This window comes from Somniosus microcephalus, chromosome 31 (genome assembly GCF_052327205.1).
Source record: "Somniosus microcephalus isolate GS21.2 chromosome 31, FLI_Smic_1.0, whole genome shotgun sequence".
Classification (NCBI taxonomy): domain Eukaryota; kingdom Metazoa; phylum Chordata; class Chondrichthyes; order Squaliformes; family Somniosidae; genus Somniosus; species Somniosus microcephalus.
Window position 1 is genome coordinate 22369091 of NC_141017.1, and position 71347 is coordinate 22440437.

At 46.1% G+C, this 71347-nt stretch overlaps 2 protein-coding genes across 9 annotated transcripts in view; one reads left to right on the plus strand and one right to left on the minus strand.

Annotated features, from left to right (window-relative positions):
* The first annotated feature begins 1650 nt into the window (after positions 1-1650).
* Positions 1651-47818, plus strand: LOC147097632 (A-kinase anchor protein 8-like). 2 transcript variants are annotated; one of them, XM_085971611.1, is made up of 13 exons: positions 1651-1746; positions 8798-8845; positions 23776-23980; positions 26826-27306; positions 33734-33845; positions 35379-35416; positions 37086-37128; positions 40522-40588; positions 40681-40822; positions 41074-41179; positions 43165-43295; positions 45350-45445; positions 46359-47818. In XM_085971611.1, the coding sequence occupies exons 1-13, from the start codon at positions 1728-1730 to the stop codon at positions 46758-46760; spliced, it is 1890 nt and encodes a 629-aa protein (XP_085827737.1). In that variant the 5' UTR covers positions 1651-1727; the 3' UTR covers positions 46761-47818. The 2 variants fall into 2 exon arrangements, with proteins under 2 accessions (XP_085827737.1, XP_085827738.1); XM_085971612.1 differs by lacking the exons at positions 1651-1746; positions 8798-8845 and adding an exon at positions 20188-20367.
* Positions 47819-55950: 8132 nt separating this feature from the next.
* The window catches only part of LOC147097633 (uncharacterized), a 165801-nt gene continuing 150404 nt past the window's right edge, over positions 55951-71347 (minus strand). For 4 of the 7 annotated variants that reach the window (XM_085971616.1, XM_085971617.1, XM_085971614.1 and 1 more), the window contains 4 exons: positions 63184-63357; positions 61639-61843; positions 60402-60572; positions 55951-56401 (listed from right to left, as the gene is read on the minus strand). In XM_085971616.1, the coding sequence (XP_085827742.1) occupies positions 60428-60572; positions 61639-61843; positions 63184-63357 (524 nt within the window). In that variant the 3' untranslated portion in view covers positions 55951-56401; positions 60402-60427. The remainder of the gene's footprint in view (positions 56402-60401; positions 60573-61638; positions 61844-63183; positions 63358-71347) is intronic. The other 3 variants (XM_085971620.1, XM_085971619.1, XM_085971618.1) reach the window with 1 other exon arrangement.

A 71347-nucleotide genomic window follows, 5' to 3' on the forward strand; every position in this document is an offset into this window, starting at 1 on the left:
TGAGAGAGCAGACAGGGCCTGGGTTTAACGTCTCACCCAAAAGACGGCATATCTGACAGTGCTCCCTCGGCGCTGCACTGGGAGTGTCAGCCTAGCTTTATGTACTCAAGTCCCTGGAGTGGGACCCTGAACCCAAAAAACTTCCGACTCGCAGGCGAGGGTGCGCTACCCACTGAGCACTGTCAGAAGTGTAGCCAAAAAAATCGAGGAGCAGCCCCTTCAAATAATGGAAGAGGGGCTGCAACCTCTCACATCGATATATACATGGAACAGGGACAAGCTAGTTGGAGGTCCAAGGTCTCTCTTCTCTCTCTCTTAGGCAGTCCCTCGGAACCGAGGATGACTTGCTTCCACATTAAAAATGAGTTCTCAGGTGACTGATGAGTCCAATGCAGGACCTACAGTCTCTGTCACAGGTGGGGCAGACGGTGGTTGAAGGGATGGGTGGGTGGGGTGCTTGGGTTGACGTGCGCTCCTTGCGCTGCCTGCGCTTGGCTTCCGCTTGCTCCCGGCGAAGAGACTCGAGGTGTTCGGCGCCTTCCCGGATGCTTCTCCTCCACTTTGTGCGGTCTTGGGCCAGGGATTCCCAGGTGTCGGTGGGGATGTTACACAATCCTAACAGGACTAGACAGACTAGATGCAGAAAGGATGTTCCTGATGGCCGGGGAGTCCAGAACCAGGGGTCACAGTCTAAGGATAAGGGGTAAGCCATTTAGGACAGAGATGAGGAGGAATTTCTTCACCCAGAGAGTGGTGAACCTGTGGAATTCTCTACCACAGAAGGCAGTGGAGGCCAATTTATTAAATATATTCAAGAAGGAGTTAGATATATTTCTTAAGGCTAAAGGAACCAAGGGATATGGGGAGAAGGCAGGGACAGGGTACTGAATTTGGATGATCAGCCATGGTCTCATTGAATGGCGGAGCAGGCTCGAGGGGCCGAATGGCCTACTCCTGCTCCTATCTTCTATGTTTCTAAGTTTTTCAAGGAGGCTTTGAGCGTGTCCTTGAAGCATTTCCTCTGCCCACCTGGGGCTCTCTTGCCGTGCCGGAGCTCCGAGTAGAGCGCTTGTTTTGGGAGTCTCGTATCGGGCATGCAGACAATGTGACCCGTCGATCGGAGCTGATCGCGCGTGGTGAAAGCTTCGATGCTGGGGGATGTTGGCCTGAGCGAGAACACTGACGTTGGTGCGCCTATCCTTCCAAAGGATTTGCAGGATCTTGCGGAGGCAGCGTTGGTGGTACCTCTCCAGTGCTTTGAGGTGCCTGCTGTACATGGTCCATGTCTCTGAGGCATACAGCAGGGCGGGTATCACTGCTGCCCTGTAGACCATGAGCTTGGTTCCGGGTTTGAGGTCCTGGTCTTCAAACACTCTCTTCCTCAGGCTGCACTGGCACACTGAAGGCGGTGTTGGACTTCGTCGTCTGCCCTTGTTGACAGTAGGCTCCCAAGGGCAGACGTGGAACAGGGCATACAGGTCCAAGGTGTGGGCGGGGGCGGTGGGTGGAATAAGTTGCGCCACAAGTGGCGACTTTGCAACGTTCATCTTGCATCTCATTATGCAAACGTACGCTCGACGTCACCTGATTGGCGGTAGGGACTGGCCAATCAGAAATTGAGGCGGGCCTGCACGACTGACCAATCAGCGGCGGAGGGTCAGTGCTTCCGGCGCTAGAAAATCCTGCCGGAGCGGGGCCAGGGCTTTTTTGAATTCAACGAAATCAAAATGGATTCTTGGTACTCAGGTAAAGCGGCTCTCTCTTAAACTTTTTTTCCCCCCCCTGATAGAAAAGGTTTTCGTTCCCTTCGTAAGACATGCCTTTATAATAAGTTGCGTTTTTAAAATTGGCAGAGGTTTTTTTTTGGCGGTCCGTCGTCAAGGGGGAGAAAAATAAATGCCTTTAATTTCCGCCCTCGGGCGCGTCGTGCTTAACCGCGAGGCCAACCTAACTTGCTGGCCGGTGTGGTCCCGCCCCTCGGCCTCCTCCTGATTGGTTGGCGGCTCACTGGCCGGTGGAATGCCGCCACCCGATTCGTTGAATGGGATGTCAATCACACGCGGTAGCGTTAGGTTGTCCGAGCGGTTTTTTTTTGAGGGGCGGCTATGTCGTATATATTTAAACAAAAATTGTTTTTATTCCCCCCAAAAAAATTAAGAATATTTCGCGAACGATTTTTTTTAAAAGGTAGCGATAGTTATTTGATCGCGAAGTAAAACGGTCACGGTTTACATTTTTCGATTCTAAAGTCACTTTTACTCGCTGATGGTTAGTTTAAAAAAAAAATAGTGAATAAGTAAAAAAAGGCAGCGTCTTTCCCGACTGCGGGATGCTGGATGAATGTGAGAAGAGGCCTTAGGAGGGAGGATTTTAAAATCTCTCAAGACGCTACAAAATGGCGGCCTCTCACCAAGCGTGGATTGTTCCAGCAGCGCGCCCCCGCGCCGTGCCCGCGCTCTGGGGGGGAAGTGACTGGTGCGCGCACCCCCGAGCCGTGCCCGCGTTCTGAGGGAAGTGACTGATGCCCGCGTTCTGAGGGAAGTGACTGATGCCCCCGCGTCATGTCCGCGCTCTGGGGGAAGTGACTGGTGCGCGCGCCCCCGCGCCGTGTCCGCGCGCTGTGGGAAGTGACTGGTGCGCGCGTCCCCGGAGGGAGAGGGGGAGAGACTGGTGCGCGCGCCCGCCTATCACTCCCCAGCCCTCGCCTATTTGGGGAATAACACTTGGGGACAAAGATCCAGTGGCTGCAACGTGCGCTGGAAATTCAAATCGGGGGCAAAAAGAATGGTGGGGGTGGGAAATGAGGGACTTTATTTTCTGCAGAAGCTTGGAGGGTATGTTCTTCTTAGAGCAGAGAAGGTTAAGACGTTTGATGGAGGTGTTCTGAAATCATGAAGGGTTTTTTGATGTTGTAAATAGAGAGAGAGACTGTGTTTGCTGTGGCTGCAGGGTCAGTAACCAGAAGAGACAGATTTAAAGAAAGACTTGCATTTCTATAGAAACATAGAAGATAGGAGCAGGAGTAGGCCACTTGGCTCCTCGAGCCTGCTCCGCCATTCAATGCGATCATGGCTGATCATCCAAATTCAGTACCCTGTCCCTGCTTTCTCACCATATCCCTTGACCCCTTTAGCCTTAAGAAATATATCTAACTCCTTCTTGAATATATTTAATGAATTGGCCTCCACTACCTTCTGTGGCAGAGAATTCCACAGGTTCACCACTCTCTGGGTGAAGAAATTCCTCCTCATCTGTGTCCTAAATGGCTTACCCCTTAGACTGTGACCCCTGGTTCTGGACTCCCCGACCATCGGGAACATCCTGCATCCAGTCTGTCTAGTCCTGTTAGAATTTTATGTTTCAATGAGATCCCCTCTCATTCTTCTAAACTCCAGTGAGTATAAGCCCAATCGACCTAATCTCTCCTCATACGTCATTCCTGCCATCCCAGGTGTCAGCCTGGTGAATCTTCGCTGCACTCCCTCCATGGCAAGAACATCCTTCCTCGGGTAAGGCGACCAAAACTGCACACAATACTCAAGGTGTGTACAATACCCAAGGCCCTGTACAACTGCAGCAAGACATCCTTGTTCCTATACTCGAACAGTGTGCTCTCCTTTTAGAGCAGACGGTTAAGACGTTTGATGGAGGTGTTCGAAGACATGAATGGTTTTGATAGTGTCAATAAGGAGAAACTGTTTCTAATGGCAGCCGGTTCGGCAACCAGCAGAGACAGATTTAAAGAAAGACTTGCATTTCTATAGCTATAGACAAAATTTTAAAATCTTCCATTCTGGCACGGGCCGCATGACCTCCTTCTGTGGTGTTACCATTCTATGATGGCGCCTTTCATGACATCAGGATGTCCCAAAGCGCTTTACAGCCAATGAAGTACTCTTTGAAGTGGCGTCACTGTTGTAATGTAGGAAAACGTGGCAGCCAATTTGCACACAGCAAAATGAGAATGACCAGATAACCTGTTTTAGTGATGTTGATTGAGGGATTGGTGTTGGCCAGGACACCAGGGATAACTCCCCTGTTCTTGGGACTAGTGCCATAGGATCTTTTACACCCACCCGAAAGGGAAGATGGGACCTTGGTTTAACGGCACCTCCGACACTTCAGCACTCCCTCAGTACTGCACTGGAGCGTCAGCCGAGGTTTTTGTGCTCAAATCTCTGGAGTGGGACTTGAACCCACAATCTTCTGACTTGGAGGCGAGAGTGCTACCAACTGAGACGGGGCTAAGTCGGGTGCAGAAGAATGGTGCCAGGGATGAGGGACTTCAGTTATCTGGAGAAGCTCTCCTTAGAGCAGAGACGGTGAAGCCATTTGATAGAGGTGTTCGAAGACATGAATGGGTTTTGATAGTGTAAATAAGGAGAAACTGTTTCTAATGGCAGCAGGTTCGGCAACCAGAAGAGACAGATTTAAGGTGATTGGGCAAAGAACCAGAGGCGACATGAGGAAACATTTTTTTACACAGTGAGTTGTTGTGATCTGGAATGCGCTGCCTGAAAGGGTGGTGGAAGCAGATTAGTAGTAACTTTTAGAAGTGAATTAAATAAATACTTGAAGAGGAAAACATTTACAGGGCTATGGGGAAAGAGCAGGGGCGTGGGATTAATTGGCTGGCTCTACCAAAGAGCCAGCACAGACACGAAGGCCCTAATGATTTCATCATTCTAAGTTGACATTTTTCTTTCCTGATCAACTAGTCATAATTTTGCCCCTCCTCAACACATCTGCCTTTACATGTGAATTTTATCTAACCTCCGTATTCTTTTAGGTTGCAAGAACATTTTAGAAACTGGGTTGATACTGCCTGTTGCCCTGTAGTGCCATGTAAGGAGTACACCAAGGGCTATGTGCACAAATTTTATATTCCATTTTAAAATAAAATCATGATAGGCTGCTGTTAAGTTTGTATTTAAAACATGGATATTTTTTTCGCATAATCTTGGCTCTCGGTACTGCCTTACTGTTCCGCATGATTTAGCAGCCAAGGGTGTGAGAATGCATCAGGTTTCAATGCCGCAGGCTTTGAACATATGGCAAAGATGGCTGCCTGATGCATCGCAAGTGTTTTTAAAAAGTTGTATTTTATATTGGGAGTCCCTCTCGCTCTGGGGGTTAAATTATATTGTTTGATAAAACTACTAGGATGAATTCCTAATCTGTCTCGAAGACCTCCGCTAGGATGGTCCATGACAGCAGTCGTGCTCCATTTGCTCTGTTTCTGGTTTGAGTTGAGGAGACTGGCTAGTGTTTCTTTTTAATGGGAATTTGGATTTTGGCTCAGCAAAGTCAGCATTGATTTCATGCTCTTCATGGGTCACTGTTGAATGGTCTACTTGCACTTGATATTCAGATTCAGGTGGTGGCTTCTCAAGAGCTGTATCGAGCACGTGTTGGTGCCTTCAGGAGCAGCAGGACAAGGAGAAATCAGATGGGATGGGGCAAAAAATAGAAAATGTGAAGCAGCATGTATTACTGGTACATAGAAGATAATTTTACACAGCATGAGCACCAAATATTGAAGATCGATGTACACTGTTGTATATGATTTTAAAACTATAGGAAAAGTAGCTTTCATGGATGGCTGAGAGTAAATGTAGTGTCTCCATCTCTGCCACTGTAAACCTAATCTATGCCTTTATTATTTTGAGGCTGCACATCTCGTCTACACCCCTATCGCTTTTTCCCTGTCGAGCTCCACTAGTTTCTTGTGCCCCAAAGAGGTGATCTTATGAGTTTTGTCCTCCTTTCTAATCTCTCCTTAGCTTTATCTCTCTATCTCCACGATGTGCAACTGCATGTCCTTGTGTGCACCCTCTGATATCGCACTACTACCACTGGCTGCAGAAAACAGAGTAGGGGTTAAGGGCAGCTACTCAGACTGGAAAAAGGTAGGAAGTGGTATTCCACAAGGATCAGGACTGGGGCCACTTGTTCACCATTTACATAAGATTTGGACTCTGGAATCAGAAGTACAATCTCAAAATTTGTGGACACCACCAAATTGGGAGATATAGTTAATACGGAGGAAGTTCTCCAACAAGCGAGAGTCTAGCCACCACCACATTCAACGGCATTACCATCGCCAGATCCCTCGCCATCAACATCCTTGGGGGTCACCATTGACCAGAAACTTAACTGGACCAGCCACGTAAATACTGTGGCAACAAGAGCAGGTTAGAGGCTGGGTATTCGGTGGCGAGTGTCTCACCTCCTGACTCCCCAAAGCCTTTCCACCATCTACAAGGCACAAGTCAGGAGTGTGATGGAATACTCTCCACTTGCCTGGATGAGTGCAGCGCCAACAACACTCAAGAAGCTCGACACCATCCAGGACAAAGCCGCCCGGTTGGTTGGCACCCCATCCGCCACCTTAAACATTCACTCCCTCCACCACTGGCGTATCCTGGCTGCAGTGTGTCCCATCTACAAGATGCACTGCAGCAACTTGCTAAGGCTTCTTTGGCAGCACCTCCCAAACCCGCGACCTCTACCACCTAGAAGGACAAGGGCAGCAGGCGCATGGGAACACCACCAGCTCCAAGTTCCCCTCCCAAGTCGCACGCCATCCTGACTTAGAAGTATATCGCCGATCCTTCATTGTCGCTGGGTCAAAATCCTGGAGCTCCCTCCCTAACAGCACTGTGGGAGCATCTTCACCACACGGACTGCAGCGGTTCAAGAAGGCGGCTCACCACCACCTTCTCGAGGGCAACTAGGGATGGGCAATAAATGCTGGCCTTGCCAGTGACGCCCGCATCCCATAAACGAATAATAAAAAATATTGACAAATTACAAAAAAGACATTTAATAAACTTGCAGAATGGGTGTGTAATTGGCAAATTAATTTCAGTATGGCTAAGTATGAGGTGATGCATTTGGGTAGGAAGAATGAGGCCGTGTACTCATTGGAAAATAAAGGTCTGATTAGGGTAGAGGAGCAATGGGATCTAGGTACAAATACACCAATTAATAAAAGTAGAGACAGGTTAATAGACAATTTTATATTTAAAAATGCAAACAAAACTGAGGTTCATTTCTAGAGGGATAGAATTGAAAAGCAGAGAATTTGTTAAACTTGTATAGAACTTTGGTTAGATCACACTTCATTAGTGTGCATAGTTCTGGTCTCCATATTTTAAAAAGGATAGAGGTACTAGAGTAGGTGCAAACCAGATTTACAAGGATGCTTGCCAGAATGAAGAGGTTATATCTGTCTGGAAAGGCTGGACAGGCTGGAGCACTTTCTCCGAGAAAAGAGAAGACTGAGGGGCGACCTGATCGAGGCTTTCAATATTATGAAAGGGTTTGATAGGGTAGACGTGGAGAAAATGTTTCCACTTATTGGGGAGACCATAAATATAAAATAGTCACTAATAAATCCAATAAGGAATTCATGAGGAACCTCTTTACCCAGAGAGTGGTGAGAATGCGGAACTCGCTACCACAGGGAGTGGTTGAGGTGAATAGTATAGATAAACACCTGAAGCAGAAAAGAATAGAAAGTTATGTCGATTGGGTTAGATGAAGAGGGGTGGGAGGAGGCTCATGTGGAACATAGACACAGGCATGGACCAGTTGGGCCGAATGGCCTGTTTCTGTGCTGTACATTCTATGTACAGTAATATGTTCCTTCAGGTGTCTGCGGAACTTCCTCTTGTTGCCTTTTAAAGCCTCCTGATGACTACTGTTTGGCACTTTTGTCACTTTCCTTTCTCTGTCCTGCTTAATGAGGGTTGTTGATACTTGTGCAGACCAGGGAAGTTACAGGTTCCAATTCTGCTCTGTACTGAGTTAGGTGATCTTGCCATGACTGAGGGGGTACGACAGCTGGCTTCAGCTTCCATGGCCTAGAGGACAATAGTGCCAGCCTTGCTCAGTGGTAGCACTCTCTCCTCTGAGTCAGAAGGTCATAATCTCAAGCCCCACTCCAGAGACTTTGTCTAAGCTGCTGCTTTTGGGGGGGGTGGTGGTTATAATTTGGTACCAAGCAGGAGTAAGGAGAAATTGGAGGTGTACCTGAAGGTATAGTTGAAGAGCGATTTGGAGAAGACTTTTGAAGATGGGGAGAAATTTATCACGGCAGTGGGGTTTAGGAAGAGAACTTCCGAGTAATGACTGAAGGCCCTGATAACGGAGCAGCGTGCAACAGGTTTTGAAATCAAGCTCGGCAAATGGATGCCAGTGGAGTGGAGTTCTGGGATTATTTTTTTAATAGCCTTAATACACTTTTGAATTTGAAGATCTGATTCCTTTGCCTGCAAAAGATTTACTTCAATGGGTTCTTGTAAAATTGTTTTTATGGGTCCTGCCAAAGTGCCATTCTTCCTTTTGTGAGCCTAGATTGTGTTTACAGCGTTCAGCGGCATTGCTGGTGAGCCTCATCCTGCCCTTCCCTGAGATCAATGCATGCACTTTCTAGCAGACGCCACTGGAAAACTATCCAGAAATGGCGCACTGGCTGAATTGTTCCATCCTTTGGGGTACTGAGCTCGGTTGCAATAGCCTTGGGCTCAGTCAGCTAACTCGGGATAGCCCAGTAATCGAACCAGTCTTGTGAATGTGGTTCAGTACTAATACATGTGCCTTTATCAGCTGAGGGATGTCCAAATCTATTTAAGGTTAACTTGAGGCAACTTTTTGGGTTTTGATAACTATTCCCTGATGCAATATCTGCCTGCATGCATCATAAAATAAATGAAGATAGCAGTACTCAAATAGTGAGAAATATTGACTAAATAGGTGCTATTTAAATACTCTTGGTTGTGTTTTATTACAGGCTATGGAACTGGCGATTCTTGGAACACTGGAGCCACTAATTCTCAAGGTAAGATTTTCCACTAGTTTCTTGGTTGTCTATCTCCTAATCTCTTTATATTTTACAATAGGTATATCACACTTTTCTACTAAGGCAAAAAAAAATTAGCTGCTGGTTGAGTTTGACTTCCGACTGGCAATTGATGAGTGGATACCACGCTGCAAAGTTCCCTGACCAAATAGTGAAACTCTTCATTGACATGAAACTCTGTTCTACTTAAGTTAGGTGTTTTGCACTTGAGCACAGTTCCATCTTAGCATGAAAAAATGGTATGGAAGGTGTGTGTGTACCTCAGTTTAATGTATGACCAGCTTTGTTACAGGTGCAAAGCAATTTTTTTAAATATAAAAGTAGTATTTAAGAAATCATATTGTGCTGCTGCTAACTTGGAGAAAACAATTCTCTCATGGGATCTGGGTGTCACTGGCAAGGCCAGCATTTATTGCCCATCCCTAATTGCCCTTGAGAAGGTGGTGGTGAGCCATCTTCTTGAACTGCTGCAGTCCCTGTGGTGAAGGTACTCCCACAGTGCTGTTGGGGAAGGAGTTCCAGGATTTTGACCCAGCGACGATGAAGGGACGGCGATATACTTCCAAGTCAGGATGGTGTGGGACTTGGAGGGGAACTTGGAGGTGGTGGCGTTCCCCTGCACCTGCTGCTCTTGCCCTTCTAGGCGGTAGAGGTCGCGGGTTTGGGAGGTGCTGCCGAAGAAGCCTTGGCGAGTTGCTGCAGTGCATCTTGTAGATGGTACACGCTGCAGCCACGGTACTTCAGTGATGGAGGGAGTGAATGTTTAAGGTGGTGCATAGGATGTCAATCAAGCGGTCTGCCTTGTCCTGGATGGTGTCGAGCTTCTTGTGTTGGAGCTGCACTCATCCAGGCAAGTGGAGAGTATTCATCACACTCCTTACTTAAGAGTCATAATGGCACAGAAGGAGGCCATTCAGCCTATCGAGTCCATGCCGGCTCTCTGTAGAGCAATCCAGTCAGTCCCATTCCCCTGCTCTATCCCCATAGCCCTGCAAGTTTATTTCCCTCAAGTGCCTATCCAGTCTCCCCTTGAAAACATTGAGTGTCTCCGCTTCCACCACTTCCGTCAGCAGCGAGTTCCAGGTCCTCACCACTCGCTGCGTAAAAAAGTTTTTCCTCACATCCCCCCTGTATCTCTTGCCCAAAACCTTATAGCTGTGTCCCCTAGTCCTTGTACCATCAACTAGTGGGAACAGCCTTTTCCTGTCTAGCCTATCCAAACCCGTCATAATCTTGTACACCTCTATCAAATCACCCCTCAACCTCCTTTGCTCTAATGAAAACAAATCTAGCTTCTCCAACCTGTCCTTGTACCCAAGATCCCCCATCCCCGGAACCATTCTGGTAAATCTCCTCTGCACCCTCTCAAGGGTCTTCACGTCCTTCCTAAAGTGTGGTGACCAGAACTGGACGCAATATTCCAGTTGTGGCCTAACCAGCGCTTTATCGAGGTTCAGCATAACTTCTCTACTTTTGCACTCGGTACCTCTATTTATGAAGCCCAAGATCCCGTACGCTTTGCTAACCACTCTCTCAATATGTCCTTCCACCTCAGGGACCTATGCACATTAACTCCCAAGTTCCTCTGTCCCTGCACACTCTTTAAAACTGTGCCATTAAGTGTATATTGCCTCTCCCTGTTCCTTCTGCCAAAATGCATCACCTCACACTTCTCTCTATTAATTTCCATCTGCCCATTCTGCTAGCCTTTCTATGTCCTGTTGCAGTCGATTGGTATCATCCTCACTGTTTGCCACAACCCCAAGTTTGGTGTCATTGGCAAATTTAAAAATTCTACTCTGTATTCCAATGTCCAGGTCATTTATATATCAAAAAAAAATCACTGACCCTTGGGGAACACCACTGCCTACCATCCTCCAGTCTGAAAAACAGCCATTTACCACAATTCGCTGTTTTCTGTCCTTAAGCCAATTCCTTATCCAAGCTGCCACTGACCCACTTATTTCATGAGCCTCAATTTTGTTAACCAGCCTTCTATGTGGTACTTTGTCAAACGCCTTCCTAAAATCCATGTAGACAACATCCATTGCATCAAGATAAAAAAAATCACGGGATTGGGGGTAATATACTGGCATGGGTGGAAGATTGGCTATCTAACAGAAAACAAAGAGTTGGGATAAATGGTTCGTTCTCGGGCTGGCAATCAGTAACTAGTGGTGTTCCGCAGGGGTCAGTGCTGGGACCCCAACTCTTTACAATCTATATTAACGATTTGGAGGAAGGGACCGAGTGCAACATATCCAAGTTTGCCGACGATACAAAGATGGGAGGGAAAGCAGTGAGTGAGGAGGACATAAAAAACCTGCAAAAGGACATAGACAGGCTAAGTGAGTGGGCAGAGATTTGGCAGATGCAATATAATGTTGGAAAGTGTGAGGTTATGCTCTTTGGCAGAAAAAATCAAAGAGCAAGTTATTATCTAAATGGAGAGAAACTGCAAAGTGCTACAGTACAAAGGGATCTGGGGGTCCTGGTGCATGAAACGCAAAAAGTTAGTATGCAGGTGCAGCAGGTGATCAGGAAGGCCAATGGAATCTTGGCTTTTATTGCAAGGGGGATGGAGTATAAAAACAGGGAAGTCTTGCTGCAGTTATACAGGGTATTGGTGAGGCCACACCTGGAATACTGCGTGCAGTTTTGGTTTCCAAATTTTTAAGAAAAGATATACTTGCTCTCGAGGCGGTTCAGAGAAGGTTCACTCGGTTGATTCCAGAGATGAGGGGGTTGACGTATGAGGAAAGGTTGAGTAGGTTGGGACTCTACTCATTGGAGTTCAGAAGAATGAGAGGCGATCTTATCGAAACATATAAGATTGTGAGGGGGCTTGATCGGGTGGATGCGGTGAGGATGTTTCCACTGATGGGTGAGACTAGAACTAGGGGGCATAATCTTAGAATAAGGGGCTGCCCTTTCAAAACTGAGATGAGGAGAAACTTCTTCACTCAGAGGGTAGTAAATCTATGGAATTTGCTACCCCAGAGAGCTGTGGAAGCTGCGACATTAAATAAATTTAAAATGGAGATAGACATTTTCCTAGCAGATAAGGGAATTAGGGGTTACGGGGAGAGGGCAGAGAAGTGGACGTGAGTCTAGACTCAGATCAGCCATGATCCTATTGAATGGCGGAGCAGGCGAGAGGGGCCGTATGGCCTACTCCTGCTCCTATTTCTTATGTTCTTATTATGTTCAATCCTCCCTGTTACTTCATCAAAAAATTCAATTAGCTTAATCAAACATGATCTGCCTTTTACAAATCCGTGTTGGCTCTCCTTATTAGCTTAAACCTCTCCAAGTGCCTGTTAATTTTTTCCTTGATTATTGTTTCTAAAACTTGACCCACCACTGATGTTAAACTGACCGGCCTGTGGTTACTAGGATTGTCCTTACACCCTTTCTTGAACAGTAGTGTCACTTGTGCCTTGTAGATGGTGGAAAGGCTTTGGGGAGTCAGGTGGTGAGATACTCGCCGCAGAATACCTAGCCTCTGACCTGCTCTTGTTGCCACAGTATTTATGCGGCTGGTCCAGTTAAGTTTCTGGTCAATGGTGACCCCCAGGATGTTGATGGGGGTTTTGGTGATGGTAATGCCATTGAATGTCAAGGGGCGGTGGTTAGACTCTTGTTTGTTGGAGATCGTCACTGCATGGCACTTCTGTGGTGCGAATGTTACCTGCCACTTATCAGCCCAAGCCTGAACGTCATCCAGGTCTTGTTGCATGTGGGCATGGACAGCTTCATTATCTGAAGAGTTGCGAATGGCACTGAACACTGCAGTCATCAGCGAACATCCCCATTTTTGACCTTGTGTTGGAGGGAAGGTCATTGATGAAGCAGCTGAAGATGGTTGGACTTAGGACACTGCCTTGAGGAACTCCTGCAGTGATGTCCTGGGGCTGAGATGATTGACCACCAACCACCACAACCATCTTCCTTTGTGCTAGGTATGACTCCAGCCAGTGGAGCGTTTTCCTCCTGATTCTCATTGACTTCAGTTTTACTAGGGCTCCTTGATGCCACACTCTGCCAAATGCTACCTTGATGGCAAGGGCAGTCACTCTCACCTCACCTCTGGAATTCAGCTCCTTTGTCTATATTTGGACCAAGGCTGTAAAGTGGTCTGGAGCCGAGTGGTCCTGGCGGAACCCAAACTGGCCATCAGTAAGCAGGTTATTATAAGTGCTGCTTGATAGCACTTTCGACGATGATTGAGAGTGGACTGATGGGGCGGTAATTGGCTGCATTGGATTTGTCCTGTTTTTTTGTGCACAGGACATACTGATATACCTATCAATTCGTCCAATAAAAAGCGACGAGTTAGGAACGTAACTAAAGGTTTTTATTGACTAAATAACAGAGCCCACCCTCGTGGGTGATCGGGTCCAACAAGGAGGAATACCAGCCAGTCGACTACCTTTATACCTGGGCAGGTAGGTGGAGCCATGGGCGGAGTCGGAGGTGGTCAGCCCAGGTATAACAGCGCGACAAGAGGCAACCTCGTATCGTGATACAACAGTGATAACGGTGATAACAATACAACAGTGATAACTATAGTGTAACGATAAAAGTGGTTTACCACATTCACCCCTTGTTTAGATTTGAGTCCGGCGGGGTGAAGTGTACTACCAGTTCTGGTATGTCAGTCTGTCCGGAGGCCTCGTAAGCCTCTCCGATCGTCGCAGCGGCGGTGCTGCATTATCCGGTGTTAGTGCTGGTGTCTGCGTGGTCGGCGAAGGCTCGTGGGGTTCCGGCATGCCGTCTACCTGGGCTGGAATTGGGGGGGTGGTGGGGGGGGGTAAAGGTGGTGTCTCCGGAGTGCCCGAGGGTGCGAGGTCTCGTAAGGAGACAGTGTCCTCCTGCCCGTCTGGGTAAGCCACGTAGGCGTACTGGGGGTTGGCGTGCAGGAGGTTCACCCTCTCGACCAGGGGGTCTGTTTTATGGGCCCTCACGTGCTTTCGCAGCAAGACGGGCCCCGGAGAGGTCAGCCAGGTTGGTAGAGTGGTTCCCGTAGTCGACTTCCTGGGGAAAACAAACATTCGTTCATGGGGGGTGGCGTTAACGGCAGTGCAAAGTAGTGACCGGATGGAGTGCAGCGCTGTCGGGAGGACTTCCTGCCAGCAGGAGGTTGGGAGGCCCTTAGACTTTAAGGCTAAGAGGACGGCCTTCCATACCGTCGCGTTCTCTCTTTCCACCTGGCCGTTCCCTTGGGGGTTGTAGCTGGTGGTCCTACTTGCTGCAATACCTCTCGCTAGTAGGAACTGACGGAGTTCCTCGCTCATGAAAGAGGAGCCCTGGTCACTATGTATATAGTTTGGGAACCCGAACAAGGCGAAGAGGTCGTTCAGGCATTTAATGACCGTGGTACTGGTCATGTCTGGGCAGGGGAAGGCAAAGGGGAAACGGGAGTACTCATCAACAATGTTGAGGAAGTACACGTTACGGTCAGAGGACGGGAGGGGCCCCTTAAAGTCGATGCTCAGGCGCTCGAAGGGGCGGGTGGCCTTGATCAGGCTTGCTCTGTCCGGCCTAAAGAAGTGCGGTTTGCACTTGGCGCAGGTCTGGCAGTTCCTGGTTATGGTCCTGACCTCCTCGATGGAGTAGGGCAGGTTGCGGGCCTTAATGAAGTGGTAAAGTCTGGTGACCCCGGGGTGGCAGAGGTCGTTGTGGAGGGTCTGAAGTCTATCACTTTGCGCGCTGGCGCATGTAATTCGTGACAGAGCATCGGGGGGTTCGTTCAGTTTACCAGGCCGGTACAAGATATCATAATCGTAGGTGGAGAGCTCGATTCTCCACCTCAAGATCTTGTCATTTTTGATTTTGCCCCTCAGCTTGTTATTAAACATAAAAGCGACCGAACGTTGGTCGGTAAGGAGGGTAAATCGTTTGCCTGCCAGGTAGTGCCTCCAGCGTCATACCGCCTCCACAATCGCCTGGGCCTCCTTCTCGACCGACGAGTGTCGGATCTCAGGGCCCTGTAGGGTCCTTGAGAAGAAGGCCACCGGTCTCCCCTCCTGGTTAAGGGTGGCGGCTAGGGCGAAGTCGGATGCATCGCTCTCGACTTGGAAGGGGATGGACTCATCCACTGCGTGCATAGTGGCCTTGGCAATGTCTCCCTTAATGAGGGAGAAGGCTGCGCACGCTTCCTCCGTAAGGGGGAAGGATGTGGACTTCATGAGGGGTCTGGCTTTGTCCGCATAATTGGGCACCCATTGGGCATAGTAGGCGAAGAGCCCCAGGGTTCTCTTAAGTGCCTTAGGGCAGTGGGGGAGGGGTAGCTCCATGAGGGGGCGCATTCTTTCGGGGTCGGGGCCGATGAGTCCGTTCTCTACTACACAGCCAAGGATGGCAAGGCGCGAGGTGTTAAACACACATTTCTCCTTATTGTAGGTGAGGTTCAGCCGTTGGGCTGTACGGAGGAATTTCTCCAGATTCACGTCGTGGTCCTGCCGGTCGCGGCCGCAGATGGTGACGTTATCTAGGTAGGGGAATGTGGCCTGCAGCCCGTTCTGGTCAACCATCCGGTCCATCTCCCTTTGGAAGACCGAGACCCCGTTGGTGACACCGAAGGGGACCCTAAGGAAGTGGTATAGGCGCCCATTCGCCTCGAAGGCGGTGTACTGGCGGTCCTCGGGGTGGATAGGGAGTTGGTGGTAGGCCGACTTAAGGTCGATGGTCGAGAATACGCGGTATTGTGCAATCTGATTGACCATGTCAGATATGCGGGGAAGGGGGTATGCGTCCAGCTGGGTGTATCTGTTTATGGTCTGGCTGTAGTCGATGACCAGGCGATTTTTATCGCCGGTCTTAACAACCACGACCTGGGCACGCCAGGGGCTGTTGCTCCCCTCGATGATGCCCTCCTTCAGGAGACGCTGCACCTCAGAGCTAATGAAAGCTCTGTCCCCAGCGCTGTACCGCCTGCTCTTGGTAGCGACGGGTTTGCAGTCGGGGGTGAGGTTAGCGAACAGGGAAGGTGGCGGCACCTTGAGGGTGGATAGGCTGCAGGTGTTACGCGGTGGGCGGTTTAACCTTCGCTGGTTGTCGACTGTGAGTGGGGGGGAGGGGTCCACCATATGCTAGGGTTACACTTTGGAGGTGGGATTGGAAGTCCAGCCCTAGTAGGACGGCAGCGCAGAGCTGGGGGAGGACGAGGAGTTTAAAGTTTTTATACTCTGTACCCTTAACCGACAAGGTCACAGCACAGTAGCCGCTAATGTCCGTGGCGTGGGACCTCGATGCCATCGAGATTCGGTTGCGCGTTGGCAGGACAGGGAGGGAGTAGTGGCTCACCGTGTCTGGGTGGATGAAGCTCTCCGTGCTTCCGCTGTCGAACAGGCAGGTCGTGGCGTGGCCGTTTACTTTGATGTCCATCATCGACTTGGACAGGTGGTGTGGGCGGGCTTGATCCAGAGTGACGGAGGCTAGTGTGTAGGTAAGCGAGTCGTTGTCGTCTGCGGGCGAGGCGGTCGTCGGGTCCGGGGGCCCGGTGGCAGTCGGGCGTGGTGGGTAAAATGGCGTCTCCCACGAGGTAGGACAAAATGGCGGAGAAGATGGCTGCCCCCATAACTCACATGAGGCACTATTGGGGTCGGTTGCCTTGATCAAAGATGGCCGCCCCCATGACTCACGTGTGGGGATACTGGCCTCAGTTGCCGTGAAAGAAGATGGCCGCCCCCACAGTTCGCATGAGGCACTGCTGGCCTCTGAAGATCCGCTCCTGCAGGCCTTAGAGAAGTGGCCTTTCTTCCTGCAGGTTGAGCAGGTAGAGTTCCTGGCTGGGCAGCGCGACCTCGGGTGCTTCTCCTGGCCGCAAAAGAAGCAGCCGGCGGCCCGATCGCGGGTGCCCGATGTCGGAGCCGGTACCGGGGGTGGCGGGCCCGGTCGGGTCCGGGACGCCGACGCTGAGGTAGGTCCCGGGGGCGGCGCTGCGAAGGGTATTGCGGTAGGGGTCGGGCCCGAGTCCCAGGGTCGCGAGCAGTACCTGGAAAACGCCTCCTGGTCCTGATGGGCCACCTCCAGGGAGAGAGCGAGGGCTTCAGCTTTGTCCAGGTCGAGGTCTTTAGCTTCAAGCAGTCTTTGCCGTGAGTAGTCGGACCGTAGGCCTTTCACAAAGGCATCGCGGATATTATCTTCCGTATTTTCAACAGCCGTCACCGCTTTAAAGTCACAGTTCCTGCCGAGTGCTCTTAGCGCCCGTAAAAATTCAGCTACAGACTCTCCTGGCTGTTGCGGGCGGGATCTTAGGAGGTGCCTGGTGTACATGTAATTTACCGGGCTGCGGTACTGCTGTTTCAGTAGGTTGATAGCGGCCTCGTATGTAGTCGTATCCTGGATGAGTGCGTATACTCTCGGGCTCGCTTGGGCGTTCAGAAGTCTTAGTTTGGATCTCTGCGGGGCGCCGGATTCTTCCAGGTAGGATTCGAAGCAGTCCAGCCAGTGTTTGAAGTTGAGGGCTGAGTTTGCTGCCTGTGGGTTTAGATCCAGGTACGGTGGTTTGAGGGCTTGCAGCCAAGCCGGCTGGTGTGGCTGGTGTAGCCCGGTGTCTGAAAGCTGCTGTGGCTGTGCTTCTGGGAGGGCTCCTGGCTGGTCAGTAGTAGACATCTTTAAAATTTAGTCAATAAAATTGATATACCTATCAATTCGTCCAATAAAAAGCGACGAGTTAGGAACGTAACTAAAGGTTTTTCTTGACTAAATAACAGAGCCCACCCTCGTGGGTGATCGGGTCCAACAAGGAGGAATACCAGCCAGTCGACTACCTTTATACCTGGGCAGGTAGGTGGAGCCATGGGCGGAGTCGGAGGTGGTCAGCCCAGGTATAACAGCGCGACAAGAGGCAACCTCGTATCGTGATACAACAGTGATAACGGTGATAACAATACAACAGTGATAACTATAGTGTAACGATAAAAGTGGTTTACCACACATACCTGGGCAGTTTTCCACATTGTTGGATAGATGCCAGTCTTGTAGCTGTGCTGGAACAGCTTGGCTAGAGGCGCGGCTAGTTCTGGAGCACAAGTCTTCAGCACGACAGCCGGAATGTTGTCGGGGCTCACAGCCTTTGCTGTATCCAGTGCGCTCAGCTGTTCCCTGATAGCACGTGGAGTGAACTGAATTGGCTGAAGACTGGCTTCTGTGGTGGTGGGGACATCAGGAGGAGGCCGATATGGATCATCCACTCGGCACTTTGGCTGAAGCTGGCTGCAAACGCTTCAGCCTTGTCTTTTGCACTCGCGTGCTGGGCTCCACCATCATTGAGGATGGGGATATTCATGGAGCCTCCTCCTCCCATTAGTTGTTTAATGGTCCACCACCATTCACGACAGGACTGCAGAGCTTTGATCTGATCCGTTGATTGTGGGATCGCTCAGCCCTGTCTACAGCATGCTGCTTCTGCTTTTTAGCATGCATGTTGATGTAAGCCCCCAAAGTGCGGACCAAGTGATATACATGGTCGACGTCACTGGCTTGTTGTAAGAAAGACAGACCCAATAATTGAAGTCAAAACGGTTTATTCAGGCCTGGGGAGATAATGCTCTTGCGTCCCCCACACAAGGCTCCAACTCCACCGAACCTCTTGAGATTCACAGTTATACACATTTTCCAAGACCTCCTACTCCAGAGGTCCAATCGATTTAAAAGTCTATACATTAATCACTAACTAGGTGTGTCTAACGTATACAAAATAGCCTATAGGATAAGTTTCACTTTTCACTGACGTGATTTCTGAGAAACAAGTCATTCCTCTCCTGGCCACTACTAAGTTTTGTTTTCCAGAAAAGGGTTATGTCAGTGTCTCTTTTTGTAAGTTTCATCTCTCTAAACTGGTATGGTCATTTCTGCAATTAAACATACGAATAATTAGTACATTTCATCTTTAAACATTCTGTGGCCGCAATTGCATTCTACTAAACATGCCCTGTTATGCTCAATTTTAATATCTATCTTCACATGTAGTCCTGTGTTGCAGCTTCCCCAGGTTGGCACCTTATTTTTAGGTACGCCTGGTGCTGCTCCTGGAATGCTCTTCTGCACTCCTTATTGAAACAGGGTTGGTCCCCTGGCTTGATGGTAATGGTAGAATGAGGGATATGCTGGGCCATGAGGTTACAGATTGTGGTGGAATACAGTGCTGCTGCTGCTGATGGCCCACAGCATCTCTCGGATGCCCAGTTTTGAGCTGCTAGATCTGTTCTGAATCTATCCCATTTCTTCTTAGGCAGTCCCTTGGAACCGAGGATGACTTGCTTCCACATTAAAAATGAGTTCGCAGGTGACTGATGAGTCTAATGCGGGACCTACAGTCTCTGTCACAGGTGGGGCAGACGGTGGTTGAAGGGGCGGGTGGGTGGGGTGCTTGGGTTGACGTGCGCTCCTTGCGCTGCCTGCGCTTGGCTTCCGCTTGCTCCCGGCAAAGAAACTCTGTGTTCGGCGCCTTCCCGAATGCTTCTCCTCCATTTTGTGCGGTCTTGGGCCAGGGATTCCCAGGTGTCGGTGGGGATGTTACACTTTTTCAAGGAGGCTTTGATGGTGTCCTTGAAGCGTTTCCTCTGCCTACCTGGGGCTCTCTTGCTGTGCCGGAGCTCCGAGTAGAGCTTGTTTTGGGAGCCTCTTATCGGGCATGCGGACAATGTGACCCGTCCATTGGAGCTGATCGAGCGTGGTCAAAGCTTCGACGCTGGGGATGTTGGCCTGAGCGAGAACACTGAAGTTGGTGCGCCGATCCTGCCAATGGATTTGCAGGATCCTGCGGAGGCAGCGTTGGTGGTACCTCTCCAGTGCTTTGAGATGCCTGCTGTACATGGTCCATGTCTCTGAGGCATGGGTGGGTATGACTGCTGCTCTGTAGACCATGAGCTTAGTGCCGGGTTTGAGGTCCTGGTCTTCAAACACTCTTCCTCAAGCGACCGGAGGCTGCACTGGCACACTGAAGGCGGTGTCTGACTTTGTCGTCGACGTCTGCCCTTGTTGACAGTAGGCTCCCAAGGTATGGAAAGTGGTCCATGTTGTCCAAGGCCTTGTCATGGATTTTGATAATCGGGGGGGCAGTACTGTGTGGCGGGGGCAGGTTGGTAGAGGACCTTTGTCTTACGGATGTTTAGTGTAAGGCCCATGCTCTCGTACGCTTCGGTGAAGGTGTTAACGATGGTTTGGAGTTCGACCTCTGAGTGAGCGCAGACGCAAGCGTCGTCTGCATACTGTAATTCGACGACAGGATGGGACGACCTTGGATCTGGACTGGAGGCGACAGAGGTTGAACAGTTTCCTGTTTGTTCTGTCAATTAGCTCAACTCCAGCGGGGAGCTTACTGAGGGTGAGACGGAGCATTGCAGCAAGGAAGATCGAGAAGAGCGTTGGTGCGATGACAGCGCAGCACAGTGGTAGTGCCACACAACATGATGGAGGGTGTCCTTCGTGTGAAGACAGGACTTCTGCTACCAATACCGTCTTGGACGAATGCATCTGCGACAAGTAGATTGGTGAGGACGAGGTCAAGTAGGTTTTTCCCTCGTGTTGGTTCTCTCATCACCTGTCGCAGGCCCAGACTGGCAGCGATGTCCTTCAGGACTCGGTCAGTAGTGGTGCTAGCGAGCCACTCTTGGTGATGGACATTGAAGTCCCCCACCCAGAGTACATTCTGTGCCCTTGCTACTCTCAGTGCTTTGTCCAAGTGGTGTTCAACATGGAGGAGTACTGATTCATCGGCTGACTAAGGGCAGTAGGTGGTAATCAGCAGGAGGTTTTCTTGCCCAAACTATACCTGAAGCCTTGAGACTTCATGGGGTCTGGAGTAAATGTTCTGGACTGCCAGGGCCACTCCTTCCTGACTGTGTACCACCGTGCCGCGAACCCTGGTGGGTCTATCCTGCCGGTTGGACAGGACATACCCAGGGATGGTGATGGAGGAGTCTGGGACATTGGCTGAAAGATATGACACTGTGAGTATGACTATGTCAGGCGGTTGCTTGACTCGTCTGTGGGACAGCTCTCCTAATTTTGGCACAAGCCCCTAGATGTTGGTGAGGAGGACTTTGCAGTGCCGACTGGGCTGGGTGTGCTGTTGTCGTAGCTGGTGCCGAGGTCGATGCCGGGTGCCCAAGATTTATTGACTTCAAACTGATCCCATGAGTTGCACCCTATTTACAGAATATGATCCTCATTAGATGAAATCATTACAGGTAGACTATCCTTTATCCGAAAACCTCGGGACCAGCCGTGTTTCGGTTTTCTGAGAATTTCGGATTTCGGAAGGTGGGGCAGGGGGTCGTGCGCACGACCCCCCGCCGACCCCCCCCCCCCCCCGCCGGCCCCGACCCCTGCCGACCCCCCCCCCCCCCGCCGACTTACGGTCGGGGTCGGCGGGGGTCCGCGGGGGGTCGTGCGCACGACTTACAGATTTCAATACATCCTTTGATGTATTGAAATCTGTACTGAAGGTGCTGACCTCTGGTGTGGTATGGTTCTGTGCACTCTTTTTAGATGTTCGCCCTATTCAGGCGAGGGCACCACAGCCGAGCCCAGTCCTGATTGCACCCGACGTCCACATGTACATTAGGATTTCAGTACTTTTTCACGTGCACAGCATGATGAACCAGATCCGTAGGCAAGTCCCCGATTTAATGAACTGAAACGTGACCTTGTGCATGAAGTAAGTTCAGAGGTAGTGTGCCCAATGCAACCACAACACCGATTCTCTGATAGACTGGCAAATAACACTCTTGACAGACTATATTTGTGAAGCACAAGCTAAGAAGTAAACTTGGATTCGGTGTTCCCACCATGTCAGCTGTCTGGTGAATGTCAGTTGATGCCCAAGCGTAGTTATGGGTCAATAATTGTATTCAGTCCTTCGCTTTGATCCCAGAACTAAAACAGTTGTTTTTTTCCAAGTCTTTAACTGTTGAATACAGCTGTCCTACACAATCAGGTTCTACCTCCTTCAGGACAAAGCCAAGCTGGTAACATCTTGCTTTCGGACCTCATGTTGTGACAAACACTCAGTTGATTGGTTGTGTATCCTGCAGCCAGATGAGCCAAGTCATAGTCATTCTTCCATCTGTGTGACTCATTTATTAGTGATCCTTATTTAGAGTTGATTCTTTTCTTTTTTTTAAACCCCTGCCTCCCCATCAAAAGTGACAATATGCACTGTAGATCCAATGGAACATAGAAACATCGAAACATAGAAGATAGGAGCAGGAGTAGGCCATTCGGCCCCTCGAGCCTGCTCCGCCATTCAATGCGATCATGGCTGATCATCCAAACTCAGTACCCGGTCCCTGCTTTCTCCCCATACCCCTTGATCCCTTTAGCCTTAAGAAATATATCCAACTCCTTGAATATATTTAATGATTTGGCCTCTACTGCCTTCTGTGGTAGAGAATTCCACAGGTTCACCACTCTCTGGGTGAAGAAATTCCTCATTTCTGTCCTAAATGGCCTATCCCTTATCCTTAGACTGTGACCCCTGGTTCTGGATTCCCCCGCCATCAGGAACATCCTTCCTGCATCCAGTCTGTCTAGTCCTGTTAGAAGTTTATAAGTTTCGATGAGATCCCCTCTCATTCTTCTAAACTCCAGCGAGTACAAGCCCAATCGATCCGATCCAATCTCTCCTCGTACGTCATTCCTGCCATCCCAGGTATCAGCCTGGTGAATCTTCGCTGAACTCCTTCCATGGCAAGAACATCCTTCCTCAGATAAGGTGACCAAAACTGCACACAATACTCAAGATGTGGTCTCGCCAAGAACACATTTTATTCTGTAGAAGTGCATGCCACAGTTAACCGGGTCCCTTTTTCCCCCCCTCCCTCACTCACTCTTTCCTCGTCTCCACTCCCAGAAGTTTGAAAACTTTAAAGCCTAGGCTCTTTAAACCTCCCAGGATTGGTAAAGGCTACTCTTCACTGCTAGCAGCCTTTTCCACTCTTCCAGTCCTTAGAAGTTTAAGGAACTGTAGTAACATTCACCGTGTATGCAGAGATGACAAGAACCTGTGGGGGCTTTTGAGATTTCATTTGGCTTGCGGGCCGTATCCTAGGTGCCTCTTGAACATTTTCTAGATATCGGACTCTAGCCTTTTGTGGTTCTCCTCCCTCCCTTCGCTTCATTGGCAGCCATACCTTCACCTATCTAGGTCCAATGCTCTGGAATTCCCTCCCTAAACCTAAAGCTCTCTACCCCCATCTCCTCCTTTTAAAGATCTCCTTCAAATCCACCTCTTTGACCAAGCTTTTGGTCAGCCCCCCCTGAATACTATCTTTGCCTCGGCGTCCACTTTTGCTTCTGAAGCACCGTGGAGCATTTTTCTACATGATCTAAATGCCAGTTGTTTTTAGCAGCTCGTCTGTTTTCAGCCAGCAGGTAAATTAATTGAAGTGACCACTGCCGCAAACTTCCATAAATAAAAAATTGGCATGCTGCGTTGAAATGAGATGAAACGATTCTTGGGTCTGTCGGTGCAAACTTCACTTCCTCAAAGAGGCTCAAATTCCTGCAGCGTAAAATAAGTTTGTTTTCCCACGTTTTATTTTTGTTTCATTGAGACCTAGATGCTAGTGAGCCTAGCTGCTCTTCACCATGATATAGTTTAAAGAGGAATCAAATGTATCTTGTCCTCTGATCTCAAAGGTGTGCCATTCTGCGAGTTCAGGAGCCACATGACTAATGCAAGTTGCATTAAGGGATTTGGTGTGTTTACTGTTGACGTATTGTGATGTCAAGTAAATGTCAAGATTGTTGAGTGATAATCCCTGGAAAATGAGAATATGTCACACAATTTGCTTCTGATGCTTGACTTTGGAGGTAGTATGCGTATATCTGGGATAGTTTTAAAATCTAGGAGCTGTACATCTTGCCTAAAAAAATCATTCTCCTTTCCCTTTCAGAATATGATGGCTATGATTACAGTTACACCCAGGATACGATACCTAGTTCTGCAACAAATTATGGCTACAATGCTGGCAATAAGACTTGGGAGCTCCCCAAAAATACAGCCACCGACACCATCATTGCTAAGATCAACAAGCGCTTGGACATGCTTTCTCAACTAGAAACTGAAAACCAGGCGCAAGACACTTACCAGGACAACAGGTATTTGCTGGAATGTCGGTGCAAACAGGAAGAGTAATGCCATATGTAAATTCCTTTTAAAGGCATTGCACCCAGGCACAAACACATTTCCTCTGTGTATCAGTGTGTTCTTAGATGGAGGGTTTCAATTGTAAAGGTTTAAAAGTAAACTTTCAAAATACTGTACTTGATGGCAAACTTAAATTCTGGAGAAGACAATCTTCTCTTGACTAGAATATTTTCTCTAGGTGTTAAAAATCCACTGTTCGTCCATCATTCAGTCTCTATCACACTGGTCATCGTTTCAATGGGACTGCTCATTTGACAAGTGTGGGTCATTGTCAGTGGAGTCTTTTTAAAACTTGCTGTTTAGTGAAGACATTTAGAGAAGTTTCATGGAATTCACTTCCAGGAAAAAGTACAGGGTTTCACCGTAATAACAACCGAAAATGCTGGAAAAACTCAGCAGGCCAGGCAACATCCGTGGAGAGAAAATAGTCAACGTTTCGGGTCAAAACCCTTTGTCAAGACTAAAGTAGCACAGGAAATGAAATAGATTAAAAGGCCAGGCTGGGTGAGAACAAAAGAGAAGTGAAGAGACATTAAGAGGTATTCAGAACGAGACGAGATGATGATAGGACTAGTGGAGACAAAAGACGGCTCTAGATTAGGTGTGAAATGCGCTGGCAGAGTGAGAGACAGCTGCCATGTGGGAGAGAGAAAAAGGGGGGGGGAGAAGGGTTTCACTGTGTTGTTTTTGGGGGGGGGGGGGTGATGTCTGACTTAAATGAGCTCCTCTTGATGGTTCCATGAATATTTTAAACGGGCAGTTCTTGAATCGGTAGAATCAAAGTTTACAGTGACATTTATTCTCAGAAGTTATGTTTGGTAACTTGATAGTTAAAGCTGACACTGAACCAAGTAGATTAATATTTTAGATCTCCGTTCTGAGAGAATTGGTGATCCACTAGCTGAATCAGTCAGATTTTAATTTATTTGCAAAATGATTAAACAGGTTGTCAAACTGCTTCTGAATTGTAGACCCTCTAAATAATTTTAATTAGAAAAGTAGCTACCTTTCCACACTAATTGCGTAGCCCCCAACTTCTATGTTTAGCATGTTTTTTAGATACCAAGGCAAAGGCGTGTAATATAGGGTACCGCTCAAGTTGAAACGAGTGAGAGGGACAGGTAGCAATTAGGTGAAGCTTGGATTTTGAAAGTTTGAAGCTTGTTGGAGGAATAAAAGTTTGAAGAAGTCTTGTTGAGTGTCAGGAAACTGGGATGAGTTGACTTTTAAGTAGTGTGGATTTTTTGTTAGGCAAGGGTATTGAGGTTTACGGAACCAAGGTGGGTGGCTGTAGTTGAGATACAGATCGGCTATGATCTCATTGAATGGCGGAATGGCCTACTCCTGTTCCTATCTAGGGAAGTGGAAGAGACTATAATTATTTTACTCTTGCCAGCACAATGTAAGCCTCGGGTCTAAAAATCATTGATGCATCTCCTCCAAACACTTCAATTGAAGTTTTGCAAAACTTGCCACGGTAGACTGATTGTCCTAAGGAGTGTTTTCAAACTGTTGACAGGACTGTTGCAGAGTTGCCAACCAACAGTTTTCAGGGACCTGGCCCCCTTCTCTTAAACCTTGAATTCAACATTTTCTTTTCAGCATCAATCTTCGTTCCACGCAGGGTGATAGTTCCCCAGATGAGTACTGTTGCCCCAGATTTTAGTACGTGTCTAGCTCCTCCTTGGCCCATGGGAGATTTGCGACTCGAGTTTAAAACAGGAAATTTGAGTCATTGGCATAGAAAGGGTGGAGGGGAAACAGTCACCCTAAATGCTTGAAAGGTTGGCATCTCCTGTGCTGTTACTTCCTCCCATGTACTGCATGTGCTCACAACCCCATTTACACAATCCGATTAGTTACTGATGCAAAACTAAGCTTACTTAGTACTCTGAGCTCCACTGCTCCTTCCTATTGTCTTGGAATTTAGACAGGTAGTCCAATGCAACGTTAACGATCCATTCACAGCGAGGTGCTACATTTAAAATGGTGAAATGAATTACACTTCAAGGTCCCCTTTTTAAGCTGGATTTGAATTTGCTCTAGATTGGCAATGTAAATGGGGCTTCAGCAGGGTATCTGCAGTAAGACCTGTACTTGGTGGCCTAGAATGTGTAGCATGGTGGAAAAATCCCCATCGTTTCTGCTGGCTGTAAGGACGCGATCTGGTTCTCCAAGGTAATGTGTCCAATAATGTCAGGTAAATGATGTAAGCACAGAAAAGCCTATAAGCCAAACAATTCTGTTTTGTCATTTTAAGGTTGCCATTGAGTTCATAGCCTCTAACTCTCCCCCCCCCCCCCCCCCCCCCCTCCACATCTCCCATATATAATGGTTAACATGGCATACAACTTTAAAATGGCTAAAATCCAAAAACTGGTGGATTTTTCCATTCTGCTGTTTACTATATTGCAGCACGCTAATAGATGGCAGTGTGTACACAAGAAGAGCGACCACACTGCCAAAAAGCGATAGAACGTGGACCATTATAAAGTATGTTGCAGTTTGTTAACCCATGTTGAGATATTTATCCGTTAAACTTTTCCAGTGACCCATTTCCTGCTATTGTAATCAGCAGTTTAGTAAATGCAATAGAAGTGTTTGTTAGAGGCTGGCCATTTCAGCCAGTGCTTATTGACTTACTGCAAACCACCTAGGTTCTGTGATTAGCAAAAATGTCATTAGCTGAAACTATGTTGTTTAGTTTTTTAGTCTGCAATCACTTCTTGGCAGACTTGTACCATGGTACTTACCAGCTACTGACCAGATTCCTTGCTTGCTGTGCGACTCTTGCAGGTTTACACCTTACGAGTCCTACGACTCCGGGTCTTCACTGAATGACCGTGATCTGTACAGATCTGGCTACGGTTACAGTGAATATGGGCCTGATTATAACGATTCCTATGGAGGTCGCTATGACCACTACGACAGCTCCTACGGGACCCGCAAAGATCAGTTCCAGAACAGAGCACGTGACCCATACGGCCCTACTAACCAGTGGGGCCAGAACTGGTCTAGAGACCGGCCTCCATATAACAGACCCAATCGGAACGACCCCTTCATGTCACCTGCAAGTTCCGGGCGAATGTCTGCACGCTGGAATGAGCTGTCGATGGGAGGCAGGGGCCACAACGCCGCCACCGCCTCCTCCACCAGGAACCTCCCTTCGCTCTTCTCCCCAAACATTATCCCCATGGACCTGTTCAGAGTTCAGGGATCGGGAAGACCGTTAGGAGGTGGCAGACAGCGAAGGAGAGACAGGATTCGAAGCAGAGGCGTAAGTACCTTTTTTTTTAATACTTTTTATTTTATCCAGTAATGAATAGGTAAAATGAGGGATTGGGAAAGTTTAATCATGTTTGTTTGTAGTGGGACAGTTGTCTTTGTTTTTTTTTTTTGTTTAAGGATAGGGTTTTTAATTTTTTTTTTTTTATATTGAAGTGGACCAATGTGATCTTCCAGCATTTTATCCAAAAAAGTTTTATTTTCATGTACAGTGTTTCAACTAGTGCAGAATCGAAGGTGCTAAAAGATACTAGGGTGTCTATAATCCAAGCCACACCACCCCTTTGTTTAAAGCCAGAAATCTGTAGTGTACTAGAATAGCATTGTGGTTATTTAAGTCTTGAGAATCATTAACAGTGAGAGTATCAATTTCCACAAGCTGAATTCAGTATTAAATCGGTGATGAGTCACTCCTACTTCAACCTAGGGTATTTGCACGCAGATGCTTATTAGACCGAGTGTACAATTTGTGAAACAGATTTTAAGGTCTCTCTCTTGAATTACAAGATGAACATTTCCTCTTTAGCGTCTTCATATTATAAAATTTAGGATCTGAATATTGAGTCCTGCTTAACTTTTTTTTCATCAATTTCCCCCCTAAATACGGTGTTAAACTTGTATATTAGAAATGCTACATCTAGTGCTCCCAGACTGTTGGTGATTCAAAATGGTCTTGAAATGCTGAGTGTTTCTGATCTGTACTTTTTTACTTCCAGCCTGGAACTGATGAGCACATTCCAATTTTCAGATTAAACAATTAAACTGCGCACGATTAGGCTTTGCGGCCTTGAAAGGGACACTGCTGCACTGTATAGAATGTAATACACGACACGGTTTAATGCACAATGTATCCTCTGCCTTAGAGTGAGCAATGCCACTGGAGATCTGCTGATTAGTTGAGCAGGTGCAGTGTAACTTGAAAATGCAAGGGCTTTCGTCATACTGAAACAAAATTATCTAAATGTCTTGTGAAGTGTTGTGATTTCGCCAGTGTAAATAATGAGCATATTTCCATAATCCATCACCCAGCAATGATCCTGTTGTAGTTGAAGCTGTTTGGTAGGCTGCAGTATCCATTCTCTGGTCACATTTTCAAATTTTTGAAAGCATTTTCAGACGCTTGATCTGCCATCCCTCTGAATTCGGTAACTTTTTAAAAGAAAAAACTAGTTTACGATGAAGTATTTCAAATCACAAAGATAGCAGTGTTTGTTTTGGCAGGCATCAGGGTAAAACCTGATTTCGGAGGGCCAACGACTTGCTGAGTTTAATAAAATGGTAACCGTTTCAGGCAGGAGGACAGTTGATCCATCTAACCCAGCTAGCTAGTGTTTTCCCTTGATGCATTTCTAACAGCCCTAAATCCCATTTGTTGACATGAACCTGTCTAACCTCCTCTCAAAACCCAGTGAGGTTGTTTCTTCCACCTTCCATGTATGTTCACATCCTTGGCACCCTTTCAGTAAAAATAGTTTCTCTTGCGTTTCCTATTTTCTTTTGTCGTCCTTAATTTGTAAATACGACTCCTTGTGTTTCATTTCTGTACACAACAGAGACGCTTTCTTGGATCAAATTTGTCCAAACCTTTCATGATTTTAAACACTTCTGTTGAGTGAAAATGACTCGGGCTAGTCAATCTTTCTTCACACGCCATTCCCTGATGTTCTGGGATCATCAGTGTAGCTGTTCTCTGTATCCCTTCTAATAACAGCATTTTTGAAGTAGGGAGACCAAAACTGCATGCATTACTGCTAATGTAGTTTCACCAGGGTCTATTAGTGTTTAAATTACCTTTCTAGGTCTAGATGTTATGCCTCTTGCTGTGCATCCCAACTTTCTGTAGTTTTTTTTAACTGCCTGGGAACCTTGTGCTAATTGTTTGTGACCTGTTCACTTAAACCCCCAAGATCTCGCTCGCCTGCTCCGATAACCTCGAGCACATTCCCATTTAGCATACAATCCATATCGACCTTCCCTCTGTTAAATCTCATAACCGGACCGAATTGAATTGCATCTGCTATTTCACCTTCCACTGCTCCCAATTTGGTATTGTCTGCAAATTTGGCCATAATTCCTTCCTGTCATTGATAATTTTTTTAATATATAATTAATACCTGCCCCCACACTGAATCTTATGGCACTGCTAACTGAGATCAATAGATTTTTGTTAGATAAGGGTATGAAGGGATATGGAACAAATTTGGGTGAGTGGAGTTGCGGTACAGATCAGCCATGATCTAATTGAATGGCAGCGCAGGTTCAAGGGGCTGAATGGCCTACTCTTGTTTCTGTGCCTGCCCATGCACTACTGCCTATCTACCAACCAACCATTTGTCTGTCCATTTTAACACATTCCCATCTATCCCATGGGCTTGCCTTTGTGCAGCAGCCTATTATGTGTCATAGTGTCAAATGTCTTCTTGAAATCCAGGTAGATAACATCCACCACTCTCCCTTATCTAATAGGTTTGACGCCATCTCGAAGGAATCTAAGAATCAGGTATAACCTCTCGCTCCTAAAACCATGCTGACTCACGCTCCTCAAGATACTCCCTTATATTATCCATCTTAATACTTTTCAAACCTTTCCCCAACAGTGGCCACGACACCAACAGATCTATAATTTGATGATTTATATCTCGCATCACTCTTTTGAAGATGGGAGTCATGCTTTTCCAATCCTTTGGGATTTGGCCTGAGTCCAGTGAACTCTGGAAAAATATCCACAAGAGGACTTGCAATTGTTTGAGCCAATTCTTTCAGAACCATGGAATGAGAAGTTGAAATGAAATTCTACCTTGAATTTCATTAACCTCCCCTATGCCCCCTCTTGTGATTTAACATTTTTTCGTCTACATTTACCTTTAAGCATACCCCCAATTCTGACATTTCTTCCCCCATTTCTTCTGTCGGAGCTGTTGGGGAAAAATACTAAGGCAGTTCCACGACCCTCGGACACCACTTCCCCATTGTCTTTTTCCGTGGGCCAACCCCTCTTTGCACCCTTTCCCTTACATAAGAACATAAGAAATAGGAGCAGGAGTAGGCCAATTGGCCCCTCGAGCCTGCTCCGCCATTCAATAAGATCATGGCTGATCTGATCCTAACCGCCAATCCACTATCACAGAACCATCTCTTGAATCTAACAGAATTAGACACACGAAATAGGAGCAGGATCAGGCTACACGGCCCCTGGGCCCACTCTGCTACCCACAGGGCCATGACCGATCCGAACCTAGACTCGTCCAAATTCCTGCCCGCTCCCCGTAACCCTTAATTCCCTTTACTTCTAGGAAACTCTATTTCTTTTTTAAATTTATGTAATGATGTAGCTTCTACAGCTTTTTGGGGCTGCATATTCCATGGACCTACCACCCTCTGAGTGAAGTAGTTCCTCCTCATCTCAGTTTTGAAAGAGCAGCCCCTTATTCTAAGACTATGCCTCCTCGTTCTAGTTTCACCCATCATCGGGAACATCTTCCCCGCATCCACCCGATCCAACCCCTTCACAATCTTATATGTTTCAATAAGATCGCCTCTCATTCTTCTGAACTCCAATGAGTAGAGTCCCAATCTACTCAACCTCTCCTCATATGTCCATCCCCTCATCCCCGGGATTAACCGAGTGAACCTTCTTTGTACTGACTCGAGAGCAAGTATGTCCTTTCTTAAGTATGGACACCAAAACTGTACGCAGTATTCCAGGTGCGGTCTCACCAATACCTTGTACAACTGAAGCAATACCTCCCTATTTTTATATTCTATCCCCCTAGCAATGAAAGCCAACATTCCATTGGCCTTCTTAATCACTTGCTGCAGCTGCATACTAACCTTTTGAGTTTCGTGCACCAGGACCCCCAGATCCCTTTGTACTTCAGTACTTTCCAGTTTCTTGCCATTAAGATAATAACTTGCTCTACGATTTTTCCTGCCAAAGTGCATAACCTCACACTTTCCAGTATTGTATTCCATCTGCCAAATCTCTGCCCACTTACTTAGCCTGTCTATGTCCCCTTGCAGGTTTTTTATGTCCTCCTCACTCACTACTTTCCCTCCCATCTTAGTATCATCTGCAAACTTTGATATGTTACACTCGGTCCCCTCCTCCAAATCGTTAATATAGATTGTAAAGAGTTGGGGACCCAGCACTGACCCCTGCGGAACACCACTAGTTACTGATTGCCAGTCTGAGAATGAACCATTTATCCCAACTCTCTGCCTTCTGTTAGATAGCCAATCCTCTATCCATGCCAATCCCGTGATTTTTTATCTTAAGCAATAATCTTTTGTGTGACACCTTGTCAAATGCCTTTTGGAAGTCTAAATACACTACGTCCACTGGTTCCCCTTTATCCACCCTATATGTTACTTCCTGAAAGAGCTCCAGCAAATTTGTCAAACATGACTTCCCCTTCATAAAACCATGCTGACTTTGTCCTATTAAATTATGATTATCCAAATGTCCTGTTACTGTCTCCTTAATAATGGACTCCAAAATTTTACCTACCACAGATGTTAGGCTAACCGGTCTATAGTTTCCAGCCTTCTGTCTACTGCCCTTTTTAAATAAGGGTGTTACATTAGCAGTTTTCCAGTCTGCCGGGACCTTTGCCGAGTCCAGGGAGTTTTGGAAAATTATTACCAATGCATCCACAATCCCTACCGCCACTTCCCTCAAGACCCTAGGATGTAAGCCATCAGGTCCAGGTGATTTATCCGCCTTGAGTCCCATTATTTTACCGAGTACCACTTCCTTAGTGATTTTGATCATGTTTAGCTCCTTCCCCCCCCCCCCCCCCTTTAGACCCCTGTTTGTCCAGTGTTGGGATATTCTTAGTGTCTTCTACTGTAAAGACTGATATAAAATATTCATTCAGTGTTTTTGCCATCTCCTTATTTCCCACCATTAATTTCCCAGTCTGATCCTCTAAGGGACCAACATTTACTTTAGCCACCCTTTTTCTTTTTATATAACTATAAAAACTCTTACTTTCTGTTTTTATATTTTTTGCTAATTTACTTTCATAATCTATCTTCCCTTTCTTACTCCTGGGTTTGTTGCTTGGTTTGCAGTTAAACTATGAATTGCAGGCGAGTATAATTGCACTGCATTACTTTGTCCTCCTAGTTTGCAGGATTTGTGCATTACGGAGCGTTCCCAGGAAATGTAGTTCTTTTTGCTGAGCATAACGTGGGCAATTTTCAAGAAGGGTATTAACAACCTGTTAGTGGTGAGATCATGTTCTAAATAAGTGCCAAGAAAAGGGATACTATATATTTTGCCTTGCGATCCAGGAGTCACAAGCTTATTAGCTTGATCTCCTAATCCAATATAGAACTGGCTGGACATTTCACTTCACTTTAGTAATTAGCCTCTGGATCCAGCCCCATCGCTTATTTTATAGCGTAGATAAAACACTTCTATTTCCTTTTTCATTTTGTTAGGAAATGACATGCATCTGTTTTTATGTTGACTTTGAAAATTAATTCCCCAGTTCCTGTATTTGCCAGAATTTAGTGCTGGCTGCAGCATTTTGCTTCACCGAGCCATGTAATAATGGTTGATATTTTAACTTGTTTTTCCTGTGTGTTTTTTTTTCCTCCATATTTGTGTCGACCTATTTTGTAGAGGTGGCAGATTGTTGTTGGCACACTTTAGACAACCAGTGGCTAGCGCATAACATGAGTGGCTAGTGTGTTGTACTGGTCACCGACGAGTGTCCCTCTGATGTGCTGTATTATTCCATGAAACTGGCAAAAAGCATTTTCATGGTATCTTTCAAAAGAAGTGAGTCTCTGTGGTGACAGAATGGTGTTCATCAGTCATGAGTTGACAAGATCGAGTGTTCTAAGTAAGTATGCAGGAGTGTGACATGTATTGCACCATTCAAAGCTACTTTCATGGTCTGTATATAATACATTTGATTAGTGTATTTCTAATGTGACCGGTATTGACTATGAAACAGCGAATTCTAGCCTGCCTTGTACTGCCAGTCCAAAAGGTTAGTTGTTTAGATTTGAGATCGCCACTTATGTGAAGTGTCCAAATGTGATCATCTGACCCTTGTACAGCATTGTCGGTATTTCAAGGAGTGGTCTTGATGCTGCCTTTGTCTTGGGGCAGCAAACATTGGGCTTCACTTCCGCTTGGATAGGGAATGTTTTGTCGGGGAACAAGCCATCCCAAGGGCAAAAGCCCAAAGTTCCGAATTCATTGAATGGGAAATGGAAACTGCACCTATTTCGACTTGTCATTCTTGAAGGTTACAGCATTAAATACTGGAGTGTTTGGAGCCGGCTTACACACATCGTACAAGCAAGATGGGAGACCTATTCGACACAAGTGATTTTTTTTTAATGCTTTCAAACTGCATTGGTGCCTGAAGTGTGGGAATTGAGTTGTCTTTGATTTTTAACAGATGAAGAAAAAGGATGCAGGCTTTGGTAGGAAGAGGAAGCAGTCCACGGCTAGTACCGACGAACCAGAGAACAAACAGGCAAAAACTGAAGATCCGAATGCATCCGATGCAGGTATGCTTGCTCCCACCCCAGCCAATTTCCTGTACTCTTTTCTGTCCCTCCTAATCTTCTCGTAAAAGTGCTGACTTCCTGGGATGTGGTGGGCAGGCGATTTGAATGCATGTGGCATCAGAGCTGAGTCCAATCGCCTTTCTCTGTTCTCTCTCCCTCCCTTCTGTTGTCTACACATAAGCACTTCCAGCAAGGTTTACGAGTTGGTAATCAGGATCGGGAGTCTTGGCTACTCTCCCTCCTCTGTCTTTACCTTCCCTTTTCCCCCCCTTCCAAACTTGAAGGGGGGAATATTTGTAAAATGATGCATTGTTTCTGCCCCGGAACTTGTCCCTCTAGCACATTGAAGTACAGATGATGCGTTGTCGGTCCTCCTCGCATCTTGGTCTCTCTTGCATTTTAAAATTGTTGGTTTTTATTAAGAAATTCTCCTCTGATTTTCTCTAAGGCCTATAAGGACTCTCTAAGAACTATACTCCAGGAGATGATTGTTCGTGTATTGAGTTTTGGCAGGAGATTAAATATGTATTAATACTGGCATGTAAATGTGGATCGGAAAAGTTGTCATTAAACCTCTGGTTTTTGTTTGGCTAGATGATATGTAGTTGCTAGTTGGGAATAAAGATTGGGTCCAAGCCTTTGGATGAGATGTTAAACCAAGGCCCGTCTGCGCTCTCGGGTGGACATAAAAGATCCCATGGTACTATATTTATCCCTCATCACTAAAACAGATTATCTGGTCATTATCTCATTGCTGTTCATGGGAACTTGCTGTGTGCAAATTGGCGTCTGCGTTTCCCACATAAGTGACTACACTTCAAAAAAAAAAAAGTACTTCATTGGCTGTAAAGCACTTTGGCACATCTGGTGGTCGTGAAAGGCGCTAGTCTTTTTTTCCCCTCTTTTTCAAGTCAACAGTGTGGGCTGGAAATGACACACATTGTCGTCCAGGTTCAACCATGGTCTGTATCTAGCAAGTTGATCAGACCAGAGCAGCACCAATATAGGGCACATCAGCTGTATCACCCCAGTCAGAGAGGGGGAAAATGGTCAGGTTTCCTCCTGATTGTTATACATGTGAATTAGCATCAGCTGGGAGGTCCTGCACAGTCTCCTAGTCTGTCAAGAATAGGCTTCTGAACTATTTGGAGAGCTTTGGAAATGGTTTCTGCTCAACATGCCAAGCAGTATGCAACGTTCTATGTGAAGTCATGTGCTGGAGCCCACGTCTCTGTCATTCTGTTGCTCGCTGACTAGCTCTGCCACAAACGGTCCATATTTTTAGCTTCCGCCACTTTGAAATTGCATTCTTTTGTCTTTATTCTTTTGAAAACATCTACAGTCTTGTTACTAATAGTTACAGGTATCTTTGTATGAGAAGTTACCCCATTTTCAATTGTTTGGACCTCCTTAATCATGTGCATCAGTGCTAGTTTAAGTTTAGGTGACTGACCCATGAAATGCATCATCCAATAGCATTACCTGTTTGTGTACTTCTGTCTGTGTTCTTAATGTTTTTTTCTTTAATTTAAGCTGAAGATGATGGTGGTGGTGAATCTGGCGATGGCGCTGTAAGTAATATTTACGTGCTGCTATGATTGAGTATTTCCTACCAGTAAAAGCAGAGCTTGCCCACAGTTGTTTGAGAGAGTGGGTAATGGATCTTTAAGTTTAGTGTCTTGCGAGAATGTAGCTGGCCTATACTTGGTTTGGTATGGAGGAGATTGGCCTCTACGGCTATTCTTCCATTTTGTGTAGGATTGATTCTGCCATCCTGTGGTGGGGCGGGAGAAGCGAAAGGCAGATAATAGTGTACCATGTCCCTGTTAAGTAACCAATGTATTCAACATGTGGTCTAATATGCCAAATAGCAGGTAGCTAACTGTAATGAATGGCTTGGTGATTTTTACCTTTAGGTGGACAGTGAAAGTCTTGACAATGAGCACTTTTTTATATTGTGACTGTCAGTCCCTGATGTGGGTATTTGACTCCATCAATAGCGTTCTCCAATGTAATGTACCTTGTTCCATTATCAGTCAAGATTCTGCTTTTTATAGTTTTCAGAATCTACCTTTTCTGTGGACCCTGCAGAAAATTGCTGGCAGACTTCAAATGTAAAAATAGGAGCGATGAGAGGTAGTCTTGGTGTTACTCCCAGTACAGGAAACTTTTTTTTATCCGGCACCGACGTGGTGCCGGTTCATCAAAAATTCCGGATAACCGAGAGCTATAGTAAAAGATACGGAGAGCTGAGAGCTCCGTATAAAGCAACAAACCCTGTTGCTTAGCAACAGGTGCAGAACAATGGCCACAAGTTCTAAGCGTCTCTGTAGCTTAGCAACAGCTGCAGCCACACCCAATTGCACAGCAACAGATCGAGGGAGGCAAGTAATATGAAGTAAAACTTACCTGAACCTACTCCTGAATTTTGCCGGTTAACCGAGATTTCCGGTTATTTAGGTGCCGGTAAATCGAAAGTTTCCTGTATCTGGACAACACCGTGTGGGGAAAGTTCTGGGAGATCTGAGGTCCTTCAGAATTTAGCAAGTCTTTAAACACTAAGGGATGTTAATTATTGCTGGCATGTAGATATGGATGAGAAAAGTTAAGCCATATTATGTAGCCATTACGAGTCAATTTTTCCTCCTTTGCAAACATCTAGCTGCAGAAGTCTAATTGTTAATATCTGAAATGTACTTGCTTTTATAGTTGCAAAGAAAATTTGTTACCGAAACAGAATTCTCTGCCCCAGAGGGCTGTGAATGCTGAGTTGTTGAGTATATTCAAGGCTGAGATCGATAGATTTTTGGACTCTCGGGGAATCAAGGGATATGGAGATTGGGCGGGAAAGTGGAGTTGAGGTCGATGATCAGCCATGATCTTATTGAATGGTGGAGCAGGCTCGAGGGGCCGTATGGCCGACTCCTGCTCTTATGAAACAGTTCACTTGAGTAAAGCACCAGATGCTGGTCAGTGGGATTAGATGCCTTTTGTGTAATTAGCTGCCCTCTAATGGACTATTACTGGTAGGGAGTGTCTATATTGAGATGCATCAGGCCTCTCCACTATATAGGATAGGCTCGGTGGATCCGTTAGTCTTTACCTAACCGTTATTTTATAAGCATGTATGGTGTTTTCAGTAGTGTAGTGCTCCTTGGAGCATGATTACTCTGTTACCCTGATGGGAGAAGGGCGGGGAGGGGCTTCAGTTTGAAGAATAACACTCATTTATTTTTTCAGACTGGCGAGGGCAAAGAGCCTGGGGAGAAGAAACCGAAGCGCTGTAAGATCAGGTTTCATTTAGTAAAATTCCCATCTTCTACCACCCTCCAAACACAATAACACATCTCTTCTATTGGGCCTTTTCTGTTGATCTGTCTTCTCTTTCAACCCTCCCCAGGACAGAGTGGCATGCAAGTGTCTTGGGTTGGTTGGTTTTTGCTGGCTGGCCTTCTCACAGCCAACTTTCCTCCACTTGAGACTTTGTCAAACAGGTTAAGATTCAGAACTTGTGACACTTGACCAGCCTCCCATATTCTGTGATTTTTAAAATTCTGTCGTCTTCTTAGGCAGTCCCTTGGAACTGAGGATGACTTGACTTATTCTGTAAATGTTAGTCAGCTCCTGGCAATTTTTGCAACTTTATTTTTACCCTTTGCTTTGGAACTGAAGATGAAGTTTTGTACAAATTGCTCTTGTTCTAGTTTATGTTCTGAATTCACACAATTGTTTTATTGAAGAACTGTATGTTTAATATTGCTGTATAACATAACTGGGTCAAAATGTGATACAAATAGAATGTCACTATTTACAATGTTACGGTCACTGGAATGGTTTTAACAAGAGCACGTGTGAGTAATGATGTGTGGCAGAGAGTTACAAGCTGGTAATACATTACAATAGTTTGATCTCCCAAATGGCATAAAGCAGAGTACAAGCATCAGCGAATTGCTTTTATAAAGTGCCTTTAAGGTAGAAAAATGCCCCCCCCCAGTGCTTCAGATGCGTAATAAAAAATGAATGTCGAGCCAACAAAGGAGTGAGGGGGTGACCCAAATCTTAGTCAGAGGTGAGTCTTGAGCTGGAGGATTTAGGAAAGGATTTTTTAAAGCTTGGGGCCTAAAATGACTGAAGGCACGGCTGCCAATGGTAGGACAAAGTGGGGGGGGGGGGGAGGTGGGGGAGGACAGATGTACAAACAGCTTTTATTAACATCAGCTCAAGATTAAGCAAACTGCGTACTTTTATGTTTTATAATCTTAAGAGTGTGGACCTCTAAGGTAGCAGGGGTGGAACAAAAATACGTTTCATTGAGAAACAAAAACTCCACGGGAAAAGTGAGGCAATCGTGGCTAACTAAAGAAGTTAAGGTTAGCATTAGATTGAAAGAAGAAGCTTATAATGTTGCAAAGAATAATAGTAAGCCTGAGGATTGGGAGAGTTTCAGAAACCAGCAAAGGTTGACCAAAAAATTGATGAGGGGGAAAAAAAATAGAATGAGAAAACTAGCAAGAAATATAAAAGCAGATTGTAAGAGTTTCTACAAGTATGTAAAAAGGAAAAGAGTAGCAAAAGTAAATGTTGGTCCCTTAGAGGCTGAGACAGGTGAAATTATTATGGGGAATAAGGAAATGGCAGAAACGTTACACAACAAATATTTTGTATCTGTCTTCACCGTAGAAGACACAAAAAGCATACCAAAAATGGTGGGGAACCAAGGGTCTAATGAGGGCGAGGAACTTAATGTAATTAATGTAAGTAGAGAAACTAATGGGACTAAAAGCTGACAACTCACCTGGACCTGACTGCCTACATCCTAGGGTTCTAAAAGAGGTGGCTGAAGAGATAGTGGGTGCATTGATTTTGATCTTCCAAATTCCCTAGATTCTGGAATGGTCCCAGCGGATTGGAAGGTTGCAAATGTAACACCGCTATTCAAGAAAGGAGGGAGAGAAAAAACGGAACTACAGGCCAGTTAGCCTGACATCAGTCATTGGGGAAAATGCTAGAATCCATTGTTAAGGAAGTGGTATCAAGTCACTTAGAAAATCATAACATGATTAGGCAGAATCAACATGGTTTTATGAAAGGGAAATCGTGATTGACAAGGATGTAACTAGCAGGGTAGATAAAGGGGAACCAGTAGTATATTTGGATTTCCAAAAGGCATTCGATAAGGTGCCACATAAAAGGTTACTACACAAGATTTAGGTCTCATGGGGTTGGGGATAATATCGTAGCATGGATAGAGGATTGGTTAAGGGACAGAAAACAGAGTAGGTTGGCAGGCTGTAACTATTGGGATGCCGCAAGGATCAGTGTTGGGGCCTCAGCTATTTACAAACTATATTAATGACCCAGATGAAGGGACCGAGTGTAATGTATCCAAGTTTGCTGACGATACAAAGCTAGGTGGGACAGTAAGCTGTGAGGAGAACACAGAGTCTGCAAACAGATATAGATAGACTAAGTGAGTGGGCAGTAAGGTGGCAGATGGAGTATAATGTGGGGAAATGTGAGGTTAGTCACTTTGGTAGGAAGAATAGAAAAACAGAATATTTTATAAAAAGGTGAGAAACTTTCAAATGTTGGTGTTCAGAGAGGTTTGGGTGTCCTTGTGCAAGAAACACGGAAAGCTAGCATGCAGGTACAGCAAGCAATAAGGAAGGCAAATGGCAAGTTGGCCTTTATTGCAAGGGGGTTGGAGTATAAGAGTAAGGAAGTCTTGCTACAATTGTACAGGGCCTTGGTGAGACCACACCTGGAGCACTGTGCACAGTTTTGGTCTCCTTATCTAAGGAAGGATATACTTACCTTGCAACAAAGGTTCACTAGATTGATTCTTGGGATGAGAGGGCTGTCCAATGATGAGAGATTGTGTAGAATGGGCTTATACTCTCGAGTTTAGAAGAATGAGAGGTGATCTCATTGAAACATACAAGATTCTGAGGGGGATTGACAGGGTAGATGCTGAGAGGTTGTTTCCCCTGGCTGGAGTGTCTAGAACTAGGGGGCATAGTCTCAGGATAAGGGGTCGGCCATTTAAGACCGAGATGAGGAGGAATTTCTTCACTCGGTTGTGAATCTTTGGAATTCTCTGCCCCAGAGGGCTGTGAGTGCTGAGTTGTTGAGTATATTCAAGACTGAGATAGATTTTTGGACTCTAGGGGAATCAAGGGATATCGAGATTGGGTGGGAAAGTGGTCGATGATCAGCCATGATATTGAATAGTGGAGCTGGCTCGAGGGGCCGTATGGCCTACTCCTGCTCTTATTTCTTATGTTCTTATGAAACATTGATCTGGATTTCTGATTTTAGTCATTGTCCACCGACTCTTGCTGGAGTGAATGTGTTGTGTAATGATCGTTCAGTGGTTGGATAGTTTATTTAGGTTGGGGTGAGATCCTTGAAGGATGCTGTACATGAGCTGGAGTTGGTGCCTTCAGGAGCAGAAAGAATTGACTGGGGGAGGAGGGGACCTATGTAATTTAAATAGGGTGATACTTTAGATAATTAGGTAGTAGATGTTAATAATGTGGGACCTGAAGGTATTTTGGCCTCATGAACAGTAACATATACTGATTGTGGGAAGGATTAGTCTTAAAGGTAAATACGGAGGAATTGGATAATTACTACCTAGTGTGTGTGCTGAAATATTGTGGTTTGTTTTAATTAGTTCCTACGATGCAAGAGAAGAAGAAGGCGAACAAACCAAAGAAAAACCGGGACCGTCTTGCAGAAAGGTCTGTAGTAACGGCAGCATGAGTAGATTTTTCTACTGTTACATTGTTCAACCTGTGCAGCTTCTCTATGTACCGTGTTCTTTGTGTTGCAGGATAATGTATGCCTGCTCCGTTTGTAAGTTCCGAACCTTCGAAGATGAGGATATTTCTTCCCATGTGGACAGTCGGTTCCACACGGAAACTTTCAAGTTCATTGCGACCAAACTTGACAAGCAGACTGCTGACTTTTTGCATGTATGTATCTGTGGTTCTTTCATCTTTGGCTTGTTTTAAATATAGCTACTTTCACCAATGTACTTTCCAAATCCCCCTCTTAATTACATTTGTGTATGGATCGGCAATGCATCAGTGCTAATTGAGTATTGGCGACCATATGCGTGTCTAAAATAACCATGCAATTGATTTTTTTCTTTAAACCAAGGCTGTTGATGGAATAGAAAACACCGTCCCATATGAAATGCGCTTAATGTTTGAATCTCTTTCAGGAATATATCTTGAACAAGATCCAGAAAACGCAGAAGCGTAGGGAGCAAATTGGAGATAAAACGATTCTGAAAAAGCAGCTGATGCAGCAGCAAGACTTGCTGCAAGGTATGTTGGACTTGGTGTAAATCATCCACTTTATAAATGATGCAGACTTGTCCCTGCAAATGGCCTGCTCAATTAGAATGTTAGCTGAGATTTGGCTTTTCACGATTAATGAAAAGTTCCCAGCATCACATGATGCTACTTTCATACGGCAAAGCCGTGTTACTCAAACTTGCTGCTTATTGGCCTCTGGGTCTCCTTTCACAGAATGGCTGTAATATCGTGTACAATTGCTGCTGTTTGCTGGTGAGGGAAGGAAATACTATTGAGAGGCAGGGCAATCCCAGTACCCTTACAAAGAGCTCTTCCCCAAAAAAAAAAAAAAAAAAAAATTTGCTCCAATATTTTTAATTCCCTCCCCCCCCCCCCCCCCCAACTTCCTCTGGTGAGGTGCTTGACCATCGCTTAGCAGCTGTCTATAGGGACATGGCCAAAATCTGCAGCTCGGTGAGGAATAGCAGGTGTGCAGATCCATATCCCACCAAAACCACTGCTTGGGATTGTATCCTTGGTAAATGTTAGAATTGATGGTGGTGGTCGGGAAATGGTGGGCAGTGGATCTGTAATGCAGATGTGTTAATGGCACCAATTCTGGCATCGAAATTATGGTTGGATTACAAACTGCAGTTCGAAGGAGTTTCAAAATTCTTGGATGTAACTTTCACGGCATTAGAAGCGGGTTTGAACCAGAATGAACTGCGATGAGGACCGAGTTCCAGTTTACTCAGCTTGCGCATAAATGGGTCTCGACAGAATTTTCAGATCAGACTGGAAATACAATTTGAAATCGCAGATAATTATTTTTCATCAAACCATGTATTGAGGGTGGAGTCTTGCAGCAGTGATCTATTGTGTACACATTCCTTGTATTCTAATTCTGCAGTTTGGAGTTCATGTGGGGGGAGAAATGGGAATCGAGTAGCTTTTAAGATGGTCAGGATTGGATATCCAACCTATGCAATGGCTTGTATACCATATTGGATAATGCATATTATTGGTCACCACCTAACACAGGAGTCTGGTTAAACTGACTCGGCCGGAGCCCTGAATGATCACTAATGGCAGCTCACCTCCCCGTCCAGTGTTGCTGGTGTCCCCACGATGCTAAAGTCTGTTGTTCTCAGCCGCGTTGCATAACATTTTAGCAAATAACCAATAGGTGGTAATCAAGGAAGTCACAACAATCAAACCCGTGCACCTTCTGATTTTCGCCATGCCATTTTACCAACAAGGTTCAAGTTCACATGGATACACTGTGTGGCTGAGTATTGAGATCACATGCCCAACGACAGTTTCTGTTACTCATTTTTTTTAAACATTTACTAATCAAATGTAATTTTCTGCGTGTGTTTTCCCAATTTGCTGTATGCAGCTCGTGGCTAATGTGTTCGATAACACGGCAACGTTCCCTCTGCTGGTCCTACATAGCCTGGGGCCGGCTTTTTCAATGTTAGATTTTGCGTCGGCTTGAAACTGAATGGGCCGCCCCTTCAAGGGGTCGTGCACCCAAAAAAAATAAAGGGGAACATTGCAACGCTGGTGTAGGCGATCCCTGTTGTTTATTGCTGAGCAGTGCTGGTCAACACTCAAGTCACTTTAAACAACCGCTTAATCTGCTCCTCTTCGATGTTGCTTTCATTACTGTCTTGCATTCATTACATCCTGAGTAATCCGACTGCAGTGCTGCTGTGCATTAACCTATACCATAAACTGGTGAACAACCAGCTCACTGGCAATGTCAGAAACTAGAAAACATCAAGGTGGAAAAAATAGTGAGGATACCAACACAAAACTTAACAGGACCACCAGTGTAACATTCACAATTGGTGTACATAGGTTTTATTAATTGTAATTAGAATGCCATGATCGCTACAGACCGATCTCACTAGTGATTCTGTTCTTTGTCCCCTGGCCCCCAACAAAATTGTATTTGAATTTGTTCAGCTGTTGTTTTTGCTGCATCTAATCCTTTGTAATTGTGTTTGTAGATGTTGGTCTGGAGCATTTCATGAAGAAGGTAGAGGCAGCACACTGTGTGGCCTGTGATCTGTTTATACCTTTGCAGAATGCCCTCCTTATGCGACATCTGAAGACGCCTGATCATGGCAGGAACCGCAAAGTAAGTGCTGTGGAGTACGAGAAGCTGTGTAGACTTGCAGATCTGAAGTATAAGCAGTAGTTTATCCAGGTGGCTAACAGTTTTTTTTAAAGCAGTTTAAAATAATCAAATGCTTTCTCTTCTCCCCTCCACCTTTCGTCATGGCTTCCTCACTTAGTAAAGTCAGCAATTAGCTGGTCTGTATGGACCAGAGATCCCAGGTTCAATTCCTGGTCTGTGGTGAGTTGGCCAGTTCCAGCTTCAGTGGCAGCAAGGGCACGGACATCAGCCAGTCCAAGGTCCTCTTTTCTGATGGCTGTCCATTTACCGCCTTCTGTAAAATCATGTAGATCTGTGGAAAAGGTTTTGAGCTTGGTTGTGACACTGATGGTCAAATAACCCTGGCAATGGTCACCGTTTAGTACTGGAGAGCATGCGACGGTTGTCGACCTGTAACCCAGTATAAAATTTGACGTTTTCAAGGATCATTTGGGGCCGAACAGCCTGTTTCTGTGCTGTACGTGCTATGTAGAGGAGAGAAAACCCCCCATGGAATACAAATGTGGCACCTCTTCATTCCACCTCCTTGGGCTCAGTGATCAGAAGCACAGATTAGTGAGACCTGTTAGAAAGAGAATGAATATGGAAAGCAAGACTGGATCAGTTTTAGTTGTGACATCCCCCTCGGGGAAATAGAGGCTGACCTGTACCGTCCAAACAAAGAATGGCTGCTTAAGTCGCATCACAAAAGAGTTCCTGTCCATGTCCTTTCAGGAAAGTGCTGTAAATCAGGTTAGCTTTGTGCAACACAGTGTCACTTTTTGGATTAGATCTTTGGTTCTTGGGGTTTGGCTTCAATTCTGCTTAATGTTACATATCTGAGGGATTTGTCCAGCTCAGAATATAATCACAGCGTGACTACTGTAGAACTGAGTCGCATGGGAAGTCCATGAATGAGGAAAACAAATTATCTTTTGATGCGCCTTGTAAAGTTTAACTTCCTGTTGCTGTTTGATGTTGTGCTCAAGTACTGTACATGAAACTACTGCTTTGCTGCAAGTACAATTTTTCATGTAGGCTGCATTTAAAGGCTTCCCTCTGGTTGCACACCATCGCATCAACAAGCCTCTTTCCCTTATGCAGGACAACATTATAAACCCATGTTCTCATGGCTTTAGAATTTTACTGTCCAGAGAAAATCGTCCCAGTTTCATTTCTGTAAACTTGGGGAGCTGGTCCCTTGAGTTTGGTTTCTACAGGTTTCTGAAAGTGGGCCCCAGTACACTACAGAGAGCACGCCAGAGTCCCAAATATAAAAGCAGAAGAATGGCACATGGATGTTGCTCTCCGAAACTGCACTAAGTGCTTCAAAGCTAGGGTGTATTTAAAAAAAATAAAAAAATAAAAAAATTAATTCATGGATGTGGATGTCTCTGGCAAGCCCAGCATTTATTGCCCATCTCTATACTGAGTGGCTTGCTAGGGCAGTTAAGAGTCAACCATGTTGCTGTGTCTGGAGTCGCATATAGGCCAGGCCGGGTGAGGATGGTAGATTTCCTTCCCTAAAGGACGTGAGTGAACCCGATGGTGTTTTTTTAATGAGAATCCGGTAATTACATAGTCACCATTATTGATGCAAGATTTTTATTCCAGATTTATTTAAATTCCCCGGCTGCCATGGTGGGATTTAAACCCATGTCTCTGGATCATTAGTCCAGGCCTCTGGATTCCTATCCAGTGACATAACCATTATGCTACCGTTCTGGGCGTGAGGTCATGGATACTATATGGTACCAGGATAGGGTAGAGAAAGGAGTAGACCTGTGTCTCTTTTTGAGGCTCTAATTCATAAACGGCCGAACCTAAAATCTGTGAATTAAATAGTTCTGGGTATAGTCTTTATTCTAACTTGACTGACTTCTTCAGTCATGGTGAGTGCAGAAATTAATCGCTATCTAATCAGCCTGGCTTTCTTTGGAATTTTGTATCTAGATTTAATCTACTATCTACAATTTAAAAAAAGAAATGACCAGCTTTATTCTTGGTTGTCCTTTACCATCTCTCTTCCTTACCAGGCAATGCTAGAGAAAGCCAAGAAGGGCAGCCTTGTTGTCGCTAGAAGTGTCCTGAACAACCACAACATTGCAGCAATGCTAGAAAAGTACAAAAAGGTAAGTGTGCCGTGTTCAAGTGTAATTAGTTCTCTTATTGACAACATGGATATTGTTTGGCAGCAAACTGCAGGGAGAAACTAATAGGCATTGGTTTGCAAACTCTTGCAAAATTGGTTGGTTATTCTGGGTTTGAAGCTCGGGAAGAATCTGGCAGTTTGTATCCCATGCTGTTGATCATCGTGCTGTCTGGAAGACACTGCTGCCATACAGGGGAGCGCACGCGGTACAAACCGCATGTTCTGACTTGTATTAACCGTGATTTGGGCACTGTCCAATGGTATCTTGACTAATATTTGTCAGTGGTCAGTTCAGTCACTTGCTAGGTAGAAATTAAGTGTCTCTAAAGGTAAAAATACAACCAATTGGTGCCAAAAAAGGTCAGTGTTCCTACTGATGGCCATGTGCATTTTGAAGAGTTTCATTGGCAGTCAGTAAAATCTAGATGACTCACTAACGGGCAGGTGTATTTAAATGTGATTTTATTCTATAACATTTTACCGTGCTCCATCTTGGTTCTAATATATTTTGAGTTTTTTATCTCAATGCTTTGAAAGTCTTGGAAGTTCTGTTCCTCAACAGGAGTAGGAATGCTCTGAAGCCTTTGAGTGAATTCTATTCCTCAATCATGAGGGTGATTTGCGAGGCTAATAAATTCCTGGTGTCTCCAAGGTCAATTCAAATATTTTTTTCCTGGGGGGGGAATCCATTCGATTTCAAATGATATGTGGAGGGGGCACACTTTTATGGACTTCAAATTTAGTAATTTGATACGAAAAAGCATTTCTCATGTTGCTGGTCTTAATGGAGCACTTGAATATCTGATCACTTCATCTCTGTTGGCATTAATACTTGAGTCTTTTCTTCCAGGAATTCTATTAAAACTGGCTAATTGTATACCTTCCTTTTGCAGGGCGAGAACCCGTTCACTGATGACCCAGACAAAGATGAGGAGGATGCAGGTGACGAGACTGCTGAGGGTGACGGCTTGAAGGATAGCGCCATGGATGCTGAGAACAAAGGGGAGACTGAAGATGCCGAGAACAATACCATCGACATAGATGGAATAAAAGTAGATCCCTCTGAAGAAAATGCTGGCGAGGCAGCGGAAGAAGGGGCTGAGGAGGCAGCGGAGGAGGGGGTGGCCATGGAAGAAGGGGCTGAGGAAGAGGGGGCTGAGGAAGAGGCAGCAGAGGAAGGAGCTGGGGTGGTGGTTGGGGAGGCAGATCCTGCTCTTGCTGCAGAAGACAAGGAGGTAGAATTGACCGCTGAAGAGGAAGATGAGATGTTGAAGGGAGAGGAACAGTTGGAGTAAATTTTAGTACAACTTTTCTGCAGACATGCAGATATATAATTCTATCCCATACCAGCTATTGAGGTTTATACTAGTTTAAGAATTTCATTGTTTTTAACTTGCCAGTACATTTGTGTTCACTTGCTGTTTTGCAGTTTCAGATACGGCTGATAACCAAGTCCAGTTTTCTCTTACATCTGATGTGAATTTTTTTTTTTTATAAACTTGGTTCCTGTAATGTGATTAAAGTGGTGTTCAATTGACCCTATTAACTTTTTTTTTAGGGACTGGCATGGTTTGTTTGCAGTAATCGAAGCTTAAGTGATCTTTAACTCGTAAGGTCTGTCTTGATTCCAAGCGATGCAACCCACAATTGTTCTGACGTGGTCCTGATAGAACAGTTGCAAAGCTAAGATACTGGTTTAAAATTTCTCATTTGGTTTGTGTACAGATGAGGTGTAAATATGCAGCAGGATTTGGGTAACTGGAATATTTTGTTGTATTAATTAGCTCTCTCGCATGAAGATGGTGGTGAATGGCACTTTTCAGCATGTTGCTTTGTTTTAATTCTGATTTTGTAACTGCAAATACAAGACTAGCACTGCCTGCAGTAAAGCAGCTATTGTGGAAAATCATCTCGAATGCTTTGGGGCACTGATACTGCATTCCTGCAGGGTGTAGACTGCCTCTGAAGGGTTCAAATTGCCTTTTACATGCAAATGGTAAACTCCTTTCCTGGTGAGGCTGATCAGCCTGACTCGACTTGCATTTGCACCTCTTGTGTTTTCAAACCAAATGCAGATCAACTGGCGTGTGATTCAGTATTGAGCAGCCTTGAATTGGAAGCCGGTCTGGCTTGGCTCTGTGGGAATGCAGTGTGGTTTAGCATTGTATAAACTGCAGGAAGTAGTTGCATTTTTCTTTTCTCCTATCCTGGGTTTATTCCACCCTTGCTTTTCTGTGCGACAGTAACTTTATTTAGGCTATTGCAATGTACTTGGACTGGACTTCATTGTTTTCAATTTTATACACAACTGTAAATCAGTTTGTAGCAGTGTTAATTAAAACTTCCAATGCAATCCTTGGTGTCTTGGTTCTTAAAGCTCTACATTAAGTGTCCTAATTGGTCTATTGCATGTTGTGTGAATGGAGATATTACTGCTGTTTTTCAGTGGGAATATGGTACTAGTGGCAGCCAAGCTGGAAACCCTATCTAACCTGTACACTAAAAATTTGGATTTGCATAGCCTCTTTTTAATGTCTTAAGAAAATGGATGTTGACCAAAAGCTTGGGCAATGGTGGTTTTTGAGGAACAGCAGTGCCAAAGATTTAAAAACAAGTATGAGAATTAAGGGTAGCAGGGACAAGGGCAATAGTTATAATCTGGGATTATAGAGCTGGGAACCCTTTCGTTAAGAGATACCGCAAAGCGATAGATTTATAGGGGGATGGTGTGGTTGCAGCTCTGGGGGGGGGGGCCAGAGTTAGAGATTGCATCATGGTCCATCTGTCTTGTCTGGTTGGGGATGCAGACACCTGTGGTCCCACTGGACTTGAGTTAAAATAATGGGACTCAAGGCGGATAAATCACCTGGACCTGATGGCTTACATCCTAGGGTCTTGAGGGAAGTGGCGGTAGGGATTGTGGATGCATTGGTAATAATTTTCCAAAACTCCCTGGACTCGGCAAAGGTCCCGGCCGACTGGAAAACTGCTAATGTAACACCCTTATTTAAAAAGGGCAGTAGACAGAAGGCTGGAAACTATAGACCGGTTAGCCTAACATCTGTGGTAGGTAAAATTTTGGAGTCCATTATTAAGGAGACAGTAACAGGACATTTGGATAATAATTTAATAGGACAAAGTCAGCATGGTTTTATGAAGGGGAAGTCATGTTTGACAAATTTGCTGGAGTTCTTTGAGGAAGTAACATATAGGGTGGATAAAGGGGAACCAGTGGACGTAGTGTATTTAGACTTCCAAAAGGCATTTGACAAGGTGCCACACAAAAGATTATTGCTTAAGATAAAAAATCATGGGATTGGGGGTAATATTCTGGCATGGATAGAGGATTGGCTATCTAACAGAAGGCAGAGAGTTGGGATAAATGGTTCATTCTCAGACTGGCAATCAGTAACTAGTGGTGTTCCGCAGGGGTCGGTGCTGGGTCCCCAACTCTTTACAATCTATATTAACGATTTGGAGGAGGGGACCGAGTGTAACAGTATCATCTGCAAACTTTGATATAAGATGGGAGGGAAAGTAGTGAGTGAGGAGGACATAAAAAACCTGCAAGGGGACATAGACAGGCTAAGTAAGTGGGCAGAGATTTGGCAGATGGAATACAATACTGGAAAGTGTGAGGTTATGCACTTTGGCAGGAAAAATCGTAGAGCAAGTTATTATCTTAATGGCAAGAAACTGGAAAGTACTGAAGTACAAAGGGATCTGGGGGTCCTGGTGCACGAAACTCAAAAGGTTAGTATGCAGCTGCAGCAAGTGATTAAGAAGGCCAATGGAATGTTGGCTTTCATTGCTAGGGGGATAGAATATAAAAATAGGGAGGTATTGCTTCAGTTGTACAAGGTATTGGTGAGACCGCACCTGGAATACTGCGTACAGTTTTGGTGTCCATACTTAAGAAAGGACATACTTGCTCTCGAGTCAGTACAAAGAAGGTTCACTCGGTTAATCCCGGGGATGAGGGGATGGACATATGAGGAGAGGTTGAGTAGATTGGGACTCTACTCATTGGAGTTCAGAACATAAGATTGTGAAGGGGTTGGATCGGGTGGATGTTCCCGATGATGGGTGAAACTAGAACTAGGGGGCATAGTCTTAGAATAAGGGGCTGCTCTTTCAAAACTGAGATGAGGAGGAACTACTTCACTCCGAGGGTGGTAGGTCCATGGAATAAGCTGCATCATTACATAAATTTAAAACAGAAATAGACAGTTTCCTAGAAGTTAAGGGTTACGGGGAGCGGGCAGAAATTTGGACATGAGTCTAGGTTCGGATCGGTCATGGCCCTGTGGGTAGCGGAGCGGGCCCAGGGGCCGTGTAGCCTGATCCTATTTCGTGTGTCTAATTCTGTTAGATTCAGGAGATGGTTCTGTGATAGTGGATTGGCGGTTAGGATTAGATCAGCCATGATCTTGGGGCCGATTGGTCTACTCCTGCTCCTATTTCTTATGTTATGAGTTGTATGCCTGGGGTGGGGTGCCAAGGTGCAATGCACCAACTAAAAAATGTTGCAAATACACAACAGCTCTTTCAGCAGCAGGAAAATGAAAAGATGGACAAAAGGGACCCATTAATTACATCCACATTGTTAGAGCAAATATTTTTCTCTCATCCCAGCTGGTGTCAGGTCTGTGTATTTCCAACAGTTGTAGCTTTGTCTGTACATCGTGTAATAGGGATGGTAACTGGTTGGAGGTGTGTACTGCTATATTTCTTTAGCTGCTCCCTCCACTAGTGGACATTAGTGTAAACTTGGACACACAGGTGTGGCAGTATGCAACCTGTTCACGGACAGCCAAGTCTTTCCTTGCTTGATGCCTAATAACTTGTCTAGTAACAGTTACTGGCAAGTAGTGGGGTTTCTGCTTCATCTGGGAATAACCTTACTTCTGCAGCAACAGTTTATTAATTGATGTGCAACCTGGATGTGTGCACAGTTCAGAACCTCACATTAATACTTCATCTTTAGTACCCAACTAAAAAACACATTCCAAATTCACCAGACTTTTTCTTTAATTCATTACTGGGATGTCTGCATTGCTAGCAATATTACCCATCCTAATCAACCATGCAGGTGAAGGTACTCCCATAGGGCTGTTGGGGAGGTGCAATGAAGAACCTGCAGTATCTTTCGAAGTCCAGATTGTGTAACGTGCAGGTGATAAACAGCACCTCCACTGCAGAGCAGGATAAGGGCAGCGGGAACACTAAGTCAGAACAGATTGATTGCACTATGCAGACACGTTTAATTTTGATAGTTTTTGTTTATTTGGAGTAAATGGATAGATACACAACCTTCAGTAACATGTACAGCAGTAACAGTTTGTAGCTCTGAGGCACCAGCTTCCAGTTTGGTTTGTTTAACCTCCCAACAGTTTAGAACAAAAAAAAGTTAGTGTGGTAAGTTGAATCAAAATGGGCTGTATACACAAATGTCTTTCTTGGAAGCTTTACCATGTACTAAATTTATAAACAACTCCCAAGTACAAATATCAGTAAATACAGCTGTATGCACAATCAAGTGTACATATATTTTAAAAAAATTATAAAAGTGTTCCACTGACCCCAGCAACAGAACCTCAACAGTTCAGGATAGGAGTAAGCAGGCGAGAGACTAAAGGTTGCACTAAAAACATGGAAACTTATCTCGGGTTATACCCGAGAGAAATTTCACCATGGCTGTCAGGCATCGGCTTTGGGTTTCAAACTGTTTAACACATGAACAGCCTCATTTTTACAATGATTAATTTTTTTTTTACTGGTCCTCATTTTCATTAGATTACCAACAGCAAAGAGAAAAATACCAGTTAATGAGGATTAAAATAAGGATGTATTGGGCCCGGCTTGGAGAATATTTATATACATTGTAGAGAGAAAAATCACAAGTCTACCATCTAGTTAAACAGCAATAACTACCCAACACATACGTCCTACCTTGCAGGGTAATACTGAATGAAGACTTGTATTAAAAGCACAGATTCACAGTAACGCCGAGCCCTGGCTACCACATTGTGCTAAAGAATGGAAGGAAGTATATCTGTGTTTGAAAGTCACTACACTAAAGGCTTTGATCTTTCCCCATAGCAAACAACTGAAAAAGAGAAGCTTGTGCACCTCCTAGAGACCCGAGGAAAAAAATAATAAAGTTGAGCTAAGGCTAGGGAGGAAGAGAGATGACCTATAGGAATGTTAACACCACGCAAAGCAAGGATAATAAATCTGACCAATGTTCATTTGCTTCTTGACAATTATAATCTGGCAAAAAACATCAATACTTCACCTGCCTGGACAGAAAGCAGCAGCAGCAGGGGAGCTTCTCTATGTCCATGAAACCACGATCAAGGTGTCTTGCGCGCGCAACCCCCATCATCACAGCTGCTCCGTTTCTACTCGTCTGGCCCCAGAATCTTGCGATCAAGTTTACGACATGTACACGTACCAAACCTGGGAGCCTAATAACCCTCTACGGTTGGACTTTGATCACTACAACTGACTCTAGGAAAGCATGAGACACTGGCAAAATGCAACTATTTTACACCGTACAATTGGAACTAAAATATCATGTTTTACAAAATAGACCAACATGCAATTGCTGTGTCTGTTTAAAAGATCTTTGTTCTATGCTGGATGCTGTTTCCTTTCTATATTAAAAAAAAAAAATCTTGTCCAATTATTTGTTAGCATCCTCGTGTAGCTGGCATCAGTGAAACACTTCATTTAAGACCATGAATTAAAATTCCAAGTGTAAAAGTGACTTTTAACCTACAAAATACATCTGTACAAAAGCAGAATTTGACAACTTAAAAAAAAAACAGTATGAGGGGAAGGGGGTTTAATAGAATGAACTGGGCATCACTCACACGGGCAGGAAAGCTTTGAAAACTCAATGCTACCACAACAATTGCTCATTGGAAACTGAACTGTTGATTAATGTTTACATGCAGGCTACATTTCCATTCATTGATACTTGGCATTGATCAAAAGACATTTGTCTTTCCCTCCCCCAGTCAGTCCCCCCCAATAAGCGTCTCCACCTCCCCAAACGGAGAATTTAAATGGGGGCTAATGAAATCTCTAATCGCTCAGGATTTCTTTTGACACTGCAGTTCAGCAAAACACAATCTTGGCTGGCTTACTCTGATCGCTTGCTCCATTCTAGTTCAGCTCTGCCTGCAACCCATTGACTCTCCCACTTCCAGTGAAAGGCTGCATTCTATGGCCCAGGGAAACCAGCCAGACATTCAGAGAGTTCTGTATTCTGGTAGAGTTGCTGCAATTTGTTTTCACAAGCAATAGCGTGCAAGGTTTACAGTATACAGGGGTTTTTAAAAAATCAGCACAGCTCCAATCAGTATCTGGTACCAAAAGTGCCAGTCTGTGCAACACATGCATGCATGATGGTGCTCTGTAGAACTCTCTGTACTGGAATAACAGCAGCAATAAAAGATGGAAACACGGTGGGCTGGTCATCTGTAAAGAGAAAAGGCAGGTTATCATTTTGGGTGTGGGTGTGTGTGTACCCCAATAATCAGCACTTAAAAGAAGCACTGAAAGGGCGGTAGAGGCAGAAACCCTCATTGCATTTAAAAAGTACTTAGATATGCACTTGAAGTGCCGTAACCTACAGGGCTACGGACCAAGAGCTGGAAAGTGGGATTAGGCTGGATAGCTCTTTTTCGGCCTCTGTGCCATAAATTTCTATGATTCTATATACATCCTAAGCATTAACCTGGATTTTCATTTTACAGATGGGGACTGGCCTGCTGAGTATTCTGACATTTGCAGTATTTTAATATGTTTATACTGGGTTGCTAACTTCTTTAACTCCAATTATGTTTGCAGACAGGAGTCAGTGAAGCACTGTTTGAGGTAGGGGTGGGGGGGCAGGTAACAAGTGAAAATAACTCCTTAAAGCTCCATGGTAATTTTGAGTCGCAATTCACTGTTGCTGGGATCTCCAAACCGATAGACTAAGCAACCCAACCCCCACCATCTGTTCTGCAGTACACCACATTGGCAATCCTTCAGAGGCCCAGATGGCTTATGAATGGAGAAATATCTACCACCACAAAGCAGTGAGGGAAACTGGAATAAGCGCAAGCGGGGGGGGGGGGGAATAAACAGAGTTACTTGGCTTTGAGTGCAGTAGGAGGGCATCCCTCAAAGCAACAAGCCTCGATGCAGCTCAAAGATTCACAGCTGTGCATTCGGACTTCATGCATCCCACTTCCTCGCATAGGATCATTCACTGGAGATTCATCTCGAATGTTCCAGATGGTGGGCAATCAGTTTGGCCTCAGACTCCCAGGATCTGCTTCCAGCGCATGAGGGGCAGAGAAAAAGTTTAACAAATCAGATCACCGACTGTTGTAACTTGGCTTGGAAGTGAGTTAGTGCCTGCCAGGCATGTGGGTGTGGGTGGTCAAGGAAGGCAGATGCTGCAAAGGCACTCCTGTTGAATCACTAGCACAGATCCTACATCATTGTGTGGCTCACAATCTCCCTCTGGTGTAGCTGACTGTAACCCCCGGAGATCCTGAGAGCAGGGAAAGATTTCAACTGGGGAGTGGGGTGTTCTACAGATGGGATAAAGGAATGTCCTGCGGGTTTCAGACAAAGTGTCTCCATCCAGTTTCCCACCCATCCTGAAGTCTCTTGAACGTGCTCAGTTTTGTCGAGTTGAGTTTCATAGGCTCCTACCGTCTATCCCATACCTCGTGCAATGTTTAACGTTAGTCAGAGGATGTCAGCAGGTTACTGAGCCACAACCGAGGCCAATCCTGTCCTCATCCGACATCCACAAGCATATCTTCCAACAGGAGCCAATGGACAGCGATCATGAGCAGTAACCCCAGTAGATTTCTTTCTTCCCTTTCCCAAGATCAGGATCACTGTTGTCAACTGTAGAACCCCAACTGGTGTTTGACCAAGATCAGCTTGTTCAACAGAGACGGAGTTAAACCTAGCACCTGCAGGACACCACACTCTGAACCATTGGGGAAGCTGACAAGCCAGGCGAGAGATATCCTTGTGATTTTCCAGTTACACAGCTTACCATAAACCCAGGGTACAGACTAAAGAATGATCAGTTACTGCCTGCGCCCTACCTCGGGATTCACTCTGACTGACTATGAGCTGCTCTGTGCCTTGATCAGGACTGTCGGGCGAGAGTTCCAGGCTCCTACGCGGTATCTCATACCTCGTCCAAGTGGCTGTTTCTCAGAAATGGTAAACGATTGGCATATTTGAAATGGACCAGCTCTGCAGAGTCCACTGAAATCCGACAAACAGATGTGGGGTCAGACGGTAACATCTCGACTGGCACAGAACTCCCCAATAATTAACTCCAGGATTCCCACTCCCCCATTCTCATCGCTCCATCACTGGCGGCCGTGCCTTCAGCTGCCTGGACACCTTTCTCCTCCTTTAAAACACTCCTTAAATCTACCCAGTTCTGACAAAGGTTCATCGACCTGAAACGTTAACTCTGTTTCTCTCTCCACAGATGCTGCCTGGCCTGCTGAGTGTTTCCAGCATTCTCTGTTTTTATTACCTTAAATCTACCTCTTTGAACAAGAGGCAGGCTCTGAACTTTTTGTGGCTTAATCCATGTAATGAAGAAAAAATCTCAACGGATATTACACATTGCCTTTGGATTCATTTGTATCGACAGGGTTAATGCTCACCTATACATTAATGCTAAAATCGTCATGCCGGCACATAAAGTATCTTTAAATTACCTTTCAGATCATCATTTAATAAAGTTTAACTAAAAATATTACCTACTGCTTATTTGTTAGCTAGCCCATTATAAACAGAGAAGTAACTGTAGGGAGCACAAAATCTTCAAGACAGGATAACCCATCAGTCCACGGGACCCCATGCTGCCTGTAACACAATCCTGCGCCCCCCAAACTGGCACCGCACCCCCCCAATCCTGTACCCCCTAAACTGGCACTGCCTCCCCAATCCTGTACCCCACAAACTGACACTGTCCCCCCCCAAATCCTGCACCCCCCAAACTGGCACCACCTCCCCAATTCTGCGCCCCACAAACTGGCACTGCCCACCCAATCCTGTACCCCACAAACTGGCACCGCCCACCCAATCCTGCCCCCCACAAACTGGCACCGCCTCCCCCCACAATCCCACACACTTGCCACGACTCGCAAACCAATCTCTATACCTACTTGCTACAACCAAGGGGAGGGGAGAAAGGGATAAATGAAGGAACGTGTACTTTCTGAAATAGCACGCATCTGTAAGGGCATTTACCCTGCTCAGACAGAGACCATGCAGTGTGATGTTGCTGCCAGCAGAGGGTGATGTAGCAGCACCGATGGAGCGGTCGGAAACTGTCTTACAGCATCCTGGAACAGGAGGCAAACATTTACCTCAAACAGTGTGCGTACGAGCACAATGAAATTTAAAGCTGTGGGGCTCCAATCTACACAAAATGCAAATCCATTCTTACTGTGGTAATACTTGTATTAAAAAGGATGGGGTTAAAATACAAACACAGCTGAGAATCAAAAATATTTAACAATACATGCGAGAGAAGGTCAGGGTACAGGGAATAATAAGCATTTAAAAAAAGTTACCACTGCATTAGTAAAACAATAATAAGAAACTTGCAGCAAAATACCATACACATCAACCACCACTAGAGGCACCATCCGAATAATCAAGCTCAAAGAAACTGTACAACAATGCTCGGATTCCCAAAAGATTCTTTTAAAATTCCTCTCGGACTCTTGGGGAAAAACAACCAGGAACAATCGCTTTCCGAGTCGGTTGTTAGATGCTTCCTCCAATCTCGTTAAGTCCGAGGCTCGCCAACTCTGTAAGCCAAGACTACGCACACGCTCCAACCCTCAAAACCAGCACTAACAGTCAATGCCAACTACCCTGAAGATTCCTGTGAAGTTTGGAGCAAAAAAAAAAATTTAACGAGTCACCCCTACAAGTGCTTCAGAGACTAACCGCTGAAACTTTAATAGTAACTTTCAAAAGGTTTTTGAATTGGATAAATATTTGAAGGGGCAAAATTTGCAGGGGGATGGGGAAAGAGTAGGGCAGTGGGACAAATTGGACCGCTCTCCCCAAGAGCTGGCATCGGCACAAAGGGCAGAATAGCCTCCTTCTGTGCCGTGAGACACTTTGAAACACCGAGTCACTGTTTAACCGTGGACCTGGTAACTCCTATGTGCTTATTCATATTGAGGAGACAGGTGGGGAAGGGGGTGGGCTGGGAGTTGAGGCTAAACAAAGACAGGTCATACTTCAGGGGCCCCAGGGCTGAAAGTCCCATTGAATGGGAGATCCATCCAGCCACTACATAGCAAGGGGAGGAAAGCTTAAATAAATCCCCTCCAAACTATGCAAGTTCAAGAATAAAGGACACAAGAGGCCTCCAGCATAGCTTAAAATGCCAAATGAACTACGCACTGGGTTGCTGACAATCTGACTAAGGCGGCAAACCCTCCATTGTATTTAACTGGAACCTCGGCAGAACCAGCTTCCACTTCTCTGCCCGGCAAGTCGATTGCGTCGACACGCTGTGAATACTCAATGGGCACTGGCCAAGGAATGGAAGGGAGCCGGTTTCGTAGCAATGCCCCAAGATTTCCAATCCATTACCCGGCACATTTTAATGCCCACCTTTTCGCACTGTTGGACCGCAAATGAGCAGATCTCCTCGGCGTGGCCACGACCACAACAAACGGCTCGACACGCGTGCCAGCATCGGCAGCCACTTGCCGTCACCGTGATCAGAGGGGCCGAGCGAAACCAGCTCCCCCCCAGGTGGATTTCGGTGTCTCCAACAGCACGGGCACCCGGCGGTTTACTGCGTCTTTACCATGGGTGCTGCCCGTGTGAGCTAAAAGGCAGGATACGGCTCTGCAGTTCGCAGAGATTCGCCGTAAGCTGGATTTTTCAAAACCGGGAATGTAACCAGGCTCTGATCCCGCGAAGAGCTGTACCCAACTCCGCAAAGTACACGATCATGCATGGAAAGTGACTGGTTGACAGGCTGGATGTGGAGCGGGGCGTGGGGGGGTGGAGAGGTTGGTGCCTTCCTGTAACTGGCAGCAACTGGAAGCCCAGGGTTGATTCAGACCGGGGTTTCAGGGCTGTCACTAGGAGTTCAGTAAAACTGAATGGTGGGCATGTTTAAATCTTCCATGGGAACTGTGAGAAGCCCCCAGGCTCTACAACGACGGGTTGCGTCTCCGTGTTGCAACTGCCGAGCATTCTGAGAGCGCGCAACACGAGGACGAAGCACCGATGGTGACAGGTCTGGCAGTGATTTCAGGCGATGAATTAAGAGTGTCACACAGTGTTAAAATGCATCAAGTGCGAGTTTTCCTAAAGTGTGTTGACACCACCAGCACACTAAAAAAAAAAGCACAGAATTAAAACTAGCTCTAGCCATTGAACATGGAAAGTGGATTTAAATGGACACAAAAGTCTGAATTCCCACCAGTTCAGCCGAAGAGCTTTTGCAAAGGTCTTGACACACAACAGTCCATCCTCAAAAAAAAACCTCATTCCCGGGATACCCAACAACCAATCTCATAGCACCTTTGGTTATGAAGGTATCTTTCAGTACACTCCAAGTTACAACAATACAGTCACAGGAACAAACAGTTAACAAGATTATTATTTTTTTTTGGTCACAGAGAGTCTGATTGCATTAGATGCACAGACCCACATCACAACAAAGAAAATAGAAAGTGACCACAGACAGCAAATTTTAAATCCGACAGTTTTAATAAAAACAAGCGGCCTTTTGGTGCCCGCTTGCAAACCAAAAGAGGCGGTCCTCAGATGGGGGACAGGACTTTTCTTTTGGTGGGGGTGGGGGGGGGGGGGGGAAGGGAGTAGAGGAAAAAGAATTTTTTTAAAAAATCTGACGAGCGTCTTTCTGGTGAGCAGCCTTGAGAGAACTCCTTCCCCTTCCTCCCCACAGCTACATGACCTGGTTTGCAAAGGAGCAGCGACTGGTGCATTATCGTGGCCGCAGGAAGGACACTTGGAAAGTGTTGCCGTTTACGGAAATGAACGAGTCGCCCTGACGGCCTTCGCTTAGGCAGCGGTGAGAGCGTGGTGCCAGTGAGGGGGGTGGGGGGCCAGCCTGTCGGGGGCTGCACAGCCGGTGTGGGCCACTCAAGCCGAAGCTGCAGCTTCCGCGGCCCGTGCTTCAGCGACAAGACGGCGAGAGGTCCACGGGTGTGAAAGGAAGCACGACTAAAGATCCTACAACCTGCTTTTACACTTTGCTAAAAATCAACCGTCATCCAGCACATACAAGAGGACCGATAGGAAGAAAATAAAAAGCATCTTTACAGTACGACCATCACATACACTTTACATTTTTATGCGCAGATGTACTGCCACTTTGTGACCTAAGCACTTCTATAAAAAAAAAAAACCAAAACAGGTCCTTGGCTAAATATTAAAAGAGCAACTAAACTCTATAAACATCCAACAGGACGGGTTATAAACAGGTTATTAACCAAAATGCAAACTTAGTGGCTGGGAGTCAGAGGAATAAACCTGCCCATTTAGACCCATGACTGTCCCATTCCCGCCCGCCCCCCCCCCCCCCCACTCATTGACAGTTGCGACACAGAAGGACACGGCTCGAATTGCACACGGGCGATAGAATCGTCGGCACACGGCGGGACTGCGGCAGGAGCGTGGCAGCTGCGGTGTTGCCGGTTTAAAAACCCTTCCCGCGGATTCGATCCAGAAAGCAGTGGCTTTCTGCTCGCCCAGGCACCAACAGGACTACCTTCCCACTGAGCTGGGAAGTGCCTAAGATTTAACATGGCCCAAGCTCCCCTCTTGTCGGTGGCGTTAAAATACATGTCTGGTCAGCGCTGTGCTGACGAACCAATCTGAAAGGGAGGGGTGGCGGGGGGGGGGAAAAAAGAGTCCCCTGACCGACACGTTAACCCTTCATGCCTGCTGTGTCTTTCCTGCCTTGGTTTTCTGTGCTTGCAGTGCGCTGCTGCAGTATGTACCTCCGCCCTGCTACTGCAGGCTGGCAAGCATGCCAAGTAACCGCCCCGTCAGCACCCCCAGGGCAAAGGTCGGGTCCTCCAGCGCACATCGTTTAATACTGAACCAGCCTTGCACAGCCGAGTCACTGCTCAGACCACGACCCTGCAAGCTTTCGGTGGCCCGCAGCCCCGTCACGAGACTGGCAAGAGGTACGGCCCCTCAGCTTCACACAACATAGTGTTGTTCATAGCCAAACCTTCTAATCCCAGCTTCTGGGCTTTGCCTTAATGCAATGACCTGGAGCTCAGCAGCAAGTAGTCGTTTTCGGTCACTACTACCCTAGGAAATGATTTACAAGGAGAAACACTTAAAAAATTTACTCGTTACAGCTGGGTTTAAAAAGTGGCACAACTTTAAAAAAAAAAAAAAAAAAATTTTTTTAAATAAAATCCGTCACCAATCCGCCTTTTGTTTCCTCTTCTCTCCCCCAAGGCATGAACTGATGCACTGATCTATTGCCTGGGAGCAGCCAAATGGATCGCAAACAAACCATGCCTTTGCCCCAGGTTACATAACTGCCCAATTACGACGCCGCACACGCACCCCCTCCCCTCCCCTCCCCATGCAGTGCGACTCCCCCTGAAGTGCACTGTGCTATGTAACTGCTTCTAGAGTGTATAAAATTAAATCGGGACCAAGTTGCTCTTTTTAACATTCTAACTGTACGAGGCGAATGCAGAATTACTCTAAGGAAACCCACGTAAGGCAGATACTTCATTACTACACAGAGTGTTTAGACGTTCAAGGCAAAGAAGAATCTTTCCAAACTTCACTAAACTAGGAGAACATAAAATCGAGTGCGTCTTGGAGAGAGACTGCGACGGACGCTCTGCCCCCAATGTACCCACGTTTCCACACGGGCAGCGGATTCAGCCTATTTCACCGGCTCGGCAGATACGGAGATCTCTTCGCGGGCAGCCTCCGCCTTTGGGAAGTTCATGTCCAGGATGTGTCGCTGCAGGTGCCTCACCCATTCTTCCTGAATCGAGACGGGACCGTGGAACTCCACATCACAAAATCTGCCCAGGAAGGAAAGGAAGGAAGCATCAGGAGCAGCTCAACCAATTAACTCAATTCTTTGTTTGAAAAAAAAAGTCACCTTCCCCAGTTTTCTCCCGCCCCGCCACCCCGTTACCTCATTCAAGAATATAAGGGGCACATCACCGGTGTGTTGGGTTTAGGCAGAACAGGTGGTGGAAAGCCAAGCAAGGTAGTGAAGCTTCAATAAGGGGGTCGGTGTCGCCACCCACGAGCCCAAGTTTCACTCAAAGCGAGGATGTGCGTGCAACCCTCCATTAGAAGGCTGGGGCTTGTCCGCGAGCGCACGGACATTCTGGAGCCGAATGCGGAGAGGGGGGGGGGCTGCGATTGCTGATCGGCCGGGAGAGTCAGAGGGGCCAGGAAGGAGTTGAACGGAGGGGCTGAGGTAGCACAGACCCCAACAAGTCAAGCACAAGCCCCTTTTTTTAATCCCTGCTACCACCCGCCACCCAGTTATTTATTACCTGCAGAAAAGTGAGCACGTGTGGGCGATAGGCTCAGACGAGCTCAGCTGTGATGCCCCTCCAGAGTTGAATAGTCTGCCATGTAGACTCAATTGTGAAAAATGAGCACTTGGATAAGGTGCAGGAGTACCATCGGCACTGATTGAACTACAATCCCTACCAAGTTCAATTGCTTCCCCCCACCCCAATCACCATGCTCAACATCCATCCACAGTGCAGCGACTCACCAAGGTTATTCCGACATTACTCCTCTCCCTGCGACCTCTGCCGCCGAGAAGGACAAGAGCAGCAATGCGGTGAGAACAGCATCTGCAGGTTCCTCTCCGAGTCGCACACCATCCTGACACGGACACGTACCCCTTGCTCCTTAATGGTCACTGGGTCAGTACCCAATACCATTATGGGAGCACCATCCCCACAGGGACTGCAGTGGTTCAAGGAGAAAGCCCAGCACCACCATGGCAGGGGATTGGGGATGGGCAATAAATGCAGCCGTGTCCAACACCTCAGGAACAAATTGATTAAAATTCAGATTTCCTCCACGGGTCACTGTATTCCGTCACGAGACCGCGGCACTTACCTGCATTTCAGAGTGTAGATGTTTCCTATGAACTTCACCAGCGAGAGGGGTTCAGGCTTCGGCACGGGAAAGATCACGGGTCTCACTCGCAGCGGTCTTGCTTCCTCCGATTTTGGCCTGAACGTCTTTGGCTCCTTCCCTTCCTCGCGTTTCGGCGACAGGTTCTCTGAACATACCACTGGCTTTTGCTGCTTACGCTCAAAGTCTGAACACGAAAGAGAAGCCGTTAGCTCGTAGTCCCGTTCGACGGGCAAGAGTCAGATCCGTTTCAACCGTATAAACCCCCGGGAAGACGTTTGGGAAAAGTAACTTCGGATCTAGTCACATTTTTACTGAAAACCTGCTAGTACAGTTAAACCCTCCAAAGATCACATTGCTCGTTAAAAACTCCTATTTTACTTTAATGGCAAAGCACTGCTCAAGATCGCATAGAAATATATTGCCTGAACGTAGTGGCACTTGGAATAAGTCACGTCCTGGCCTAATCAAGGAACTGCTCATTGCTAAACATCTGATCCAACATCCGTGGGGCAAATGAAAGCACACAAAACAGTGGGCACTTTTGTTCCAAGTGGATATGTTTTCAACAGAAAGTGGTGTTCCGACCACACGTGAACGTAAACTTATATTCCAATCGATCTGTGCCGGAACATTATCAGGTTACTGCACTTCGAGAGTTTTTAAAGATATGCTGAATGGCTGCTTCCATTACCAAATTTTGGGAGAAAACAAGCCTGATTTTTGGAACAGTGGCCCCAGTCAGGGCACAATAATCCTTCTGGTCCATGCATGCGGCCATTTAGAGGGTTTAACTGCACTTACCGGACAGGAAGGAGGACTATTCCACTTGGCCATGAATCGAGTGGGTGTAAAAGAAATGTCATTTATCAGTTATAATCCCACAACGTGTATTTTCACATTGAGCGCCACACGTATTTTGTTTATTACTCTGTTACGCTCTAAACAGGGAAGAGAATCAGTGCAATTCATTTCCTCTACTTCTTTCCCAACTGTTAACCAGCCTTTCACTGAATTGGTTGAACTGAAAGTTATGCTTGCGAGGTGAATATTATGCAGGTTTTTTCTAAAGTCGCCAAACCGCATGCAAACGGGGCTTGATCACAGCTTACACTGGTATAGGCTTACTTACACATTAACAAGGAATTATATACCCTGGCGTGGTTTCTAGACAGGGGAAAGAGTGCGAGAACAAAAAGGCACAATAAATACAATCCACTCACGTGCAAATTAAAACAAAGATTTATATATATATATATAAGCAAGCAAAAGCTGCAACTAGTCCCTGAACTTCTAGGGTTAGGCTTTGCGTCCTCAAGCACGTCACAACATGGACGCTCAACTTCATTCGGGGGGAGGATTAACTTTGTGTCTGGATCACAGCATGTATAATCACACACAGTTTCCTTTACAGTGCATTTCAATTTAACAAGCTTTCTCTTCAGCACCGTCAAACTTTACATTCAGGTTTTTTTCCCCCTGTTTTTTTTTTTTCTGGTTACGTTATACAAAGCCAAAGGGTCTCACATGTGTCGGTGAGTGCAGGTTCAGCCTTTTCGTGGAGCTCCTCAAACGGAGACAGACTCGGTAACTTCCTTTTCAGTCCAGATTTCAGATGGCCACGCATGTGGTTGGAGAGGCCTACACCCGTGGTTAGTGTCACTCCACAATACTCACAGGTTCCTAACTTGACTGGGTGCTCTGTTGTCCAAAATGAAATTAAGATTCAGTTACCACCCTGCCTTTCCACAGTTCGATTCCTAACTTTCAATTGAGGTTCTGGCAGGTCTCAACCTAGTTCCCAGTGGACGCGAGTCCACAAGCACAAATAGAGGCCCTCAAATTTAGGACTGACTTGCCTGCAAGCTTCTTTAGAGGGCACTGCGGGGAAAGTGGAAATAGAAATGTCACCGTGTACCATTAGGGGCTGCTCTTGGAGGTCAAGGATTGGTAGAGATGGTCGGCAGCAGGAGGATGGGGGAGAGAGCTAGGGTAATGCCCTGTCTGACTAGGGAATTCTCAAATTGACTGCAAAGCAGAAAGATGCTCCACTTTCAAATCACTTAATCTCTCTCACAAACACACACAGTCACTCCTCAGCCACGCATCAAGCCAGGTATTTGGAGGAAGGGGATAAAGTTGCAAAGTAAAGGAAGCCCCAGAGTCCACTCTCGGTGATTAATCCTACGACCGGCAATTAACACTGTACAATTATTTCCTTGCAATCTGTCAACGTTCTTCAATGAATTTCCTTTCAAGATGCTGTGCTGGGTAAAATCCGGACACAAACTTTCTTTCGTTTTAAATTAGAATTTCATGCATTTTGATTGAGTCCTCGTGTTGCTGTTTGAGACACTAACAGATTCCTGTGAGCAACGCACACTCAAACCAATGGAAATGCTGGATCCTCGAAGAAACGGTGTGCGGTTGAAAGACATGAACGTGACAGGTGAAAGGAGCACAGAGCTCATTAACCGACACCACTACTGCGACCGCGCTGGAGAGGCACGGACATTAATTTACACCTGCAGTACAGCAAACAAACCAGTTCCACATCAACTATTACAACACAGCTCCTGCCCCGGAATAGCCCATCAGTGTAGCCCCTCCCCGAGAATTGTCCATCAGTGTAGCCCCTCCCCTAGAATTGTCCATCAGTGTAGCCCCTCCCCTAGAATTGTCCATCAGTGTAGCCCCTCCCCGAGAATTGTCCATCAGTGTAGCCCCTCCCCGAGAATTGTCCATCAGTGTAGCCCCTCCCCTAGAATTGTCCATCAGTGTAGCCCCTCCCCGAGAATTGTCCATCAGTGTAGCCCCTCCCCTAGAATTGTCCATCAGTGTAGCCCCTCCCTGAGAATTGTCCATTAGTGTAGCCCCTCCCCTAGAATTGTCCATCAGTGTAGCCCCTCCCCTAGAATTGTCCATCAGTGTAGCCCCTCCCTGAGAATTGTCCATTAGTGTAGCCCCTCCCCTAGAATAGCCCATCAGTGTAGCCCCTCCCCGAGAATTGTCCATCAGTGTAGCCCCTCCCCTAGAATTGTCCATCAGTGTAGCCCCTCCCTGAGAATTGTCCATCAGTGTAGCCCCTCCCCTAGAATGGCCCATTAGTGTAGCCCCCCCCCCTAGAATTGTCCATCAGTGTAGCCCCTCCCCTAGAATTGTCCAGTGTAGCCCCTCCCCTAGAATTGACCATCAGTGTAGCCCCTCCCCTAGAATTGTCCAGTGTAGCCCCTCCCTGAGAATTACTCATTAGTGTAGCCCCTCCCCTAGAATTGCTCAGTGTAGCCCCTCCCCTAGAATGTCTCAGTGTAGCCCCTCCCCTAGAATTGTCCAGTGTAGCCCCTCCCTGAGAATTGACCATCAGTGTAGCCCCTCCCCTAGAATTGTCCAGTGTAGCCCCTCCCTGAGAATTACTCATTAGTGTAGCCCCTCCCCTAGAATTGCTCAGTGTAGCCCCTCCCCTAGAATTTCTCAGTGTAGCCCCTCCCCTAGAATTGTCCATCAGTGTAGCCCCTCCCCGAGAATTGCTCATTAGTGTAGCCCCTCCCCTAGAATTGCCCATTAGTGTAGCCCCTCCCCTAGCATTGTCCATTAGTGTAGCCCCTCCCCTAGCATTGTCCATTAGTGTAGCCCCCCCACTAGAATTGCCCAGTGTAGCCCCTCCCCAAGAATTGTCCATTAGTGTAGCCCCGCCCCTAGAATTGCCCATTAGTGTAGCCCCGCCCCTAGAATTGCCCATTAGTGTAGCCCCTCCCCTAGCATTGTCCATTAGTGTAGCCCCCACCACTAGAATTGCCCAGTGTAGCCCCTCCCCTAGAATTGCCCATTAGTGTAGCCCCTCCCCTTGAATTGTCCAGTGTAGCCCCTCCCCTAGAATTGCTCATTAGTGTAGCCCCTCCCCTAGAATTGCTCATTAGTGTAGCTCCTCCCCTAGAATTGTCCATCAGTGTAGCCCCTCCCCTAGAATTGTCCACCAGTGTAGCCCCTCCCCTAGAATTGTCCATCAGTGTAGCCCCTCCCCTAGAATTGCTCATTAGTGTAGCTCCTCCCCTAGAATTGCTCATTAGTGTAGCTCCTGTTCCTGAACCATCCACTGGTGCAATCTGGAAAGTGTTCAGATCCCCACACCCGATGTCTTTGTTCCTGACCTGCCTGTGCCTCAAACCCCCAACCAGCACATACTGCATCTGTGTAACAACCAGCAAGTGCACTGAGATTGTGGCTTAGAGTCCTAAACATCAGGGTACAGCACAAGATAAAAGTCATTGTAAAAGCAGCGTCAAGGAGAGTGAAAGTAAGCCAGTGTGAAACTTGAGCCATGAACAAGTGGAGTTTCTTTCCACCCCCCCCCACCCCCACCCCAAATATGGAGCTACCTTCTGGGCTGTTATTGGTGACAGTTTATCAATAGATAAAGTAAACTGATAGCATACCCCCTAGTGGGCCAACATGCTGTGCCATAGATGGCAGGATATGGATTAGCACCCAATATTTCTCATCGACAGGTTATGGAGAACACGTCGTCGTGAAGGAGCAGCCAGGTCACGAGCTTGAGAGACATGCTCTCAGCCCCAGAGATCATCATGGCTACCCAGAAATGGTGGCATATCGTAACTAAAAATACCGAGGGGCATTTGGAGTGTATTAAATGAGCTCCCTCCCCTCCACTCATTACCCAGTCCGAGGAGAAGGAACTGCTGGTGCCAGTTCTCTTCAGCCAGCCTCTATAGGAGTGGGAGAACCACTTAATTCACACAACTGAAAATTCAACTCAACCCACTGGTGCAAGCTGCACCACATAGTCCGGGACATGAGTTATAATTCCATTTGTTGTAAATGACCAGTCTTGGCTCTTTCTGTGCTATACAGAAGACACGCGCTTACTGCGGTGATAGTGGAGGGAGGGAAAGTGTCAAAACAGCAAGAGGAAACGTCACTCTGCCACCCTCTCACTTCTTATCATGGTTATCAAGATAGGCTAAAAGAGTTGGGACTTTGTACCTTAGAGAAGCGTAGACTTAGGGGAGATCTGATTGAGGTTTATAAGATAACGAAGGGAATAGATTGTGTTCCAGCTGGCAGTTTATTTCAATTAAACAGGTTCGGCCGGACCAGGGGTCACAAATTTAAGTTGTATAAGGTCAGATCTAGGTTAGATGTCAGGAGGTGGTTCTTTTCCCAGAGTATAGTGGACGTCTGGGAGAGGCTGCCGACTCGTGTGGTGGGCGCGGAACGCTGATTTCCTTCATTCGAGAGCTGGATTTGTTTCTGGCTGGGGCGGAGATCACCTCTTACAGAAGGTGGGTACTGCAGGAAATTCAGGGCCAGAGAGATCTCCTGGACTAGTTTCCATCGCCTAGATGGGGCGGAGGGGAATTTCCCAGATTTTGTTTTTTTCGCCTCTCCCAGAAGATTCACATGGTTTTGGGTGGGGTGGAGTGTATATATTTGTGATACACAAGGTACCGCAATTGTGTGGGGCAGGCTGAATGGACCAGAGGGTCTTTACCTGCCAGTTATTGTTTGCATGTCCTCATCAGATCAATTGCAGGGACGGGAAAGCCCAGGAGCAGGATTCTCAACCTTCCCGGCCAGGTTTGGTGCAGGGAGGGCAAAGAAACCTTAAACAAACTGACGTAAGAAAACTACTAGGCACTTGGTCTAAGCGTTAAAGCTTTAATCAACTGTTTTACAACATGGAGGTCTAGTTGTGTCCTTCACTAGTTCCTGTCAAGAATGTCCTGCGCAAGCTGGGCCCGAGTATTTATACTCTCCCTGGGCAGCGCCACCTGCAGGCCGCTCAGTATCATTTCATAAGTCTTTCTTTTATGAATGACTGATTCATGTCACAAACCACATGACTGAAATAAGAGTGCACAGAGGTGCTCACATGCACGCTATTGGTCAGCATGGCGGCTTATCCGACAGCTGTGAGAAGCACTCGAAGGTACTGGACCAGTGAATAGTGGCAAAAGCAGAATAGGAGGAAAGTCTTAAAATGGAGCAAGCAAAATAAGAGATTAGTGTCCAAAAGCAAAGAGAAGGATGGCCAAAGGGCTGGTACAGAAAGTAACCATTGCACAACTGCCTCATCAAAGCAACTAATCCTGATTGGGGCAATAGCACTCTAAGCCCGTGCAGCGGGAACCAGGAGTAACCATTTCCCAAATAGAACGGGACCTTGGGGAAAAGCATTAAACTGAATAGGAAAGTCTCAACTAATATTTGCCCCACTAATCAAGTTAATTTGAGCCAATTTACAAAGCCACTGGAGACAGCAAAAAAATGCTAAATGTCTGTGTTCCTTAGAAAAATAATAGCAGGAGTAGGCCCTTCGAGCCTGCTCCGCCATTCAATATGATCCTGGCTGATCCTCTATCTCAATACCATATTCCCGCTCTCTCCCCTTACCCCTTTGATGCCTTTTGTGTCTAGAAATCTATCTATCTCCTTCTTAAATATATTCAGTGACTTGGCCTCCACAGCCTTCTGTGGTAGAGAATTCCACAGGTTCACCACCCTCTGAGTGAAGAAATTTCTCATCTCATCTCAGTCCTAAATGTCCTACCCCGTATCCTGAGACTGTGACCCCTCGTTCTAGACCCCCCCCCAGCCAGGGGAAACATCCTCCCTGCATCCAGTCTGTCTAGCCCTGTCAGAATTTTATGTTTCAATGAGATCCCCGCTCATTCTTCTAAACTCTAGTGAATACAGGCCTCGTTGACCCAATCGCTCCTCATACGACAGTCCTGCCATCCCAGGAATCAGTCTGGTGAACCTTCGCTGCACTCCCTCTATGGCAAGTATATCCTTTCTTAGGTAAGGAGACCAAAACTGCACACAGTACTCCAGGTGTGGTCTCACCAAGGTCCTGTATAACTGTAGCAAGACATCCTTGCTCCTGTACTCAAATCCTCTTGCAATGAAGGCCAACATACCATTTGCTTTCCTAACTGCTTGCTGCACCTGAATGTTTGCTTTCAGTGACTGGTGTACAAGGACACCCAGGTCCCTTTGTACATCAACATTTCCCAATCTATCACCATTTAAATAATACTCTGCCTTTCTGTTTTTCCTACCGAAGTGGATAACTTCACATTTATCCACGTTATACTGTATCTGCCATGTATTTGCCCACTCACTCAACTTGTCTAAATCACCTTGAAGCCTCTTTGCATCAACAAATCTTTAACAAATGTTACAGGCAGTCTAGAAGTTGCAGTATCTAGGCTGTGATCTACCTTGAGTAGAGAAGCAAACGCCTCTGTTGTATTGTATCACGAATCTTCCTGTTAACTGGGAACAACGACAGCACTGTTTGAGCTTATACCAGTCAGGATACCAGCTCTCCTATCCCACTAAAGGCTGCTGCTAACCTCTTGGTAATAGGCTGCATGCAAGGACCCCCCAAGGGCATGGCCTTGGGAGACATCTGTATTGATGCAGCTATCATATACGTACTCATTTTATATCAATATAAAAGATTATTGCAATTTAATCAGATCCAACCAATTACTAATTTTGCATATTTAATTTCATGCTTGGGACTAAGATCTATTAAAAAGGTCTATTAAAGGAAACAAATTCAGTATTCAGATGAATGTTTATTGTGCCATTAAGGCAAAAGATATCAGGGCCAGGGATAAGTCGTCCCTATCTTTTGAATGCAATTTATCCTCCATGTACACTCGGAACTGACAAAGCATAACAACAACAACAACTTGCATTTGTATAGCACCTTTTACTTAGTAAAACGTCCCAAGGCGCTTCACAGGAACATTATCAGACAAGATTTGACACCGAGCTACACAAGATACTAGGACAGATGACCAAAAGCTTGGTCAAAGAAGTGGGTTTTAAGGAGCGTCTTGAAAAAGGAGGAGAGAGGCGGAGAGGTTGAGGGAGGGAATTCCAGAGCTTAGGGCCCGGGCAGCTGAAGGCACGGCCGCCAATGGTGGATGCGTAATGGGGCAGAATTAGAGGAGTGCAGATATCTCGGGGAGCTGTTGGGCTAGAGGAGATTTACAGAGATAGGGAGGGGCGAGGCCATTGAGGGTTTTGAAAACCAGGCTGAGAATTTTAAAACTGAGCTGTTGCCAGACCGGGAACCAATGTAGGTCAGCGAGCACAAGGGTGACGGGTGAATCGGACTTGGTGCGAGTGCGATATGGAGAGCAGAGTTTTGGATGAGCTCAAGGTTATGGAGGGTGGAAGATGAGAGGCCGGCCAGCAGAACGTTGGAATAGTCAAGTCTAGAGGTAACAAAGGCATAGATGAGGGTTTCAGCAGAGGATGAGGCAAGGGCGGAGACGGGCGATGTTACGGAGGTGGAAGTAGGCAGTCTTGGTGATGGAGAGGATATGTAGTCAGAAGCACATCTCTGGGTCAAATACGACACCAAGGTTGCGAACTGTCTGGTTCAGTTGACAGGGAGGGGGATGGAATCAGTGGCTAGGGGACAGAGTTTGTGGCGGGACCGAAGACAATAGCTTCCAACCAATGGCAAACCATCCAACTGGGGTGAAACTACTGAGCAACTCACTTCCTACACGGCAAAGGCCACACAATCTTCCTCTACTACACAAAACTGCACTTGCAAACCAGTCTCCCCACCAAATGTTTCTCTCTCCTGCTGGGGCATGGCTCCACAAGGGTTGTCAGCCCGCCACTGCCTTGACCAAAAGACTATTCTTCATGTATGAGCCTATTCAACTACAGGGGCATCACAACTGACCCAGTTCTGTTCTCAGCCAACAATTCACATATGCCTGTTTTCCAACGGCGGAGGGGGGTCACTGTGCAATAAAGAGAGGAAACCGTGGTGGATTTATTTTCCTAATCCCTTGTCGAGGATGGCTGAAGCTAACTAGTACCACAATTGCTAGGATCAGCTGACTAAGCAGACACTCTGGATCAAACTGGAGACATTCTGGTCTGTACGGTGTAGTATCACATTAACCCATCAGGTAGCAGTCCCCATTCTGTTACACAATGAGGAAGACCATACTGGAGAGAGGCTATTTTACTCTCTTGCCCTTTTTGTTCATCATCCACGTACAGCAAATATACAAAAGTGTTATCAGGAAACAAAGTGGATTAACTCTGATTTGGCCTGACGGTCTGCCTTAAGGATGAAGAATGGAAGAATCGAAGTCTCTCCTTTTGAAAACAAATCCAGAATAGACCGGCTCCACGGGCATACCTTCTGAATGCGATTCAACACAGCTAGAATTCAATGAGCTTCCATTTGTCGTTGATCCTTCAGCTCATTAAGGGATGCAAATGATGACAATACTCTGCAAAGTGACACTCTCCAAACAAGATGGTGTCTAGATTTATGCAATTCTCAATTGTTGTTGCAATCCATCAGAACTCTCAAGAACATTATGCAGTGAAATCGGCACTCAATTCCTGCATCAGAAACAATTACAGCACAACCCTCATAGGAAAGGCGAAATTCCAAGATAAAATTCGATGAGTGCCAAATAGAAACAGGATGAATCTGCCATGAGATCTTGGAAACACTCGACTTGATGTACCTAAACTAAATCGCGGGTGTGACCGCCTTAAGTGCAAGAAATTTAAGGCCATAAATTGAAACAGGCCCAGGTAGGATGATGGAGAAGGTGCTGAAGGCCCACAGCAATGTTGAGAGTCAGACAAAGGGCTTGACTTTCCCGATTCCTTTCAT

What these genes read in the sequence shown, in the direction of transcription:
- LOC147097632 (XM_085971611.1), top strand. An exon ending in GTGAATCTGGCGATGGCGCT is followed by an intron (nt 35,417 to 37,085) that starts GTAAGTAATATT and finishes TTATTTTTTCAG; the next exon opens with ACTGGCGAGGGCAAAGAGCC. An exon ending in CGGGACCGTCTTGCAGAAAG is followed by an intron (nt 40,589 to 40,680) that starts GTCTGTAGTAAC and finishes TTTGTGTTGCAG; the next exon opens with GATAATGTATGCCTGCTCCG.